Source organism: Chenopodium album, chromosome 1 (genome assembly GCF_948465745.1).
Source record: "Chenopodium album chromosome 1, dcCheAlbu1.1, whole genome shotgun sequence".
Lineage (NCBI taxonomy): Eukaryota > Viridiplantae > Streptophyta > Magnoliopsida > Caryophyllales > Amaranthaceae > Chenopodium > Chenopodium album.
Genome location: NC_137834.1, coordinates 50,829,537 through 50,901,625, shown reverse-complemented (window position 1 = coordinate 50,901,625; position 72,089 = coordinate 50,829,537). Strand labels below are relative to the sequence as shown.

The window sequence follows — 72,089 nt, the reverse complement described above, 5'->3', positions numbered from 1 at the left end:
CGACGTCTACACCAAACTTTTAAAACTGTTTGTATTCTGAAGACAGCTGGAGAGGGCGTGCAGCATTCTGGAGCGGGCGCTCCTGGCCGTGGAGCGGGCGCTCCTCAGGTGGAGCGGGCACTCCTTCGCTGGGAATCCGTTTTCTTTTGACGAATTTCCCTATGTGTTTCGGGGAGTATAAATACTTCCCCTTTAGTTCTTTTGTAACTTAGACAGAAATAGCCTAGTTTTTAGAAACTCCTCTTAGTTTGAAACATTAATTTAGCTTAGATTTCATCAAATTAATCATTGTAATAGTTTGTTTCAAGATTCATCCACAATAATTGGCACTTTGTATTCAACATTTCCAAGCTTCAATTAGTAACTTCCTTCTACTTTTCTCCATTCAATTTCTGATTTTATTTGTTCTTGCATGATATTTAAATCTTCTTAGTTCTTGATAATTTGTTATTGGATGATAGTTATTTCAATTGTTAATCACTTTTCCCCAATTATTGAAGAAGTTAGAACCCTAATACTTGTGTGCATGTTGATAAACATGAGTTGTGAGTAGTCTACTTGCTAGGGGTTGGGTGAAGCTCAACCTTTTGGGTTAATTATGCAAATGTGGGAGAAGCATTGATGTTTGTATTGCAATTAAATTGATTATATGAGATTTCTTGTTAGTTCTTCATGATAGGATTAGCTACCCTAGACTTAGGAGCTTGATAGCATGATACGCTTAGTTTGACATGGGAATGTAAATTGAGTATGTCATTACTTATTGCAATTTGATTATGTATCGTCTATTGCTAGACTAATGAGGAATCTAAGTTTAATAGTGTGAGTTGTTTTCTAATTGCATGAGGTCGATTTTACATATTGTCCTTGCTATACCTTGTCTATTTTACTCCCCGTTTGCCTAATTGCCTTGGTTGAGTGGATCCCATTCCCTAGTGTCTTTAATCCATCAATTTAGAATCATAGTTTGTTTGTCTACTTGACGAACCCCAATTGACCATAGACTTCGAATTAACTTAAGTGTTAAGGGTTATCTATTGGAGTTTTGCAAGCGTTGACTTTCTGTTGACTTTCTCTCTAGGCGATTTCCATGGCAATTTCAGCTTGCTAGGTCGGGTTTTCATCTAGCATCTTCATCATCATGGCTCGAAAGAAGAAATCCTCAACTCCACTCCCGCAAAACACTAATCATGCTCCCATTGATAAGACTCTGGATAATCTAAGAAAATCTGGAATCTCATCATCAGAACCGATTGCTGAAGAAGATGAACTGGTAACTCCCCCTCTACATCTGGTGCATCCATCTGGTGGAATGATATCCAGAGGTGAAGTAAGGATACTGGAAAGGTCTTATAGAAGTTCGATTGCTCAATCTCAATTTAGATCCAATGGAACAGTTACTAGGGTTTCTGCGGTTACTGTTCCATTGGTTTCTAAGCAAAATCAGAACCCGATAGCTCCTTCTGCTGCTATTCCTGAAGCTTCTGGGGTTCCTGATAGCTCGAATCAAGTTCCTGAGGCTGCTACTGAAGAATGGAAGGATTTATTCAAAGGGAAGCTCAATGAAAAAGGGACCTCTCTGTCTTTCATTGCTCCTGAGATTAGAGATGGCAAATCGATTGCTAAGCTAAGCTCTGCTGATATTTGCGAGGGTAATAAGAAATGGGGTAATGCTATTATTTTCTATGTTGTTGGTTATTCCCCTACTATTTCTGCTGTTTCTAAGTTTGTTGTTGATAATTGGAGTAATATAGCTAAACCAGATATTTTTTGGCATGATGAGGGGTATTTTATAATCAATTTGAAATCTGTTGATGATAAGAATGTCATATTATGTTCTGGTCCGCATATGTTTTTTGGTAAGCCAGCTATTGTTAAAGCTTGGTCGGATAAGTTTGATTTTCATGCTGAGATTTTAAGAACTATTCCCTTATGGATTAAGCTGCCTAATTTGCCATTGAACTGCTGGGGAGCTGAAACCTTAAGTAGAATTGGTAGTTTGCTTGGTGTTCCAGTGTGTGCTGATGAATGTACATCTAAGCAGTTAAGGGTTTCCTTTGCTAGACTCCTTGTGGAAGTTGATGTTACTAAACCCCTGCCTAACTCTGTTTGGGTTGAGAGCCCTGCTGGTGAACTGATTGAGATCAAGGTTCTATTTGAATGGACACCACCATTTTGCAAGAAGTGTAACAAGGTGGGGCATGACTGTGCTGTTCCTCAAAAGCTTGTGCAAAAGAAGAGGCACACTGGTGATCAGAAGACTGCACAAGCTCAGGTTAAGAAGGTGTGGGTCCCTAAGACAGTCACTGCTGAAAATACAGCCTCTGAACCTGTTAAGGTTACTCCAGAGCCTCATGTTCAGATTCAGAAGCCAGAAGAGTGGCAAGTTCATGGGAAAAAAATCAAAGCAAAAAGCTAACAGGCAGATTACTTTTCCTGTCTCAAGCTCAAACACTTACCTTCCTTTGATTAATGATAGTGCTGATGTTGCTGATATTGTTGATGAAATTGATGGTCCTAACGGGGGTGATGGTAATCCCTCTTTAGGGAAATGATAGTCCTTTCATGGAACATAAGGGGTCTTAATGACCCTGGGAAGGTAGTTTCTGTCAAGAAGCTACTCTCTAATCAAAAGATTGATGTTATGTGTCTTTTGGAAACCAAAGTTAAAATTAAAAATAGTGTGAGTATTCAGAGGAAGTTAGGCATCTCTTGGTCTTGGCATTGTAACTATACTCACTCTCCTAAAGGCAGAATTTGGGTGGGGTGGAAAGCTGAGTGTCTTACTTTGGATGTTCTTCATTCTACTGAGCAGTTTATTCATTGTTTACTCAGCACTAAAAATCTGCAGACTCAAATTGTGGTTACCTTTGTTTATGGTTTGCATACTATTCAAGACATATTGCAATTATGGGCTGATCTTAAAGGGCTACCTAGTACTCTCTTGCCTTGGTTATGTACTGGAGACTTTAACTCTATTTTGTCTGCTGAAGATAGACTGAATGGAGCTGTTGTTTCTGACTATGAGACTAGAGACTTTCAGCATTGTATTGATCACCTGGCTCTTGTTGAGATTAAGAGCAAGGGTTCTTTTTTCTCTTGGTGCAACAAAACCCATATGGGTCCTAGAACCTTCTCCAGGATTGATAGAGGTTTTGTTAATCAAGAGTGGATTAACTGTTATGGTCATGTTGAAGCAATGTACTTACCCCCCTCTCTCTCTGATCATAACCCTATTGTCTATGAGATTTTTCATGTGATGTCTGGGAAAGGGAGACCTTTTAGGTTTCTTAATTTTTTGGCTGAGCATGACAATTTTGTGTCTATTGTTGAAACTGCTTGGCAAAACTCCAGTTCTGGAAATCCTATGATTGACATCTGGCATAAGCTCAAGCAAGTTAAGGCTGCTCTCAAATCTCTGAATACTCAGAAATTTGGGGACATTGATGCTAAACTTGATTCTGCTCAGAACCATCTTATTGATATTCAGCAGCAAATCTCTAGTGATACCACTAATGCTGATTTGTATAATTTGGAGATGGAAGCTATTGAAAATGTCAAGCTCTGGCTTGGCATCCAGGAAAGTGTCTATAGGCAAAAAGCTAGGATTGATTGGATGCAGCTTGGTGATGGGAATAATCACTATTTCTTCTCAGTCATGAAGCAAAGGCAATGCAGGAATAAAATTGACACTATATATACAGAACATGATGTTCTCCTTAAGACCCCTGCTGATATAGAGGATGAGATCACTGGTTTCTATAAGAAACTTCTTGGTTCTAGAGCTTTTGCTCTTCCTGGGGTGGACCTGAATACAATGAGGAAAGGAAAGCAATTAACTAGAACTGCTCAAGACTCCCTTATTGCCCCTGTGACTATTGAGGAGATTGACTTGGCTCTTAAGGGAATTGATAATACTAAAGCCCCTGGTATTGATGGTTTCAATTCCTTGTTCTTTAAGAAAACTTGGAATATTGTGAAATTTGAGGTTTATGCTGGTGTGCTGCATTTCTTTAACACTGGCAATATGGCTAAGCAATGGAATTGTACTACTGTTACCTTAGTCCCCAAGGTACAGAATCCTTCCTATGCTAAAGATTACAGGCCAATTGCCTGCTGTACAATCTTGTATAAGTTGATCTCTAAAATTTTGACTGCTAGGTTGGCTTCTGTGCTTCATGAGATTATTGATAGTGCTCAGGCTGGGTTTATTCCTGGCAAGCATATAGGTGATAACATATTGCTTGCAACTGAATTAATAAAGGGTTATAGCCACAAGTATATCACTCCAAGGTGTATGCTCAAGGTTGATCTTTAAAAAGCTTATGATTCAGTTGAATGGAGTTTTCTTGAAACTGCTATGGCTGAACTTGGCTTTCCTGCTCAGTTTATTAACTGGATTAGGGGATGTCTTTCTACTGTTATTTTCTCTATTTTGATCAATGGGATTCCTTCCAAACCTTTTCCTGCTAGAAAGGGACTTAGGCAAGGTGACCCTATGTCCCCTTTTCTCTTTGCAATTGGGATGGAATATTTATCCAGATGTCTTTTTGAACTGAAGCAGAATCCTGACTTCAATTATCACCCTAGATGTGAGAAAATGAATTTGACTCATCTCATGTTTGCTGATGATTTACTTATGTTCTCTAGGGCTGACTGTGGTTCTGTTACTCTTCTTTTCCAAGCTTTCACCAAGTTCTCTGAAGCTTCAGGGCTCTCTGCAAATTTGGATAAGAGTGAGGTTTACTTTGGTGGTGTACCTGAGAATGAGCAGGCTATTCTTAGATCTTTGGTTTGTGTTGCTCCTGGGATTATCCCTTTTAGATACCTTGGGGTTCCTCTTTCCTCAAAGAAACTTACTATTGCTCAGTGCAAACCTTTGGTGGATAAGGTGACTGCTAGAATTAATGGATGGGCTGCCAGGTTTCTTTCTTATGCTGGTAGATTACAGTTGGTTAAAAGTGTCCTTTTTGGTATTCAAACCTATTGGGCTCAAATTTTTGTCCTTCCTAAGAAGATTTTAAAAGAAATTGAATCAAGATTTAAAGTTTTTCTTTGGACTGGGAAAGCTAATCCCTCAAAGAAATCTCTAGTTTCTTGGTCCCAGGTTTGTCTTCCTAAGGTCAGTGGTGGGTGGAATGTTATCTCTCTTCCCGAGTGGAATCTTTCTGCTATCACCAAATTACTTTGGGATCTGGCTCACAAAGCTAACAGTTTATGGGTCAAATGGGTCCACGCCTATTATTTCAAAAACAAACCTTGGTGGGGTATGGATGCTCCTAAGAAATGCTCTTGGGTTCTCAAAAGAATTTTGAAATGCAGGGCTATTATTGACACTATTGGCAACTGGGAGTCTATAATGTATTGTTGTAAGGTGAAGATCAAAAAAATATATCAGTACCTTAACTTACAAGTTCCCAAGGTTGAATGGAGAAGGGTGGATTGTAATAATGCTGCCTCTCCAAAGAGTTTATTTGTTACTTGGCTTAGTGTCAAAAACAGGCTTGTGACTAAAGACAGATTGCTTAGCTGGAACATCAATTGTGACCCTGTCTGTTTTCTCTGTAATCAGAGTTTTGAAAATGTACAGCACCTGTTTTTTTATTGTTCTTTTAGCAAAAATGTTTGGGTGCAAGTTCTCAAAGTCTTGGGCTATAAGAGAACTATTAACCAGTTTGATGCTGAATTAGCTTGGGTCTCTAAGGTTTGCAGGAAATCTAAACCTAAGAACAAGCTTTTAGGGATGTGCTTTGCTGAAGCTGTTTACCAGATTTGGTTGCAGAGGAATGCTGTGATCTTTACAGGAAGCTGCAAGTCTGCTGGAAATGTGATTAGAGACATTCTATTTGTTGTTGCTTGTAGATGCTCTAAGGCTGATAGACATTTGTTAATCCTGTAATTTTTGTTTTTATTGGCTTTTGCTGGTTTGTTTTTTCTGCCTGTTATTTGCAGATCCTTTGTTCTGCTGTTTTGTAGTGTTTCTTTGTCTGGTCCTGATTCCCAGAACCCTTCCTAAAAGGTGGCTGGGACTCTGAGTCCAGTAGGTGCCTCTAAACCTCTCTAGAACCCTTCCTAGAAGGTGGCTAGGCTGGTTTTTAGGCTGTTGGTGGTGGTTTGGCCTGGTTTAGGTCTTTTAGTGTTTGTTGTTGTTGCAACTTTGGTTTGTAAGTTGTAACTTTCCCTTTTTGGTAATAAAATTCTCTATTTACCAAAAAAAACTTAAGTGTTAAGATCTTTAGCAACCATATCCCGTTCCTTGTGGACCGAACTCTTACTTATCATTATGCTTGGTTTGTAAGGTGTTTGCTAATAAATGTGTTTGATTAAGTGTGGAATGTGCGACCGTTCTAACGCCCATCAATCATACAATGCCTCCTAGAAAGAGCATCAACGACAACATTACTCTTCCCTTCCTTGTACTTAGAAGAGAAAGTGAATGATTGGAGGAATTCAACCCATTTGGCATGCCTTGCATTGAGTTTATGAGAGCCATTGATGTACTTGAGAGATTCATGATCGGAGTGTAGTACAAATGGTCTAGGCCTCAAGTAATGTGACCAATGATCAAGAGCCCTCACAATAGCATAGAAATCCTTGTCATAGGTACTATACCTCATTCTTGCTCCACCAAGCTTCTCACTAAAATAGGCAACCGGCCTCCCTCCTTGCACAAGAACCGCTCCAACTCCAACCCCACTAGCATCACATTCAACTTCAAAGGGTTGATCAAAATTCGGAAGAGCTAAGATTGGAGCCTCACAAAACTTCTTCTTGAGGGTCTCAAAATCCCTTTGAGCCGATGGTGTCCACTCAAAAGTACCCTTCTTCATGCATTCGATCACCGGGGCCAAAATAGTGCTAAAATTCTTCACAAACCTTCGATAGAATGAAGCTAGACCATGGAAACTCCAAACTTGAGTGAGAGTAGTAGGAGTAGGCCAAGATTGAATGGCCTCCACTTTATTAGGGTCCATTGAGATCCCTACATTCGAAATCACATAACCAAGAAAAACAATACTATCCACCATAAAAGTACACTTTTCCAACTAAGCAAAAAGCCGCCTACTTCTCAATATTTCAAATACTTGCCTCAAGTGTTTAACATGATCAAGTTCACATTTGCTATAAACAAGTATTTCATCAAAATAAACAACAAATTTACCAATGAAGGGGTGAAGTACCTCATTTATGACCTCATGAAAGTGCTAGGAGCATTAGAGAGCCCAAATGGCATAACTAGCCACTCATACAAGCCTTGCTGATATGTCCAATTTATATAGTATTTTACCCCCATCCCTTGATCATAATTAATAGTGTTTTTGGCTCTTTAGATATTACTAATTGGCGTTTTCTAGTGTTTTCGTAGATTTGGTTGACTTTTGCAGGGATTTGCACTTTTGGAGCATTTTCCCGAGATATTATGGAGCGATTACGAGCATTGGAGAAGCACGACAAGACTCTATAGCCCAGGGCCGGTTAGAGTCATCGAACCGGTGATTAAGGGCTCGGTATATGTGATACCGGGGCATTTGGACCGAGTATTCAAGACCCGAAGAGGAAACCCAAATTGGCCCGAAGAATTGGAGCCCAATCGTAGTCCAAATAGTGGCCCAAGAGTGTCGCCCGGCCAAAGAGGCTGGCGCCCGGAGGCACGCCCGGCCGGGCGAGGGAAGCAAGGCTAGCGGCCGGGCGCAAAGAAGTACATCTGAGGAAAAAAAGGTGCGCCCGATCGGGCGTGTGTTATTATTAAGAGACGATTAGCGTCGTTTAAGTTTGTTTTAGTTTAGGATTCTTGCTTAGTATAAATACTTTTCCGTTAAGCGAGTTTAGAATCTTCTTTTACTTTTTCTTAATTCTTTCTTAGATTTTCTCTCTCTACTTAGCTTTTAGATTAGTTTCTCCCTCATATACTTTGTTCTTAACTTTATTCTTAATTCCAGATTTCTTTGGTAACGATTTCTCTTCTCTTAATCTTAGTTATTTATTTTATTCCTTTGATCATGTCTTATTTTATTGCTTTGATTAGTTTAGTTTTTATTATGTGTGAGTAGTTATATTTCTAGGGTTTGTGGGGATCCATAAATAATATGAAGGGGTAATTTATTGTTGTTGATTATCAATGCTAGACTAATTTCCTATTGATTGATTTAATGCTCTGTGACTAGATTTGCGTAGATCTTTTATGCATGAGTTTAACAATATTGGTTCGAGATTCGAAAGATGAGAATTAATGTTTAGGTCTAGTTTCAATAGGCAGGTTAATTTATAAATGGTTAAGTCGAGATTCGAGAGATGAGATTTAATACCGGTAGATTAATTGTGTGATTGTAATACGTAGTGAAAGCCCTTTATGATCTGATTAATGTATGCATTGATGATTGATTACTATGATTTACCCTGGAATATTATTTATTGGTGAGCCTATGCCCTAGGCCTTTTATTAATTGTTTTCTCCTTATTCTTAATCTTCGTAGTTTAGTTTCCTTCAATCATTATATTTTGGTTACTTCATAATCTGGATTATATTAATTAATTAGGAATAGAAAGACTCGTTTCTCTGTGGATTCGACCCTACTTCCCTATCTACATTAGTTAGAGGATTTAAGAATTACTTTTGATTAGGTGATACGACTTTAGCCTGTCAAAATTTGGCGTCGTTGCCGGGGAAACGGTTTTATTTTTATTTCTGATTATTTCTGTAGTCTAGGTTATTTCTTTTTGTCTCAGAGAACGTTAGTTCTTTGAGGCAAGTCTCATATTTGCTTTTAGTTTTGTTTGTTTATGCCCAGGTGTTCTAGATCAGAATACATCCCATTCGATCCTGAGATCGAACGATCCTTCCATAGACAGAAGAACCTTTACAAGCAAATTCTGGCGGATTCTGGTGATGATAACAATCACCGAGATCCTCCAACTGATTCTAGCGATTCAGAGCTATCTTCAGATCCAGAATCAGAGATGACGGCTCCAAAGAAGCTTAGTGATTACTCACAACCAAAGCTTACAGATTTTCCACACCTTACTCCCACTCCGGCTCTTGATGGGGTATAGTTTGAGATTAAACCCCAATTTATAACATGATAGAAAGGAAGCAATTTAGTGGAGCTAAGGGTGAAGACCCAAATCTTCATATTGCAGACTATTGTCAGTACTGTAATACCATCAGGCAAGCTGGGGTCACACAAGACCAAATTAGGGAGATTCTCTTTCCTTTTTCTTTAACTGGAAAATCCAAATTATGGTTTAATGGATTAAATAGAACTGCACTTGGTATAACTGACTGGGAAACTCTTGTTTTGAATTTTTATAACAAATATTATCCTGTAGAGAGAACAGCCGTACTACGAAGTGCAATTAAGAACTTTGCCCAAGAAGCTGATGAAACTTTATATGAGGCTTGGGAGAGGTTCAAGGACCTACAAAGAGAATGCCCCCACCATAATTTGGCACAATGGCAGTTAATCCAAGCCTTTTACAACGACATTGGAAATTCATCTAGAATAATCTTAGACTCTGCAGGTAGTGGGAGGTTTATGAATCTTAATGTTGATGATGCAGGTCAAGTTATTGAAGATATGGCGATACATAATTCCCAATATGGGAATCCTAGAGGCTTTGCTAATAAGGGGAAGCATAGTGTTGACTCTGTATCCTTTTTGCAAGCTCAATTAACCTCTATCTGCCAGAAATTAGATAATCTTAGCACTGCTAATATAGCTAATGTTTCTGCAATTAATAATAATGCTAATGAGGCTTTCTGTGAAAATTGTGGAATATTAGGTCATTGGGAGCAAGATTGCAGGAGTTCCGTGGAGCAAGTTAATGACTTTCAAGCTTATAGGCAGAATAACCCATACTCCAACACATACAATCCTGGGTACCGGAATCATCCGTACCTTTCCTACCGGAGCACCAATGTCCAAAATCCACCACAAGAACTGGTGCCACAACGACAACAGTAGAAATATTACCATCCCAATGCTGGCTAGAAGAACCAACCACAACAATCCTCCTCATCTTCCGACCCTGCTTTGGTAGAAATTTAAGCAATGCTGGTGTAGGGAATAATTTCAAGCTTTAAAATCCCACTAGCTTGAACCCCACTGTGATCATACACTAAAGTACGGTGGCGTCCAAAAGGGAAGAAGATAGAGCAAAAGAGTCGCCAACAAGTTTTTAAGGAACTTGTAAACCGTTCATAGGATGAAGGTTACACCCCTTAACGATCCAAGAGATCGTCAACTCCATAAGGTCATGAACCAAATAAGGGTTCGGGGATGAAGGTACAAATCCAACCTAAAAGAGATTGAACCTGCCCTAATAATAGGCCTCTACTTTATTCTGCTCGTATTCATGTGCGCTTTCTGATTAACATGCAATCAATAGGATTAACCCTAAACCTGTTTATCTATGTTGGTTGAATTTAATGCACAAATAAACTATTATTGGCGATCACTTGAATTATAATCATATAACCCTAACAAGATTATTAATTATCTTATTAAGCATGATTACAAGTACAAAATTCCCTTTAAACATGCATAAAAGATGTGATCAAGCAATAACAATAAAAATAAAAATAATGTACCAAGCAACATAATAATAATCAACATCATGAATAATAATTATAAATAAAATAATCATCATCAAAATAATAACAATAATATTCACAATCATCATAAATTATAACAATTATAATCATAATCATGTTCGTGTTAATATTAAAGCATAATAAAAATAGCAAGATCCTAGGCATGATACTAACAAGATTAATAACAAACCCTAGCATGTTACTAAGCGATAAAAATCAAATCTTTAGCCCTAACATGATTCTAACAATCATAAATATTAGGAAGAACATAGGAAGCATCATAGAAATCATATTTAATATTAAAATTACCCTAGACATGATACTAGGAATATCATAATAACAATTTAAACATGATATCTACATCATAAAATCAATCAAATCAATTAAATTACTTACTTTGATGCCTCATACCTCTTTCTAATGACAAAATACACACGTTAGTAACTTCAAGGAAAATAATAATCAACAATTAAATTAAATAATTGAAATAGAGATTTGGGACCGAACCCTCAGAAATTAAACCTTTCACGTCTAAGACGAAGGCAACTTCGAATATGGCTAGGTGTTTCTAGATCTTGTGAATGCGGAATTTTGTATGAAAAAGTAAGAAAGAATGCTAGAGAATACTAAAGAATTAATGTTAGTGAATGAAAAACGATGAATGATGATTGTAGATGAAAACTTAAGAATGAGGAGAATTGGTGAATGAAAACGGAGTTTTTAATACGATATTTATAGAGAAAATCAGCCAAAAAAGATAATTTAACAAAACAGAGTCTGACGCTCAGAAAACAAGGTTGGCGCCAACCCTGGCTAGCTGGCGCCAGGCACCAGTGGCTAGCGCCTGGCGCCAAGGCCTGGGGTTGGACGCCAAACTGGATTTCAACGCGTTTTCGAAAATCCGATAGATTTACCGTAGTGGAAGATAAAATAATATAATTCCTTCGAAAATCCTATTTGATTTTGATTAAAACTCTGAAAAGTCAACAAAGCCAACTTATCAATGCTAATTGAATTAGGAATGAAAAGAACCTTCTAGAAGATTCTAGAAGACCAAAACCATTCCTAATTGCATTAGGAATGATAAATCATATTAGGCCCTCCCCTAGATCATTGGGCCGCACATAAAACTCAAACCGGGCCCAGTTCAGTAAATTGGCCATGATTTCCTCAATATTCATCGGAATTGGGCTTATAATATATCGTTGGAAAGGTCTTTGCAAGCCCCATCCAACTACACTACTATTGGACCCATATCATGGATCAACCAAACCGGATTGGCTGTTTTCTTAAAATAAAGTTTTCAAAAACAAAGAGAAGAGAAAAGAAATAAAACTTTCCGCAACACTAGACCTTTCCACACTTTCGTTTCATTCGATTATGATTCGACGTGAAAGGTACTCATCACTGGGTTTGGTTTTGGGGAGACACAAATGGGTGTCTACAGCTGGTTAATATGCAGAAGCACATGGAGAGTAGGGATGCCCAAATTGATTAAATCCTAGCACATAACAAAATTGTAGATAATCAAATTGCGCAACTTCCCGTTACTCTACAATCCCGTCAACAGGGAACTCTGCCAGCACAGCCGACCAGGCCTACGGATCAAGCCTATGCAATTACTCTAAGGAGTGGTTCAAACTATGAAGGGCCCCCTATGCCCAGAGACGATGAACCTGTTTTAATAAATAATGCTAATCTTGATTCCGTTAAACTTGACAATGTAGCTAATATCCCTGCAAGGCTAAAGCATAGTACTAATATATCTAATTCTAAATTGCAGGGTACGACTCCAGAGAAGGTGGCCACTCCAGATAAGAGCAATAATGCTCCAAAGGCAGTTATCAAACTTCCATTCCCCAATCGTCACTTGAAAACAAATTTGGATAAGCATTTTGGTAAGTTTCTGGAGATGGTAAAAGATTTGAAGGTAACAGTTCCCTTCACTGAATTAATCACACAAATTCCTGCATATGCAAAATTTATGAAGGAAATATTGACAAGAAAAAGGTCTATTAGTGAGGTAGAGATAGTAGCTTTCACTACAGAGTGTAGTGTCGTACTCCAAATAAATCTCCACCTAAACTAAAAGATCCAGGTAGTTTTTCTATTCCATGTCATATTGGTAATCTAATTATTGATAAAGCTTTATGTGATTTGGGTGCTAGTGTAAGTGTTATGCCATTATCTGTGAGCTCTAAATTAAATATGGGTAAATTAAAAACTACCAATATTACTCTACAAATGGCCGACCGTTTGGTTAAATATCCTTTAGGTATTTTAGAGGATGCTCCTGTTAGACTAGGTAAATTTTATATACCTGTTGATTTTGTTGTTCTTGATATGGATGAGGATATGCAAACCCCAATTATTTTGGGTAGACCATTCCTCAACACTACAGGAGCAATTATAGATGTGAGAAGTGGCAAATTAACACTATCAGTAGGGGACGATAAAATTATTTTTAATCTTAATAATACCCCTATAAGCCCCATGACAGAGGAGAAGAGCTTTAGTGTTAATTTGGTTCATAATTATTCTAACAAGCTCCAAGCTCTTGTAAAAAATCCCTTGGAGGCGGTATCTTGTGTTGCATCCCTTTCAGATGAGATAGACAAATAGCAGAAGGAAGTTGATGCGATAGAAAGAACCCTCTAAACTGTCGGTCTTGGTTTTGATGACGAAAAGGTGGAATCAATCAAGCAAGTTGTGGAAATTGAGCCTACGGTGAGTGTTCCACCGGATCGAGTTGCAAGTGCTAAATGCAATGACAATTTGAAGCAACCCTCAATCAAAGAGGGATCTTTAGTGCGTAGCATTGAAGAGCCCCCAATCCAAGTCAAGGAGGATCCACTAGATAAAGTGAATTGGCGTCCCATAGGGTATGTCAGGAAGCCGCGTCGTAGCCTAAACAACGCTCGACCGGGTGAGAAACCACCCGACCAAGCGTTAGGCCAAGGGTCCTAGTTCCTGTACTTGGTAAGAAGGTCGTGCGGGACCTAGATAAACCAGCGCTTTGCGGGAGGTAACCCGTATTTTAATGCTTTTTAGACTAGTTTTTCTTTCTATTTCTTATTAGAGGAGAGATGAGGGAATTTAATGAGTTTTATGAGTTTGTACAGGTTTGAAGGAAAAGAGTTAGCCAAAAAAAATTAAAGAAAAGAAGAAAGTAAAAAATTTGTCAAATTAGCCTCAGGCCCGACCGGGCGAAGCTCGCCCGATCGGGCGCGAGAGCGGGGTTAAAAAATCGGGTGTTTTCGCTCGACCGGGTGATTGCCGCCCGACCGGGCCCGAAACTCGTCGTATACGGACATCTTCGATCGCCCGATCGGGTGAATATCGCCCGATCGGGTGCGAGAAAAGATGAAAATTTAAGCACCCGATCGGGCACGAGAGTAGAAGAAAATCGGGCATATAGATCGCCCGATCGGGCGAGTGCCGCCCGACCGGGCGCGAGAGCATAGTAGAAAAAAATCTAGATTGCCCGATCGGGCGAACACCCGCCCGACTGGGCGCGACAGCCATCCGGGCTTAATTCTTCTTCTTCTTCTTCTTTGTTCTTTCTTTTCTCATTCTTATTCTCTTTCCTCCATAACTTTCTCTCTCTAAAACCTTAAAACCTCTACCTTCTCTCTAAGATTTTCTTATTCATTTCTCACCCAAATCCAAATATTTTTACATATTCTTAATCCTCTCTTCATCCTCTACAATCTTATATATAAATTTTCGAATTCCATTCAAATTATTTTTCATACCCATTTCACATTATGGCTTCAAAGAGGGCTCGATCGATTTTCGGAAGGAGTTCTAGCTCGAGGGAGGTGTACGATCCGGATTTACAACTCCCCTACTGGCCAACGATCCGTATTGCTAGCCAAGAGCAAAAGGAGCGGCTATAACACCTAGTCGGGCGCGAGGTAATTCCTTCACGGTGGTTACACCGCCCTACTTTAGAAACTTATGGTTTGTACGATTTTGTTAAACGATTTTTGAATGACATAGGAATGAGAAAATTCGTTGATATGCATTATCCTACATACCGTGAATTAACTTGTGAATTCGTCTTCTTTGAAAGTTGTAAATAGTAGAAATGGGCCGAATTTATATTTTAGATTGAACAATAGAAATATTAGTTTAACATATGTGGAATTTTGTAAATTGTTTGAATTGAATTCTGAATTACCATTCCAATGGCATGCTGATTACAAATGGGTGACATTTATCATGCTCTTACTGATTTGCCTACCCCCGACCCCTAACATGCTAGTACAAAACCTATCCATCACCCTATTCCAAAAATCTGGCAAAGATTTTGGGTTTGTGTTTTCTAGGTAGGAATGAGCCCCATAACGCCTAAACCAACGAACTAGTTGTTATAGGACACTATGTGTATGGGTTTGGGAAACTGAACATAGGTAGTTACATCATCCACCATCTGAGCAGACATGCCACAGCCAGTACCCAGTCTCGCACCCCCATTCGTATAGGAGGCCTTATCACTAGAATAGCAGTGAAAAAGGCCGGTTTTGTTAAGAGTGGACCCCACCAATTGACCAAATGTGGACCGGATACCTATATGAATGCTAGGTATTTTGAGGAGTTGGGGTGGGTACGACTGGACAGTGAGCAAACACCCCACTGGTGTATTAGGACTGGGGCCGAGCAGCCTTTGCCCATCTTTTCCCTACCTAGTCGTGACTTGACCGCCTTTCCCCCCCGGGCAAGCATCCTACACGTACGACCTTTTAGTTGCCAACGCTAGGGGGCAAGCACCACCAGTACCACCACCAGTTCCACCACCCCAGCCTGAGCCCGAGGTAGCATTTTCTGCACCTCGCATGTCTCACTCCGTCCCCCGTGTTGGCTCTGACCCATTTTGGGACCTTCAGAGTATAGGTCAGGCTTTAGTACGTATCGAGCATTCCCACACTGACCTTCGGAGGATGGTAGGCTCCATTGACCATAGGTTAGGGTACCTTGAGAGGAACCAGGGTAGAGCTCTCTACCCTATGTACGATGATTATGCTCGTCGGGGCAACATTCCCGATGATGTTATTTACCCTGACTGGTTTCATCCTCCACCCCAGGGATACGATAGGGATCCCACTGCCCCATGGCATTTATACTGACTATTCTGCCTTCCATGGGTACGGCCAGGAAATTCCTTTCGGGGGACCGGCGGGGGGGGGGGGTTTCATGCTGATTATTTTGGTGGTAGCTCTTCTAGTGCAGGTGGTGCAAGTGGCAGTGGAGGTGGAGGTTTCGGCTCCATGGATGAGGATGATGAGGACTAGCTATGTTGGGCTAGTTCCCGAGCCAATGAGGACATTGTCTAATTCTGGCTTGGGGGAGATTTTGGATTTGGTATCTTTCTTTTTCTCTTTTCTTTTATTTTTGGTGTGTTTTCTTAGTTTAGATTTATTGCTTTCTAGGTTAGTTTTATTGCTTTCTTATATATGAAAAATACAAAAAAATTGAAAAATAAAAAAAATTCAAAAAACACGTTCCAATTAATTATAAATCATGCTTCCCTGTGCCCCATACTTGAGAAAATATTATTTTGATTCTTGGTATAAGATGATAAGCATTGTGGATTAGTTTATCATGATTTGATGTTTGATTGTCTTGAAACCTTAACATGAGTCAATTTGTCCAACTATTTGTGAATATAGTGCTTGACTAGTTGATTTGGTTAGGAATGTGTGATAGTTCCTGGTATGTCAATGAATTTGAGTATTGATTTGCAACTATAAGTAATGTTTATATGACTCATTATTATGCACATTGAGGAGGACGAAGGCATTTATTCTTTTAGGTAGCCTCCAGATGATTGTAGATACATTTGTTCCCTTCTTGCTACTCATGTTGTTGCCTTGACTTTTTGTTGTTTATTAGCCACATTACAAGCCTATTTTTCCCCATTGGTTACTAGTTCCAAGCTTGGCTTGGGGGAGCTAATAGTGAGTGAGAGGCGAGGGAGATTGTAGTGTGCTTATTATTTGCACAATTTGGGTGGGTTTTGTGTAGTTATTTTGTATTTGATCATGTTTATTTTTGATGATTTTGAAAGCTATATCTTCTTGAAAAAAAATAAAGTATGATGTTATTTAAAAAAAAAAAAGAAGATAAGTTCAAGAATAAAGAAAAAAAGAAAAGAAAAATGAGTGAACTTCAATAGAAAAAAAAATCAAAAGAAAAAAAAGTGTTCAATGTTCAAATGTTCTAGTTGGAGGTTGATCAAAAGGGAAGAAAAATTGAGCTTCAATGAAAAATTCAAGTTTGGAAATAAAGTTTGTTAATTCACTCCAGTTCTTCATTATTATATCCTATGAGTGAAATTGTAAGAGTTGGGATTATTTATATTGTTTGGAGTTGTATTTGGTGGATTATTGTTGGGGTTGAGCTGTCTAGGAGGTGTTGATCATTATTTATTTTGATCATGGGTTTTACCAGGATTTGCTCCCTTAAGCGTAGCTTTTCTCTCACTTGTTCCCAAATGATTCCTACCCTTTACCCTAGCCTTACATTACAAGCTTTAAAGACCTTCCGACCTTTGTGCATAGAGTTTTATGAATGTGAAAGTGTTGTTTATCAATGCAAGTTATGATTTGACATATTTTGAGTCGAATAGTAGGTTGAGCGTAAATCTTTTTATACACACGAGAGTGTGAGTTGGGAGGGCATTGTTCACATAAAGGGGTTGGTTGGAGAGCGATCGAGTACATCTTTTACTCGCCACATAAATGAGAGTTGAGTGTGTGAGCACTAGTCTTGAATTCTATATGCTCTTGTGGTTTGCTCTATTTGACAATTGTTAGGGAAGAAGGGCAATTGGATGGATTTGATTGGTTGATTTTGAAGCATGTTTATTTGATTTACCCTGAATTGTTTGTGCTTGATTTTTACTTTTTGGGGTGAAGCATATTTATTTATTCATTGATGAGATCTTTGCTTAGGGACAAGCAAAGGTTTGGCTTGGGGGATTTTGATATGTCCAATTTATATAGTATTTTACCCCCGTCCCTTGATCATAATTAGTAGTGTTTTTGGCTCTTTAGAGCCACTTTTATTACTAATTGGTGTTTTCTAGTGTTTTCGTAGATTTGGTTGACTTTTGCAGGGATTTTCACTTTTGGAGCATTTTCCCGAGATATTATGGAGCGATTACGAGCATTGGAGAAGCACGACCAGTATCTATAGCCCAGGGCCGGTTAGAGTCATCGAACCGGTGATTAAGGGCTCGGTATATGTGATATCGGGGCATTTGGACCGAGTATTCAAGACCCGAAGAGGAAACCCAAATTGGCCCGAAGAATTGGAGCCCAATCGTAGTCCAAATAGTGGCCCAAGAGTGTCGCCCGGCCAAAGAGGCTGGCACCCGGAGGCGCGCCCGGCCAGGCGAGGGAAGCAAGGCTGGAGGCCGGGCGCGAAGAAGTACATCTGAGGAAAAAAAGGTGCGCCCGATCGGGCGGTGCCGCGCCCGATCGGGCGGTGCCTCGCCCGATCGGGCGCGTGTTATTATTAAGAGACGATTAGCGTCGTTTAAGTTTGTTTTAGTTTAGGATTCTTGCTTAGTATAAATACTTTTCCGTTAAGCGAGTTTAGGATCTTCTTTTACTTTTTCTTAATTCTTTCTTAGATTTTCTCTCTCTACTTAGCTTTTAGATTAGTTTCTCCCTCATATACTTTGTTCTTAACTTTATTCTTAATTCCAGATTTCTTTGGTAACGATTTCTCTTCTCTTAATCTTAGTTATTTATTTTATTCCTTTGATCATGTCTTGTTTTATTGCTTTGATTAGTTTAGTTTTTATTATGTGTGAGTAGTTCTATTTCTAGGGTTTGTGGGGATCCATAAATAATATGAAGGGGTAATTTATTGTTGTTGATTATTAATGCTAGACTAATTTCCTATTGATTGATTTAATGCTCTGTGACTAGATTTGCATAGATCTTTTATGCATCAGTTTAACAATATTGGTTCGAGATTCGAAAGATGAGAATTAATGTTTAGGTCTAGTTTCAATAGGCAGGTTAATTTATAAATGGTTAAGTCGAGATTCGAGAGATGAGATTTAATACCGATAGATTAATTGTGTGATTGTAATACGTAGCGAAAGCCCTTTATGATCTGATTAATGTATGCATTGATGATTGATTACTATGATTTACCCTGGAATATTATTTATTGGTGAACCTATGCCCTAGGCCTTTTATTAATTGTTTTCTCCTTATTCTTAATCTTCGTAGTTTAGTTTCCTTCAATTATTATATTTTAGTTACTTCATAATCTAGATTATATTAATTAATTAGGAATAGAAAGACTCGTTTCTCTGTGGATTCGACCCTACTTCCCTATCTACATTAGTTAGAGGATTTAGAAATTACTTTTGATTAGGTGATACGACTTTAGCCTGTCACTTGCTTTGTCTTGAAAGCGGTCTTCCACTCATCTCCTTCACGCATACGAATTTGATGGTACCCCATCCTCAAGTCAATCTTCGAAAACACCTTGGAACCATATAGCTCATCAAGCATATCATCTAGTTGGGGAATAGGGAAGAGATACTTGATGGTGATGTTATTGATGGCCCTACTATCCACACACATCCTCCATGTACCATCCTTTTTCGAAACCAAAAGAGCTGGAACCGAACAAGGGCTAAGGGATTCCCTCACAAATCCTCTTTCAATCAATTCACCAACTTGTCTTTGAAGCTCTCTTGCCTTATCGGGGGTACACCTATAAGCTGGTCTATTAAAGAGTTGTGATCCGAGACTAAGATCGATTTGATGCTCAATTCCCCTAATAGGTGGCAAACCGGGGCGGGGAGATCATCAGGAAAAACATCATGGTACTCAACCAATACTTCCTTGACAAGGGGGTGGATTGGGTTCTCTCGCTCACTCTCTTGTGTTTCCCTAAGAAGACAAATAAAGACAAGGTGTCCTTGATTTATCTCCTTTCCCATCTCTTTTTCCCCAATGAGAAGGTTCTCTTTGATTGTTTTCCCGTACCCAAGGGTTCTTTGTATTTGATGGTGAGGGACAAGGGGTTGATTACAATCTTCTTCTTATCCATCATGAATGAATAAGTGTTCTTTCTTCCATCATGCATTACATCTCTATCAAATTGCCAAGGTCTACCAAGCAATACATGACAAGCATCCATAGGCAATACATCACAAAGCACCTCATCCTTACATAGCTTGCCAATTGAGAAAGAAAGAAGAGTTTGTTTCGTTACCTTCACCTCATTGTGATTGTCAAGCCATTGAAGCTTGTAGGGAGTAGGATGATCGGTAGTTTCAAGATTGAGCTTGCTCACCAATGTTGTTGAAGCCACATTAGTGCAAGAGCCACTATCAATGATAAGGTTGCAAACTCGATCCTTGATGGTGCAACGAGTTTGAAAGATGTTTTCCCTTTTCTCTTCCACCAAAGGGGTAGAAATGGAGTGAAGTGCCCTCCTCACAACAAGGATTTGACCCTCATCAGCTTCAACTAGAATCTCATCATTTTCATCATATATAGGGTCTCCAAAATCCCTCTTCTCATCTTCGTAATCATCATCATCCATTTCACGAATCATCATAGCTCTACTATTTGGACACTCATTAGCAAAATGTCCATAACCCCTACACTTGTAGCAAGTCTTCCGATTGCTCATCTTGTTTTGATCATCTTTGTTAGAAGAGTACATGGGATCCTTGCCTTTGTCATCCTTGGCAATGGGCTTGCTTGTCTCACCCTTTGGAGCAAAAGAACTCTTGAAGGTAGGCTTAGTATACCCACTAGCACTACTCACCTTGTCATACTTCTCAAACTCCAAAGCCTTTTGCACCACTTGATCAAAACTTCCATGGGCATTCACATCAACCTTTTGCCCAAGCTTTCTCTCAAGACCACCAATATACCTAGCAATCTTATGCTCCGGTGCTTCTTCAATTCCACTCATGATAGAAAGTTTCTCAAACTCCCTAGTATACTTCTCTACCGACATAGTTCCTTGCTTAAGAGAGTTCAATTTAAGATATAAGCATCTTGCAAATAATCTTTAGGCACAAAGGCCTTGTTCATATGTTTCTTCAATTTCTCCCAAGAAGTGATTTTTGATTTTCCATCTTTCTTCCCACGACTCTTTAAGTTCTCATACCACAAAGAAGCATGTTTTTTGAGTTTAAGGATGGCCAATTTGAAACGTTTTTCATCATTATAACCCTTATATTCAAACACATTCTCCATACTCATAACCCAATCAAGAAATTCATTAGGATCAAGATTACCTTCAAAGTCCGGAAATTCCAACTTTATGTCTTGGTCACGGTTGTCCTCATGGTGTCGTTGGGGGTGTTCCCTTCTCCGGCGAGGAGAGTGATCGAGAGTCATCTTCTTCACTAGGGCTCCTCCTCCTTATAGGACTTCTTCTATTCTCCAAGACCTCAAGAAGTCTATCAAACTTCCTTTCTAGAGCATACAATCTAAAGTTTTTATTGTAACCTTCATCATCTTCATAATAGTATCTATCACCCATGTTTCAAGATAGAAAGCTTGTATCTTTGAGAGAAAATTTCAAATTTTGCGGGAAAAGATGAGATCTTTTGAGAGGGGGAAAGAGAAATTCAAAAAGGTAGGATCTTTCTAGGCTAATAACCTAGGCTCTTAATACCAATGATATGAAATAACTAACAAAACCCAAGAAAAAGGGAGGAGAAATCAAGTAACAACAAGTTTAAACCAACAAAATAAGGCAAACCTATCTCAAAATCACCAAGATAATGAAAATAGGGGTCTTAATCAAAGCCAACACCAAGTAAAGCTAGGATTAAGGTGTAACCACAAAGATTACAAGGTAGCAATCACAAAGAAAGCAAGATAATCACAAAGATTATGGTAGAGAGAGAAAGTCTCTTTGATTACAAAATCAAGCAAAGTTCAACATTAATTAAGATGCAAAACGTCTTAAAACAACTTAAATAGTTCGCACAAACTGACAAGAAAACGGGAAAAGGTTTGGCCGAACTAAGGGTAAGTTCGGTCGAACTTGTGGGTAGGTTCAGCCGAACTAAGGGTAGGTTCAGTCGAACTGTCTTGCTCCTGGTTCGGTCGAACCTTTGGAGTTTGACCATTGCTGCAAAACTGACAAAATCGGGTTGGAAACTAACAAAATGGTTCGGTCAGACTTCCTAGGTTCGGCCGAACCTCTTCAATTCTTCTTGTCTTCAGGTGTGATGATGGTTAGTCCCGAAAGATGACCTCCAAGGAGCTTGGCCCCACTTTGTGTCACGACACGTGGCAAGTCTTCCACTTCTTCCACTAAGTTCCATGCACCCGCGTCAAGTTCAGGGATTGGTCAAAACTCTCTAAGTAAAACATTTTATATTGTGAAGCATGGTGGGCTATTAAATATAAACACTAATTTGTTTGAGATATAAGTAGTAAAGTAGTGATAATTAGTACCAATAAAAGTCATTTAAGTGATTATTAGATCGAATTATAGTAAAAATCAGTGTATTATTAAAAACTGTTATTTTAAATTAAGGTTTGCTATTAATTTATCTAGTACTGTTATTGATTTATCAAGTACTGTTATTTACCAAAACCAAAATAAAAAAAAAACAAATAAAGCTAACGTCACTTGGTATTGGGCGGGGTAACCTATACCGGGTAGCGGTCCATCATTCCCCTTTGTCCATTCAAGTAGCCCCTATTTTTTTTTATTTTAAAAAACGAAAAAAATACTTCCACTTATTTAAGAGAGTAAGGGCCTATTCTCATTGACTGAACTGAGCTGAACTGAACTTATTAGAGCTGAACTAAACTAAACTGAACTGAATTTATTAGAGCTAAACTGAACTGAAATAAAATGAATATTTCATAAGAGAAGGAAATTAGGAGCTGAACTGAATTGAACTGAACTTATTAGAACTGATTTGAACTAAACTTATTAGAGCTGGACTGAACTGAACTGAACCAGAAATAATCGTATAAGAACAGATCTTAACTCTTTTTCTCATTTAAGTAACTTATATACGTTAGGTAACTCCATTTGCTCATCGCCGTAACCCCATATTACTTAGTTAATTGACTTATGTGATTATGTGAATTGGCCATTGTAAAATTCTACAGGGTTTTACAGTTGGAACTTGAAAACAACAAAAGGGTTGCAAACTAGAACAACTAGGCTGAGCAAAAGTATTTGATAATCCGAAAATCCGATCCGCATCCGATTCGAAAATTTAGGATAACCGATCCGAAAATTTTAGATATCGGATATCGAAATTTTGGATTTTGGATATCCGAATATCCGAAATTTTTGAAAATAAGTACTTACTTTATTAAAAGATTCAAGTCATTCAAAAACTTTCAGGCCCAAACCCTAAAACCCAAACCCTTATTCATGCCCTAAAAACACAAAATTCCCCCAACACACACCGCCACTCTTTGGTCTATTTCCTCTCCCCCAACTGTCACTCTCTCTCTCCTTCCTCTCTCCTATTCTCTTTCTCCTCTCACTCTCTTAGATCTCAAACTTTTAAAGATCAAATTCCACTATCTTAGATCCCCCCACACTGAGATACGTATAACTATTTTCATTTCCTACTCCGGTAACGGCGACTCCTAAGCGGCGGCGACTTATAAGCGACGACTCTCTCTCACGGTTGCTCCACCAACTGCAACTCGGCAACTCTCTCTCAACAACTCAGCCTTTTCTATTTTTTTTTTTTCTGATTTACTTAGGATTTAAGCGATATATTTTGTATGTAAGTGTTAAAATTTTGAAGGTTTTTAGATGTAAGTATTTCGCATTGTATGTGTTAATTTTGATTGTTATATATTCTGAAATTTCAGGGTTGTTATGTTATGATATTTGTGGGTTTATTAGATTTAAAATATATGAATAATTGTTTTTTTTTATAATTATTAGTTTGATTTAAAAAAATATTATTAAAAGATTGGGTATTGGATATCCGAGTTATCCGATCCGAATTTTTCGGATATTTGATTTTCGGGTATCCGAACCATTTCAGATCGAATATGGATATTAAAATTCAAGATTTTCGGATCGGATATCCGATCCATGCTCAGAGCTGAATTGAACTGAATTTATTAAAGCTGGACTGAACTAAACTGAAAATAATCGTATGAGAACAGATCTAACTCCTTTTTCTCATTTAAGTAACTTATATACGTTAGGTAACTCCATTTGCTCATCGCCGTAACCCCATATTACTTAGTTAATTGTCTTATGTGATTTTGTGAAGTGGCCACACCATGTGGCTAACCACATATAAAATTTTGTGAAATGTAACAATTACTAAAACACGATTATATGTAACACTTATTAAAATACGAAAAGAGGTAAACTAGGGTTAATGGGGGTTGCGCCGAGCTTAGGTAGCCCACGAGCCTTCACATTGACAATTTGACACTTCTCGCATAAGCCGCAACAACCACCATTGTAAAATTCTACATGGTTTTGCAATTGGAACTTGAAAACAACAAAAGGGTTGCAAACTAGAACAACAGGGTTTAAGATTTACAAATCACTTGAGTTAACTGCATTCAAAAATTCATGAAGCTTTATCAATCAATCAATGGTATAACTCTACTCTCTTCTCCATTTCAATTCCTTTCAAAACCCAATAAGATCTCGTTCTATTTATCCTGATTTCATTCATTTTTGCAGGGCATGGCAGAATTTTTCTGCGGTCATTGGGGCGGCGTTACTATGCTGCTCAACCTGAGGAATACGCTAGAAGAAATTACGCCAATAACGTTTCTGAGTACAATACTGTTGTGGGTTCTGTCACTGCTCAGCGCAGGTAATTTAATTGAAATCCTTTTTTTTTGTAGGATTTTTTTTTGTTAATTTGTAGGATTATTATGTAGTAATTAGAATGAGGGTTTTGGGTTATTTTTAGGCATTTCTTGTTAAGGGATGTTTATGATGATATGATGATTGATGGAGTTCAGCCTTCAAGAGATACATTTCATTCTTTGATTGCCGGAACGATGAAAGGTGCTCGGTTGCAGGATGCTTTCTTCTTTAGAGATGAAATGAAAGCAATGGGTTTGCTACCTGATGTATGTGTTATCAATTTTCCTCTGTTTGATGTTAAGTTTGGTACTGTTACTTTTATGCTACTATTGTTATGTTTGTTCTTTTAATTATTTCTGTGTGTTGCATGAATGGTTTGAGTTTAATAGTTTATACTGAAGCGTTGCCCCCTCATGTAATATCCATTTTATTGGGTCGGTGGATAAAAACTGAGGGTTGTGGGGCTGTTGATAAAAGTTGTAAAAATGACATTGGTAATAGTATATAGATTTCTCAATGTTGTGGGAACAACTTGGTGAGGGTAGGGGGGATTGGGTGGTAATAAGACTAAGTGCGTGATGGACTTTAAACATGATGCATAATGCTGGCTTGCTGGGTTAAGCTTTAACATGTTGCCCTTCCCTTAGTAATTTTTGATTTTCTTGTGCCTTCTTTTTGTCAAGGCTAGTTATTGAACATGAGATGATTTAGAAGAGGAAACTTTGGATGGAAAGAATTGTGTTCAGTGATAACATGTGTATACTACATTTTAATGTTTAAGAAGTACTTTGATCAAATTGTATATATGCTACCACCTCATACACCTAAGGAAAAGTGAAAATTCTTTACCCTCTATAACCTAGAGCATTTTACATATGTTCATACTTATGAAGTTTAGTATACAGTTTTGTCCAATGCAGATGTAGACGTTGCTAACTAGTTGTCATTTTGATCTGAATTGTAAGATTTTTAGTTTTAATGACTAGTCAATCTTAACGGTTCAGTGTCATTTGTATACAATAGAGATTGCTAATGAAGAAAGATTGTCTAATTGTTAGCTCATGTAGTCATGTATCATGTTTGTTCCGGATTGTAAATCAGGTGGATTTTATGGTCTTCTTTTACTGTCTGTAGTTGATGTTTTAGATTCCACCTGTAAAGCAGGTCTGAATTTTGAATAGAAGGGGAAAGATTCAGGTGTTAAAATTTCTTGATTTTATCAGAGTGGAATGAGGGAGATATTTAGACAAGTCCATTATCCTGATAATGAGAATTACCATGACCCATCCTTCCTTACCTCTATTCACCCTTAGATCTGCCATTAGTGGGACTTTTTGGGCAAGTTAGAAAAAACCCAAATCCAACATTTGCCCTGCATTTTTTTTCTAGAGAGAGAGAGAGAGAGAGAGAGAGCCTAGGTGCGTGCCTTTTTTGGTTTATGCGAGGCGATTTTAGTGAGGTGCACCTAGGCTCACTGATGCACACAACAATATTTCCTTTTTATACAATATTTCCTTTTTATTTTTTATTTTTTGAAACCTTATTATTTTATTTAGTGCTTTGTCTTTTTTAATAAATGCCCCTCATTTTCATGAGGTGTGCCTAAGGCGCAGGTAAATTCACCTTGAGCCTATCTATATATTGATTCCTATTGCTATTAATTTTACCACCTACAATATTAATTGCTGGCAACTTTTATTTGCACCTAATTTCCTCTGATGCGTTGTAATTTCTTTGTAGGTGACCCTCTACAATTTCTTGATTTCCGTTTGTGGAAAATGCAAGAGATCAGAACATGCAATTCAAGTATGTTGTCCTCATGGATGCGGTCTTTGCTATTAATCTATGGGTTGTGCTACACGATTACTTATACCTGTGAATATCATTTAACATCTCATGTTCAATGACACGTGTTTTCTCTGATTGAAGATATTGGAGGAGATGAAGAGAAATGAAGTGAAACCAACTGGACAAACCTTCATCTGTCTGCTTAATGCATGTGCCTCAACAGGCAAACTAGATCGAGTGTATGTGTATCTGTTTTTAAATAAGCAACCCCTTTTCTATTATCTTGATTTTTTTATTGTACAGTTCCCCACAACCAGTGGAAGGTATATATATCAATTTGTTTTCAAATTGTATATTTAAAATGCTGGATGTATTGTTACTACATATTACAAACTCAATGATTTAGATTATATTCTGAAGTTATATTTTAATGTACTGTTGGCTGATATGACAAGATCTGGAAGGCAAATTCTATAAGTTACTGAGTATCATATTGCTAATAAAATCTATCTTTTTAGTACCTTGCCTACTTCATTTCTAGGTGCTATTGTCTGCCAATGTTGTGATGTGTATGATTAACCATCTGGTTTATATCTAGGTATGCTATTGTCCGTGATATGACTGCAGCTGGGCTTGGATTGAACAAGTTTTGTTATGCTGGTCTTATTTCTGCCCATAAGAACAGGGTACCTGTGGCTGATGATATGGCTGCAAAAGTATGTACCTGCAAGCCTATAAGCTTTATTAAAATTATTATATAGTTAATTAGTTTTGTCCTTAATCACCATTCTCCATCCATTTGAAAGATTATTGAGCTGGTTGAGCAGTCTAAGGGATGGTCCTCACCAGAACAGATGGGACCTACAGCTGAGAACGTAATGATGGGTGTTTTTCCTGAAGACTTGTATAACCTCCCCACTGCAGAATATTTCAATAGACGTGGTGGGTTTGTGGATAAGAGGCTAACTGTTTATCATGCGGCATCTCATGCTTTAGCGGATCTTCGCAATGTAGAGGTAAATCTTTTTCAAGTTTCATTATTATCATTAGTTGTTCCAAATATGATATACTTATGTTTCTCTAATATTACAACACTTTACTTATAATTGCAACAATTACTATTGTGGTTAACTTTATTACTTTTCAATTTACCTTATAGTGCTTGGCTCCTTTTCTCTCTCCTCTTCTCTTCTTTAAAATATACTTCATACTTTTTGTGTTCTCTCACGTCTTGCCTTAATTATGTGCCACAACCAAATGGAGGTAGTTTTTTTTTTTTTTAAAACTTTTGGAATCTATCCCTCACTAAATAATACTTTCTCCGTTTCTAATCAGTTGACATATTTTGACTTTGACACTATCTAAATAAGTTTCTTTGACTTGTTTTTTGTGATTTATAGCTGAATGAAAAACATAGCAATGTGTAGTCTTATTGGATTCACATTTTATAATTTTGGCGTGTTGATAATTGAAGATATTGATGTTTGAAATCATTTATTGGCAAATGTGCTTAAAGAAATGCCTCAATTAGTATAAAATAGGAAAAGTATAAGTTATCCATAATATTAGAGTCTGTGTTCACCCTTACTAGACTAGAGTACTAGATATACTCAACTCTTACTTAAAGGAGATATGATTCTAGACATTCACCAAATTGTGAAAAGTAGAATAAAGATTCTTGCCTTAATCCTGTGGAACCCCTACTGCTTCGTAAAATTTCCGGTCACTAGTATAAAGAAAAAAGACTGAATATCCCTTCATCCACCATCTTCGTTAAATAGGAAATCCCTTTTAATCTAAGACCGTTGATGAAACTCTTCCTCCCTCTGTCCTTAATTTCTTGACCCATATACTAAAAAATGATGTCTCTAAAAGCTTTCTTTATACCTTAACAGGTATATTCCCACTTCCAACCTCTCTCCTTATTAGCACCTGTGCTCACCAATGTGTGCAAATTTGCACTTGCTTCTTAAAATTGAAGTGGACTATTTGGAGCAATCTTGTAGGAACGGAGGGAGTATTATGTTATAATACTTGGCAACATGAAAAACAACACCATACGTAACAGCCTAATCGCTTTGCAAAGCTCCTTCCCAAATAAAAAACCATGCAACAATTTCTGAACTTTGGGGATACAAGTAGCCCAATCTCGCCGGTGAACCCCCCCCCCCCCCCCCCCCCCCCCCCCAAAACCAAACTTGTTAGTCGAGAGACAAAAAAGCGCGTGAGGGGGTGGGAGTGCAGATTGTAAAACGAGATGGAAACTAGAAAAAAAAATGAGAGGAAAGGAGATTAGAGGGAAGAGAGGGAACTCAAAGGAAAGGTGGCGACAATGGACAAAAGGCGAAAGCCCTACACGAGGGACGAAAAACGGACAACCCTAGAAGCCAGGGATCTAGAGAGATATAGTCTCTCCCTAGAAGTTTCATTTTTTCTTGGTCCAAATTTCATTTAATTTATGTTCAAAGAAAAATACACTTTAATAATCCCAACTTTGCCCAATTTACTTTAAACAATCCCAACTTTTGATTATTCTGCAACAATCCAAACTTTCACCTGCATTTTCTTTCTTCAATCCCAAACCGATCAATGAAAGTCAATGACCTCTTATTCTAGGTAACTTGACACGTGTCAAGTTGTAATTGGTTCAAAAAAAAAGATAAAGAAAAATTCAATTTAAAAAAAAAAAAACCAGCCAAGCCACCACCGGCCCACAACCGTTGGCAATGGTCACTCACCTCAAACCACCATCTCTGTAGCCCCAACCCCCAAAACCTCCCCAAAAATTGCCTTACCACCGCGAAACTGTCCTACTCTGAACTAGCCATAGTTTAAACACTTGCTTTTAACCCGCCACCCATGAACTCGAAACCACCATAACCATAGCCAACGACCTTGAAACCGCCACCCATAACCGCCGAAACCACCATAACCAAAGCTGAGGACCTTGAAACTGCCACCCATAACAATTGAAACCAATGTTACAACAACCCTGACCCTTAAAGTCACTTCTCCAACCTCCAACACCACCAAAAATACAGCCCCCTTATTTTCTCTCTCCTCTAATTGTTGTAAAACGCAAATAAACAGGGTGAGGGGAGGGTTTTCGTTGGGGATCGAAGAGGGCGGTTTGGGAGTAGAGGTTGCCGGTTGAGGAAGTGTGGCCACCAGGTGGGTGGTGGTTTTTGGTTTTTGGTTTTTTTTTTGTTTTGTTTTTAATTATAATTAATTTATTTTTATTTTGGTGAAGCAATTAGTATGCAACATGTGTCAAATAAATGGTTTTTAAAAAAAATTAACCCTTTCTTCAGGTAATGGTAATCCGGCTTGAAATAAAGAAAACGCAGGTGAAAGTTGGGATTGTTGCAGAATAATCAAAAGTTGGAATTATTTAAAGTAAATTGGGCAAAGTTGGGATTATTAAAGGGCATTTTCCCTATGTTTAATTGTCTTATTTATGCTTAATTATTTTAGTTGTTGCAATTATGACTTTAGCAAATAGTAATTAATAAATAAAAAATAATTATAATTTATTAATAAAAAAAAAATCAGTCAAATTTATTTATTTATTTATGTGATCGAGTTTAGGTCAAGTCAAGAAGAATTTGAGGTTAATGGAAAATCCATGTTATATAATTATTTGAAATCACCGTCCAATAACTTTAAATGCAGATTTTAAAATTCAACCTAGGTACACTTAAAAATGCTAGTGTGTCAAGTTTGAAGTCAGAACTAAAAAATACAATTGAATTTGACTCGATTTGCGTGAACACGAACTGAAATTTCTCAATCCGATCCGGTCCAACACATCCCAACCAATGTGGCCAGCTCACTCATGAGTGCTTTTGAATTTTGCTATTTTTAACCCAAAATTCTACCAACAATATTCAACTCCACCATTAATTTAATTCAATCAAAAGTCGAATTAATTCAACTCTCAATGCTCCTTTACTCCAGTAATTGTGGCTCCTAATTAATTTCCAACCTCTTCGTCTTCAATGGTAAGCTTTACAAATTGAATCAAAAATTGAAAGAGGAACTAGGGTTTCGGACAACGCCAATTCGTGATTTGGAAAGCCATTTTTCAGGTAAGATTCCAACGCATTTGGATGTTAATTTCGTTTTCTCTTCTTCAATTAAATTCGAAAATCGACTCGAGTGCTAAGTTTTCTCTAGAACAAGTGTAATGTAGTGAAAATCGATTCGAAATTGAATTTTAGGGTTTAATTTGAATTGAACTTATTATGAATTATTAGTTTGCTGTTAGTGCAATTTGATCCCTTTGCTTTTCTTAGACTCGAAATTGAATTTTAGGGTTTAGTTTGAATTGAACTCATTGTGAATTATTAGTTTGCTTTAAGTGCGTCAATTGATATATTTTCTAATGTCAATTTGACTCCTTTGTGTTTCTCATACTTCAATGTCACTTGTAAATCGTAGATGGCATTTGTATGCATTTGGCTCTAATAAATTTGTGGTTATAATTTGCTGGTGAGTTATTATTGGTCGAATTTTATCATGTTAATGAAGTAGCATTTTTGACGGCCAAAAAAATATAGGAAAATAAAAAATACTTTGATTGCAGGTCTACAATGTAAACAAATTATAGAACCCCTCTTATGAATCACTTGCATGATGATCAAAAGATACATTCAATTATGTTTCAAATGCCAAGGAAGAAAGTTTGATATAAATCACCATTTGTCCTGTAACCATGTGAATGTCTTGTAATTTTCTTAATGAAATCAGGACTCACTTTTGATTAGCAATAGATAATACTTTATACCATTCATAGTTTTTATTAAAAAAGAAAAAGAAGTGTAGTTTCTATAGTAACAATTGTTAGACACTTTATACATGAATTTTTGAATACTAAATTGTGCTAAAATGCTTTTTTTTTTTTTTGGTAGGAAATGGAACTCTAAAAGGCAAAAGTAATTTCAAAACTTGACATATTGCTTCAACTTAAAAGGTCCTTAGACATCGATGTTTCTTTTAATGCAAAAATTAGCGAAATAATAGGGTGAAATGGTGCGGGAAGCACTTTACTTAGGATGTTAGAGCTTGTCCCAAATGAATCAACCGATTTTCCCATCCCGTTACTAAACACATTTTTGCGCTACTATATTCTAGTTAACCCCTACTTAGATTCCTTGTAACGGGATTAGTTTAAACTGCAGGAGCTTATCTACCTCTCCCGGTTAATATACTATATACTGGTATTTTCCCAACTAGTGGTTGTTTGCACCAACTGGCGCAAGGGCATTGATCAAAGTTGCCAGCATGTTGCTCTTGTGCAATGTCATTAAGACCTTTGAAATGATGAAAGAAGAATCCCTACATTTAACACTTGGTTAAAAAGTTAAGAAAAAAAAGAAACAAGGGTAAAAAAAGGAGATAAAGAAAAAAATGACTTACCATTATAAGCCAAACAAAACCATCAATTGTATTATCTTCTTTTGTCCACTGCTTCAAACCTTGATACAAAAAGGCCAACATGGCCGCTCCCCAAATTTGTTGACGTTGTCCAAATCTTCGATAAATTGAACATATGAAGTCGAGCAATGTTGCCCCAATCCTTGCGGAGCAATGAGACAAGATACAATCAATAGGCAAATAGTCTTGATTCTCGTCTCATCTTGTTTGTTAGAATCGGTGCAAATGGTCTCAAGGTGTTTAAACTGTTTTTTGTTTCGTTTCCAAAAAGAGAAAAAACACGCTAAAAGGTTGTTAGGTCTTTACTCTTATCGGGGACAAGAGCTTTGCCCATTAAGTTGGTAAAAAACAGAACGTTCTTAAGTGTGACGTTTATGTTTTGACCGCAAACATGAAAACAGAAGGAATCTAAGTAGGGGTTAACCAGAATATTGTAGCGCAAAAATGTGTTTAGTAATGGGATGAAAATTGGTTGATTAATTTGGGACAAGCTCTAACATCCTAAGTAAAGTGCTTCCTGCACCATTTGACCCTATTATTTCGCTAATTTTTGCTTTAAAAGAAACATCGGTGTCTAAGGACCTTTTAAGTTGAAGTAATGTGTCAAGTTTTGAAATTGCTTTTGCCTTTGAGAGTTCCATTTCCTAAAAATAAAAATAAAATTTTAGAACAATTTAGTATTAAAAAATTCATGTATAAAGTGTCTAACAATTGTTACTGTAGAAACTACACTTTATTTTCCTTTCTAATAAAAACTATGAATGGTATAAAGTATTATCTATTGCTAATCAAAAGTGAACCCTGCTTTCATTAAGAAAATTACAAGACATTTAGATGGTTATAGGACAAATTGTGAGTCATATCATACTTTCTTCCTTGGCATTTGAAACATAATTGAATATATCTTTTGATCATCATGCAAGTGATTCATAGGAGGGGTTCTATAATTTGTTTACATTTTAAACCTGCAATCAAATATTTTTTTGTTCCAATATTTTTTGGCTGTCAAAATTGCTAATTCATTAACATGATAAAATTCACCTAAGAGACCAATAATAAAAACTCTAGAATTATTAGAGCCAAATGCATACAAATGCCACCAACGATTTACAAGTGACATTGAAGTATGAAAACTGCAAAGGGATCAAATTTACATTAGAAAATATCTCAATTGAAGCACTCAAAGCAAACTAATAATCTATGTTACATGGACTAAGGTATGTGTGTCGGACACGGACGTGTCCGAGTGTTCGATTCGTCAATTTCCAAAATTTTAGGTCACGGGGACTCTGTCCTATATTTTTTTGACACGGGTGCAGGGACACGACACTTTCATATTTTGCAAAAAAAATATACATTACAAATTATTTAAATATTTCATTAATTTTCTTTGTCTAATACCTAGGAAGTTAAAATATAATATTATTTTAAAATAATTTAAAATGGACTAATTTAAATAATACAGTAGCATGACAGACAATATAGATTAAAAAATACTCGTAGTAAAAGTAAGTATGTAGTAATAAGTGTACTATAGTATTTGTCTAATACCTAGGAAATTAAAATATAATATTATTTTTAAATAATTTAAAATGGACTAATTTAAATAATACAGTAGCATGACCAACAATATAGATTAAAAAATACTTGTAGTAAAAGTAAGTACGTAGTAATAAGTGTACTATAGTATGTGTAGTACAACTTTTTTTATTTTAAAAAAACAAGAGTTGTAAAAGATATGTCCTGGTATAAAAGAGAGAGGATGAGTGGTCAAAATTTAAAGGACAAATAAAGTAACTAAATTCAAAAGCTACCACACAGCTGTCCCACTTTTCCACCCTTGTTAATTATCGGCTGTCCCACTTTTCCATCTTTTCCTCACTTATCAGAGTAATACCAAAATTTTCATTTTCTCTTGCTAATATTGATCAACTCATGCCGGAAACAATGGAGTCTGCGATAAATTTATACCAACTCACGATTTCAAGTCGGCAACAATGGAGTTTCAGCCTCTCTCTTAAGTGTCCGAGTGCACACTGCCGAATCTGACACGAATTTCGTGTCCGTGTCCGCGTCGTGTTGTGTCAACACGGACACTTCGGGATTTTGGCCAAGTCCGGTGAACATATCTAATAATTCATAATGAGTTCAATTCAAATCAAACCCTAAAATTCAATTTCGAGTCTAAGAACTGCAAAGGGATCAAATTGTACTAACAACAAACTAATAATTCATAATGAGTTCAATTCAAACTAAACCCTAAAATTCAATTTCGAATCGATTTTCACCATATTACACTTGTTCTAGAAAAAACTTAGCACTCGAGTCAATTTTCGAATTTACTTCAACAAGAGAAAACGAAATTAACATCCAAATGTGTTAGAATCTTACTTGAGAAGTGGCTTTCCAAATCGCGAAATTGGCGTTGTTCGAAACCCTATTTCCTCTTTCAAATGCTGATTCAATTTGTAAAACTTACCATTGAAGATGAAGAGGTTGGAAATTAATTAGGAGCCACAATTATTGGATGAAAATGAGGAGTGGAGAAAATGACAAGGAGTAAAGGAGCATTGAGAGTTGAATTAATTCGACTTTTGATTGAATTGAATTAATGGTGGAGTTGAATATTGTTGGTAGAATTTGGGTTGAAAATAGCAAAATTCGAAAGCACTCATGAGTGAGCTGGCCACTGTGGTTGGGATGTGTTGGACTGGATCGGATTGAGAAATTTCAGTTCGTGTTCATGTAAATTGAGTTAAATTCAATAGTATTTTTTAGATTCTGACTTAAACTTGACACACTAGCATTTTTAAGTGTAACTAGGTTGAATTTTTAAATTTGTATTTAAAGTTATTGGACAGTGATTTCAAATAATTATATAACATGGATTTTCCATTAACCTTAAATCCTTCTTGAATTGACCTAAATTCGATCACATAAATAAATAAAATTTGACTAATGTTTTTTTTATTAATAAATTATATTTTTTTTAATATTTAATTACTACTTCCTCCGTTCTTTTTTACTTGACCCGCTTTGACTTTTACACTATTCACCACTCCTCCTTTGACCGTGTTTTGTGAATAATATTTAAAGAAAAACATATTCATATAAGATATTTTTAAATTCGTCTCAACAAGTACTATCATAATATATAACTTTTATACTTTTTACTTATCGAGAATTAAAGTTATTGATCGTTAAAGTTTTGCATTGGCAAGCGTGATAAAGTGAGCAGGTCAAGTAAAAAAGAACAGAGGAAGTATTTGCTAAAGTCATAATTGCAACAACTAAAATAAATAAGCATAAATAAGACAATTAAACATAAATTAAATGAAAATTGGACCAAGAAAAAACAGAACTTCTAGAGAGAGGAACTCTCATCTCTCTCCAGGTCCTGGCTTCTAGGGTTGTCCGTTTTTCGTCCCTCGTGTAGGGCTTCCGCCTTTTGTCCATTGTCGCCGCCTTTCCTTTGAGTTCCCTCTCTTCCCTCCTTCCCTCTAATCTCCTTTCCTCTCACTTTATTTTTCTAGTTTCCATCTCGTTTTACAATCTGCACTCCTATACCCTCACGCGCTTTTTTGTCTCTCAGCTAACAAGTTTTGGTTTTCCGGGGGGCTCCCCGATGGGATTGGGCTACTCGTATCCCCAAAGTTCAAAAATTGTTGCATGGGTTTTTCTATGGGAAGGAGCTTTGCAAAGGGATTAACTCGGATGAGGCTGTTACGTATGGTGCTGCTTTTCATGCTGCCATTCCAAGATAGTTGCATCTCTTCACTTTTTCAGAAGTTTCAAACTAGTTTTAATATTACTTTATTTGGTTAATAGGTGCTCTCTATCTCTCCCATATCGGTCTCATTTTTATTCTATCATCATCATACGGACTCCTTAAAACTTGTGCCTCCACCCAATTATTAAATTTAAAAAACTTGAAGATGATGTCCCTTTTATCCCCCCTTCTAACATGATTGACCTCAATTGCCATGGATATAAGTTTGGCATCTGAGGTTTATCTCCCCTTTGCATAAGAATGTATTAGAGATTAGTATATTACTTTATAGGAATCCTGGGACCATAATTAGATCATTTCAATATTTTTACAGGATTTAACTGCTTGAAGAAATTAATGTTGCTACTATAAGCTTTTTTTTAGTAAAATAATATTTCTTCTTATGCTCAATTATTTCTGAACTTTGTCTTCTTGTACCTCTTTGCAACATGTATATAACTTCCTTATCATTGCGTTTTCATTTACTTTCATATATATATTGACACCAATCTTTTGTGCTAAGAAAAATTTTTGGATGGGAGGGAAATGAAAAGAGCAGATAGTTGTTCATTCTGAAGCAGAATATAGTAATGAGGCTGAGTCTTTGCATCAACTCTTTGTACTAGATGTATAAGTGGACAACTTTAGAAAATATGAGACTAATTTCTAATTATAAATTTGTTGAGAGGAGAGATACAGTCATTACCTTTATTTTAACGGTATTACAATGTTTTTTGGCAGGCAATGGAAACTCTTCTAAGGATGCTTGAACGAGATAACAACCGTCCTGATGCTTTTACAACCATGCAGGTTATGAGGTAAGAATTGTGCTATAGCTTATGTAATGAATAGGTACATTTACAACTGGTGTTCATCAGATGTCCAAGTTTTAACTCGAGAGAATTGTCTATTGACCTAAATTGTTAGCCTTTTTCATTTTCTTTTGTTGTATGATTTCTTTTTTTCCCAACGGTGATGGCTAGTAGGTTTTTTTAACTCACTAGTACCTTATTTCTCATGTAGTGATACACAATAGAATAATTGTGTAGTGATTCATCAAGCTATTTTCTTACTTATGTTCTACACGAATCGTGTTGACCTTAAGATGATAATGAATATCTTAGGATGATGACTAATTGTCTATAAATTCATCTTTTAGTGATTTATCAAGTCTTTATTTTATTTTTTTCCGTATACCACTAAAAGCGTTACTTTAAGATGATAATGAGCATCATGAGAACACATCCAAGCTCAGCTATGTTTTACAATGATAATTAATATAAAATCCATGTAATTGCATGATTTTGAAGGCCTTTACGACCCTAACAACTGATCTTGCTATGCAGCTTATTCATGATGAACATTGTCTTTATATCTTTAGATGTTCAACCTCCATTTTGCTGAGTTCAATTCAGTTACTTGAGCTACATCAGCCAGGAAAAAAGTAGAAATGGGGATCATGCATGTGACTACTTTTGCTATAAAGAGGGGAAAGATGGAGTAAGGAATTTATTTAATATAAATGGGCCCTACAAAGTAATGTTGTAGTTGATAACAAATTAATAAAAGGTCGTCATAAAAGGAATAAAGTGGAAGTGAGTAGAACTTACAAAACAGATGAAAACGGAAATTGAGTAGAACTTATTAGGAAAACGGAAGGATTATACATATACGAAGAAATTATTTATACTTGTGACTTGTGAGAATTATAATTAAATTATAACTTCTGGTTGAATGTTCTGATTACTACATTGCCTGTGCAAATCTGCCTTTTCTGAGTGAGGTTAACCAGTGCTCAGAATCCGAGGAATTTTGTATTGAAGATATATGCATTTCGAGTTCAACTATATTTACCTGGTTATCTTGTGGTAAGAAATATTCTGACCAACAAGTATCAAGTCGACATTTAAATTACAACTGCTATTGACCAGAATGTGGCAAGTCTTTTGTTTAGCTATGGTTGAAATTTGTGCTCTAAAAAATCGTTCTGCAATATTCTACTGTCACTGTTGAGCCACCTACTCAGAGTCATTGGCCTCATTATTGTTCTTATTGTTGATTCTTCATCATGCTGGTTAACTTTGTTGTAATGAAGGGAGAACACATTAATGGTAATATTGAGGAGAAAAACTCATGTTCATTTAATAAAGACACATTTACTCTCTTTTTTTTTTTATTATTTAATTATTATTATTATTTTTTAAGTACTCAATGATTGTCATTGGTTAGTGTTTATGTATATTAGGGAAGCTTATCCTGTTGAAAGCTTATATAGGCTTCCGTATTCATTGGCTGACCCTTAGTAGGTGACTCGGGCAATAGTTCATTCATCCCACACCAGGGATTAGACTACTTTATAGTCATGCCAGATGCTTTCCTGCAATGCTTTTCTGTAGTCATTATGTTATCTGTTATTTTATTCAGTTCTTGTTGCCCAATTATATTTGTGATGCCTATTTACTTTCTTTGATTGGAATCAACTGAACAGATGCTACTTGCATGCGGGGGATCTTGATCGTGGTTACCAAGTATTTGAGGAGTTCATGAATTCTGGGAGGCCACCATTTGTTGAATTATATGTGGTATGTGCTCCAACAAATGATCATTTGGCGTCTTATATTATTTAACTGCCCAAGATATGTTAACAAATCATTACTGATGTAGTCTTCAATAATGTGGGGATTTTTTTTATTTTTTTTATTTTTTATTGATGAGAGTAATTAGGTTTTGGGTTGCTTGATGGTACATAAAATCTTAGTTTCTCGAGGTAGGCTGTTGAATATGTACATGTTTATTTTTTTTAGTTTTGTTATGGTTAATACGAATTGTTACCTAGTGATGAGTGTATCAGTTACAGTACCAGGACTGGAATGTACATGACGGTTAGTGTATGCCTTTCTTTTGGGATATGAGTGTGTATGTGTGTGTTTTGGGGGGGCGGGGGAGTGGTTGGTGGGCTAAGAGAGAGTACGTTTATTGTTGTGCTCATGGATAGTATTAGAATGTAATACAATTATATTTATATACTGCTACTCTTGATTGTTCTGTGTGATTTCAGACTCTTGTAGAGGGAGCCATGGTGGGCTATACTCCTAAGGGTATGCAAATAGCCCAGGATGCCCTTGTATGTCACCTAATTCTGAAACCCTGTCTGAATTGATCTACCTTTCTTATAAGTCTTATGGTTATAATGCTTTATTTTTTTTTGCTACAGGTGAATATGACCTCTAAAAACGTTTTCTTGAATCCTAGAATGGCAAGTGATCTCCTCCTCATTGCTGCTGGTGAAAAGGTACTTTATTGTGTACGATACCTACAATAACTTTGTGTGTGTGTGTGCTCTGTAGGGTTCCAACACTTCTGTATATATATTAATCGGTTATTGAATGTTGCAGACTGGCGGATATACCACTGCTAATTATTTGTGGGATCTGATGCAAGCTAGGAACGTTGTTCCTTCTCAGCCCGCTGTGGAAGCGTACTTTGATGGTTTAAGAGTAAGTCAATTGCCCTTGCATACAGTCATACCTAAAGATGTACATCGTGCCGTGCCGTGCCGTCGCGGGCCGTGCCTATATATATTATTAAAAATAATGTGCTAGCGGGCCGTGCCGACGATCGTGCCCGTGCCGTGCCCATTTTCAACATTTGTGTTCTCGGCACGGCCCACAAGTGGGCCTCCGTGTCGTGCCGTGTCGGTGGCCATGCCGGAGTCGTTTCAGGCCCATGTCGGGCCTGTGCCGCCCGCGTGTAGAAGCCTAAAGAGATCAATAGGGTCCAAAATAACGAGAGATGGAAAAAGCTGGTGTGATTTTGCCTATTCCTAATCCTAGATGGAATGGAACGACACGGGGATCCATATGGAAACATAGTATCTATTTAGATACGCTCGAATGACCCCATTCCATTTTCAAATCCCGCTGCAGCTACACGAGCCCTTCCCGCATGCCACAAATGACCTACGAATAGGAAAAATCCTAAAACAAAATGAGAAGCAGCTAACAACCTTCTAGGAGAGACATAATTGACTGCATTGATCTCGGTAGCCACCCCACCCAGTGCCCATCTTTAGTCATATACCCTTGCTTGTGCGTTCTTAATGCTATTGTTCATTTTCCTTTTGTAGTGATATTCTTTTCCAAACTTTTCATTGCATATCTTTGCCAACAATATCTTTATTACGCACAATAAATTTTTTAATTTTTTTTTTAATTTTTTGACAACATAGCCAAAAACAAACAAACCTAAACCAAATAAAATTAAAACACGAAATACAATAACTGACGACGACGAGCACAACCCGCCAACCTTACAAACTTGACAAACCAGGAGACTCTGAATAGAAACTCACAATTCCTAAATGAGCCAGAAAATCGAAATGTCCATATTCTCCGAACGAGGAAGAATAGCCAACAGAGCAGCACAATCCGTATATATCCGAATTTTCAAAAAACCCTTACGCAGTGCATACTTCAAACCCCATAAACAAGCTTGCAACTCCGTCTGCAACGCCGAGGCGGTAAAGAAAGCACGACACCCGCCCCCAAGAACCTCCGGACAATCGACCTCCCAAATTATCCAACCTGCACATGTATAACCAAACATACCGTACATGTCTATTTGATGAACAATCCCAAGCACATGTATAACCAAACGTACCGTAGGATCGATAAGGATAAGACCTTCCCTGATTGACTTGCCACGGAAGGAACCACATTAGAAGATAAAATCAAAGCCTTCCAGCATCGGGCACACTTACTTCGGGTCTTCCAATCAGTTGCTAAATGGACAATGGAGTCCGGTGACCAAACAGATGAAACCGAAGCTGATTGCGAGTAACCCAAATAGCCCACAACATAGCAAAGAACGACGAGATGCCATCCCAAAAGTTATCCAGTTTTCAAACTGCGGAAGATGCATAAAATCCCATTTAATATCCAAGACACCCGAACTCCAAAGACCACAGATAGCGGAGCAATCTCGGAACAAATCAGAAGAGTGACAAAAGGCACATGTAGGATCAATAGGAAGCTTCCAACCAAAAGAATGGATGCTAAAGGCAAAGCATTGTGCACCAATTTCCAACCAAAAAGTTTCCAACGTGACAAAATTAGCATGGCCCAAAACTTTCAATTTTGCCACGTTGGAAACTTTTTGGTTGGAAATTGGTGCACAATGCTATGCCTTTAGCATCCATTCTTTTGGTTGGAAGCTTCCTATCGATCCTACATGTGCCTTTTGTCATTCTTCTGAAGAATCTCGTTCCCATTTGTTCCGAGATTGCTCCGCTATCTGTGGTCTTTGGAGTTCGGGTGTCTTGGATATTAAATGGGATTTTATGCATCTTCCGCAGTTTGAAAACTGGATAACTTTTGGGATGGCATCTCGTCGTTCTTTGCTATGTTGTGGGCTATTTGGGTTACTCGCAATCAGCTTCGGTTTCATCTGTTTGGTCACCGGACTCCATTGTCCATTTAGCAACTGATTGGAAGACCCGAAGTAAGTGTGCCACAAATATTAGCATAAGCAGACTTTGAGAAAACACTATCCCTAGTAACTTCCAATAGACAAAGTCATCCATCAAACGCACTGTCTAGCGAGAGAATTCTAGCCGCTGTATCAGATTCAAACAGGCTATGAATAGTCGAAGCATCCCACATGTGAACGCGGATCAATTAAAGAGGAAACAACTCCGAATGAAGATCCTTGAACACTACAGGGGCCCTGGACCAACAATCTTCCACAATACGAACCTTTGACCCCGAACCAACCTTCCATGCCAAGCCCCGTGATAAAGAAGACATATCGGCACACTGCAACCCTAAGACGGGCGGAGAACTGGAGTCGATCGAGGAGTTCGGAGGGCCAAATACTTAGAACAAAGGAGACGAGAAACAAGCAAGTGCGGAGATTGAATTATACGCCAACTCTGTTTAGCTAATAATGCAGAATTAAATGGAGCAATGTTTTGCATGCCTAAACCCCCTAAGCCCTTGGGGAGGTGAAGCAGCGAAGAGGAGCGCAGAGCCATACCCCGATTGGAGCTCGAAGATTTCCAGCAGAATCTAATCTTGGAGCAAATGGAATCTGGAACCTTGAAAACCGATAAGATGTGGTTGAATGAGGCTATAAGGACAGAGTTAATAATAACAAGTTTCGCTGAAGGGGACAGCTGAAGAGCAGTAAACACTTCTAGACGAGCATCCACCTTATCCAGGAGGAAACCAAAACCAGAACACTTGCTACGACTCAAATCTACGGGCACTCCTAAATAAGTACCCAATCTAGAATCATTCCTCATATTCAAACAATCCGAAAGAAACTCCCGATAATCCTCTTAACAAAAGACTTCTGCAAATTAATCATTTGACGTGAAATACTACAAAAGTTCGAAAGTACCTTCAGTAAGAACAAGAAGAAGGGGAGACTTGGAAAAACACAAGTGAATCATCAGCAAAAAAAAAAACAAAAAAAACAAATGAGAGATAGCCGGCGCTCCCTTCCGATTGAGCATTACAAAGCATAGCAGAAAGAACCTCCATACAGAGTACAAACTAGTAAGGAGACAAGGGATCTCCTTGACGCAAACCTCGTTGTGGTCGAAAAGTTTCGGTAGGAGCACCATTAACCAATACCTGATAAGAAACAGTTGTCACACACTGTAAAATAAGATGGATCCAGGTAGGAGGGAAACCAAACACTTGAAGGACCTGGGCCAAAAAGTCCCACCTAACCCTGTTTTCGGCTTTGTTCATATCAAGTTTCAGGCTGCTAAGAAACGCTTCCTAGCCTTTGAAGCATTCATGAAAGAGAGTAATTCATGTACCATTAAGCAATTATCAGACATGGCACCAAAGGATTCCTGGAGTGAGATCAGATCTTCGATGAGAAAGACACTTAGCAATACATTTGTAAATGACATTACAAAGGCCAATCGGACGAAATTGAGACAAGAGTTCTAGATTATCCACCTTAGGAATTAGAACTAAGAAAGTACGGTTCCAGAAGATGCCCATGAGCAAAGAAAAATTGGACTACACTTATCACATGATCTCCTATCACGGGCCAATATGATTTGAAAAAAGCCGAAGTGAAACCATCCGGACTCATTGATACTAAACATAGCTTTCTTAACCTCGTGCTAAAAACGGGGCCAACAGAAGGAAGATGCAGCAACTCCCAACAAAAATCAGGAACCTCAGTTGGCCCTGATTGCTTACTATAGAGAGAAATATAGAAGTCTTGAGCATAAGAACGAATCCAAGATCCAGGTACCCTCATGATTTTTAAGCCCAACAATTGAAGCCTGGACTAGAGAAAAAAGTAACTTGGAGTGTTCATCTCCAAAAGTATCCCACTTCACCTTAGCTTGTTGTTTCCAAAACTGATAGGCCGCCACTGTGAGAAATAAGCAACGAGCCCCACGAGAGTCGAGTGACAAAGAAGCATTAGAGATATCCATAACCAGAGCCTTCCAGTCAATACCCCAAGCTTTCGTATGAGTAACACACCATGAAAGTAGACGATGTCGAAGAGAACGAAGCTTCCTGGATAAGGAAAACATGAGGGAGCCGGGAATATGTTCAGCAAAAATGGTACGCACCATTAAAGCTAATTATGGCGAATGTAAACACCAGTTTCTCGATCCTGTACGGCCGCTTGTATCTAGATGAAACAGGATTATCATATCTAGATGAAACAGGATTATCATTTAAAATAATGGCTCAATGATCTGAAAATAAAATTGGTTGATGGACAACAGAATTAGGTGGCCTTTCCCAAAGCCATTGGGAAGTAGCATAGCCCTATCCAGCCGTTCTAAAGTAGGATCACCAACCTCCCATCCATTAGTCCAATTTAGAGGTCCCGAGAACGGAATGTCTATCAAACCATTATCTAATTTCCAATTCATGAAATCCAGACGACCTGAAATATCTAGAGTACCCCTACTTTGTTTGATAAAAATTCAATCCGATTAAAGTCACCCAGCAACATAATATTTGGATATTGAGCAACAATATTAATAATTTTCGACCAAACAGGTAACCGATCAGAAACATGAGGTGCTCCATACAGGAAAAGGACATATTTTGTTACCAAATTATCCACAATTCGACACAATATAACATGCGGAGAAACCACAATAGGTTCAACCAGAATTGGGGAAAACCAAATCACACAAAGCCCACCACTAAGACCTACCGAATCTACACCCACTAAACTTGAATTTGACAGGGAATATACTTTATGCAAAACAGAATTTATCGACACCATGGTTTCAGCTAAAAACACAATATCAACACCATAAGAGCGGACTAAGGACGCAATGTAAGGAACTTTAGGGGAGTCCGCCTGACCCAAACCCCTACAGTTCCAAGGCATAATCTTGGTGGCCTTAAACGGGCGGCCACCGAATCGGTTTTCTCATAATAGAGCATCAAATTATCAGAACTCTAATCCGAGCTCATCTTAGAACAAGTCGAACAAGAAACACCCTTTCGTTTCTTACTTGGCACCCAACAAGGAAGGTAACCAGAATCTTGGGGGCAGCAGAATCTAACCCACTTATGCACCTTCTCTAGGCCCGTTCCCCGCAATGCAAACGACCTATGCAATACCCTAGCCTGCAAACCCTTATCAGTTAATTGATCCTCAATCACATGAGTGTCACTAACCGGAAAATCCTGCAAAGGAGGAGTGTATGGTGGAGTACAGTCAATGGGAACCACATCATCACTGTCACATACCAGTTCCGACACCAAGTCTGGACCATCAGATAACTGGTGAAGAGAGTGAAGAGAGACAACTGGCCTCAGCCAAAAAACTCACTAAAGACCCTGCAGGGGGCAGGAATGAAGGAACACTCATAATGGATTTTTGTAATGATTGATTGTGCTGGGTTCATTAGTTAGACCTTGAAGATTAACCCTTGTTGTTCTGAATCTTTCTGTTCTTTTTATTTCCATGGTGAATCGGGGGGTTTTGTAGTTGGAATTGGGATGGGTGGTAAGGAGATAGACGGTGAATTTGTGGGTTCGATGGTGTGTTCATTTGGTTTGTTTGGATTCGAGGGAGAATTGGTCGAATTGATCGAGAGCTCGATAGGCTGCTCGTCAACATTTCTTGGTCGTGCAAATCCTGATTTTCCATGATTGGGATTAGAGGGGATAGAAGCAGGTTTGGTTGAAAGAGATATGGTGGATGGATTAATAGGAAGGTTATGATGTTTAGAAGGGGAAATAATAGGATTACTTGAATCGGTAATCGGTGTTGATGAAGAGGCACCATTGGTAGTTCCTTGGTGAGCAGCACCGGGAACATCAACACCATTAGTGTTGGTAGATTCCAACATCAGTGTTTTTTCTTGGTAAAATCTCCGTGTGTATCTTTTCTTCTCTATAGCAGGGTCCAGAGTAAAATTTCCTGTTTTCTTATTTTTTATTGCTGGCTCTTCACATTCTTCTTCCAAAAGCACTTCCCACTGAGTTTTTTTAATTTGAATTTGGCGGCTATTGGCTTCCCTAGATTGCTTCCCTTTATTCTTTTCAGTTATATTTTTCTGCTCTTTTTCTTGTTTTCCTTCCTTCTTATTTTTCTCATCTTTTTAAAAGTATTTTCTCCTCGAAGCCGCCAACACCCAAGGCCCGTAGCCTTCTTTTTGTTCTAGCTGCGCCCCTATACCCTTCTCTTTTTCCTTCTGCAAAACACTAGTTGTAGGAATGGTGTCCTGGTGTTTCGAGCTTTTCTCTATTTGGTTTTCTGCAGGTTGACTCTGATCCAACACCGGCGTGCTTTGGATGTTATTTTCCCCTTTTTTCATATGACATTGCTCTTTTGTATGCCCAATTCTGCCGCATTCAAAACAGAGAGTATGAATTTTTTCGAACTCAATTTTTTGCCATGCTTTACCAGCCCAGACTCTAGTGATTAATGGTTGCTCAAGATTAATTTCGACACATACTCTGGCATACCTACATTTGCTAATCTTATCAGTTGAGTAATCAACTCTTATTGGATTTCCAACGACCTCTACAATGCTATATAGCGCTTCCTTATCGTAGTACTCTACTGGTAACTCCGGGAATCTAATCCAAACTGATATGTTCTTGAAATTCTCCGATGATGGTCTAAAATTAGGCTTCCATTTAGCCATCATTAAGTAGTGATCGAAAATAAACCATGGTTCTCCAAACAGGGCTTTTTCAAGATCGTCTTGAAGGGAGAAACGAAACAAATATACTCCGTTTTCCATTTCAATCACTTCCAGACCCCCACTTGGATTCCACATGCTATGGACTCTTTGATTCATAAATTCAGCTCTAATTTTTAGCCCAAGACATTTCCCAATTAAGGTCAAGCTCCATGGTTTTCTAAGCTCCTGCAACTTATTTTTCTGAAATTTCACAGAATGAATGTGTGTAGTAGGATCCTCATCCTCATTATCCCATTCCTGTGAGGCTATCATAATCTTCCTTGCCTCCTTGAACCACTGAGAAGAGTTTGTAACTGCTTCTCTAAACGACCCTGCTATCTTCTTTGCAGTACTGCTACTTTTTTTATCACCAGCAGCAGCTTCTGTTGGGCTATCAACTACTGCTGTGACCCTTTGCTCCTGCACTATTTCAGATTGTAAAATCCCCTGCTGACTTCCTTTGCTGATTTCCATATCTGCGGTTGTCTGATTTAGATGAACTGATTCCATATCCAAATCAAGCCTAGTGACTGATCTATTAATTAAGTCTACCTCCTGTGTAGACTCCATTTCTATGTCTGTAGAAGCTTCCATATTCCTTAGCTAACACAATGGACTGAGAAAAACAGAATTGATCAAAAGAAAGAACTTAAAATGCTAATCCAATGCCGAATGGCATTTGAAGGAAACACAACTTACCCCCTGCTAGAAGGAAGCTCCCAGAGCTCCAATCACTATTGTGATGGAGGAGTTCTCTGATGGCTTAGGCTTCTAGAGAGAGAAAAGCTTTTCGAATAATGTGCTTGTACTGCTTTTTATACTTCATTTGCATTAAAACCCGTGGAATATGAGAAACTGGCATTTACTAGTATCTTTAAAGTGACAATTTAGACTTATGGATTGGTTATCAGATCAGATTTTTCTGTTGAGTCAATTTGCTCATAAATGTGTCGGAAATTTATTGAAAATGAAGAATGATTGCACAAAACTTGATTTAGTTAAAATGATTCGAATCATTCGATGTTTTATGAGTTTAGTGGGCTTGCTTTGATTTATCTCCTGATGTGTTGGTTTTTTGTTTGAGTTGTTTGACATTTTAATTATCTGAGATTATAAGGTTATTTGTTTGTGTAGTGCGGTTTAGAAGAAAATTTGAATTATATAGAGTTTTTATTATTGTTATTGTTATTGTTATTATTATTATTGTTGTTGTTCTTGTTATTATTGTTGTGTAATTGTTTTGTTATGTAATTGTTTTGTTGGTAATTAGTTTATGAGATGAAGTTTATCTAATCTAAACGTGTCATCTTGGCAATCAGCTTGCTGTTTACGTGTCCACGTAGCCAATATCTTTACTTTTTTAATCTTTTCATTTTATTTCTATCAGGAACGAGAGGTACCTAAAGATGAGCCACGGCTGCTTAAAGTCATCGAGATCCTAGATAATTATCAAGCAAGATTTAATTCGCGCTCTTGAATGCCATCAAAGCTGTGAGATTAATTTAGAAGGATTAATCTTTTGACAATCACATTGTTGCTGCTCTGTTAGTTTGGATTACTGACTAACTATGTTGTTTGAGTGTTGAAAGGCTTACTGGTTATAGTGGTTTTGCATAATAGGTACAGCTTTGGCTGTAATCAAAATTGTTGCAAATCCTCTCATTTTCTTAAACTGTTTCTAATTAAGATTGAATTTTTGGATATTTTTTTTTGTAACAAATGAACTCTAGGATTAAAGTGACAAATTATATCTGTAAAAGTTATATAGCTAGCTAAGTTCTACAATTATATGAACTTTGGGTTTCAGACTTTCAACTAAATATTCTTTTACTATACATGGCATGTTCATTTGATTATGAAGTAAAATGACTTTGTATGTTTGTTTGTACGCGTGCAAAAATGTCCACTTGGCACACATTTTATATATATATGTATAAAAGTGAATTGCTATTCGTTGCTCCCAATTTACATAGTAACGCTCCCATGTTAAGTTGAATGAACAAATATGCTCTTTATGCATTTTGTACTATAAAAAGGACTTTGTTCCCTCATGGACACATTTTATTAAAAGGTACCCCCAAAGCAGTGCGACGTGAATATCTAGAGTCCACCAAATCGGTCCCCACGACCTTCAAACCAAATTGGTCCCCACGACCACCTTAAATCGTTTTTTTTTAAAAAAAAAATTAATCAAGTTTTTCCGACGGGTCTTGGATCATGGACGACGACTGGAACATTCGTACGTTGGAGAATGCGTTGGAACATTCTGTGAAATTTTTATTTTTTATTTTTTATTTTCTGGATAAGGGAGAATCCGCCTGAAATTTCAGGATGTTCCTAGGCGCATCTGGAAATTTATGTCGGATCTACCTAAGAACATCAGGAAAATTCAGGTGGAAGTAGGGATCCGCCCAGAATTTCCAGATGTTCCTAGGCGGATTCGGAAATTTAAGGCGGATACACCTAGGGACATCCGGAATTTTCAAGCGGATGTCCTTTTTCCAGATTTTTTTTTTTGTAATATTAATTAAATTATTGTATTATTTTCGATTATTGTTGTGATTAAGTTTTTGATAATTAATGTAATTATTATTGTTTTGTAGTAGTAATATGATTATTTTTTGTAACATTATTATTATTATTATTATTATTATTATTATTATTATTTAGTAGTAATATGTTAGTGTTTTAATGATAATAATAATAATAATAATAATAATAATAATAATAATAATAATAATAATAATAATAATAATAATAATAATAATAATAATAATAATAATAATAATAATAACTTGGGCTATGTGCGGCTTTGAGAGAAGTGTTTCTAGGGACGTCGTATTTACTCTGTCGATGGCACATTAACAGAGATGTGGAGACTAAGGTGACGAAGATGTTCAAAAACAAGAAGGTTGGTGCCAGTTTTAAAAATGGCAAATGGAACAAAATCATGAATGCAACAACCGAGGCGGAGTATTATCATGCTCTAGCTACCATGAAAGCAAGGTGGGCAAGTTATCCGGCAGTAATTCAGTATGTTGAGGGAACATGACTTTGTCATAAAACCAAATTTGTGACATATTGGACGAACCAAGTTCTTCACTTTGGTAACACCACCAATTGTAGAGTTGAGAGCCAACATTCAGCAGTGAAGACGTGGTTTGAATCATCCACAGGTTAGTTGTTTTACTGTATTAGTTGTTGTCGTTATTACGTAATTGTAATTATATAAAAAATTATAATGTATTTACTAATCTGAATCAATGGCAAGTTCTTTGGATACCGTATGTGCCCGAGTCCATTGTCATATCGGTAATCGAATTATTGAAATTCGTAATAAGTTGGAGGCATCAAGGTCTAAAATTGGTGAGATGTACAGATAATTTCCACTCACGTATAAATGGCAAAGTGTCTTAACATTGCTTGAAAGTACTTTATAAGGAGACGAAAAGGATGTGGGATTTGAGTTACCAGGTTTATGAACGTTGTGGATGTGCTATGCGTGTGACCCATGGTGTACCATGTGCTTTCCAGATACATGATTTGCTAGTTGCACATACAGGCTTGTATAGCAGCCAAATTCATTCTTTCTGGAAGACTTTGGTTATTGGTGATGGTGTTAACATTCCGAAATTGGTTAATGATTCGACTGAGGAGGCTGCACATTTTCGTTCCCTAGTTGATGAAGTCATGGAAAGTGATCCTGCTGTACGTCAAAATGTATCGCGAATCATTGAAGAGCAGCTACATCCGGATCATACACACCTTAAAGAACCACATGTGAACCTCAAATTTCGTGGTCGACGGAGGAACAATGAGACCAGGCGTGATCGAAGTTATTTCGAGCACGTGAACCGTCAATACAGTCAACGTGGTGGTGACCAAGAAACAGGTAATATTCAAAGTCTATTGATTTTAAAAATTATTTGTATTTCTTACTTGTAGCTTTATTAATAATTTATCTTTTAATTATGTGCAACAGACAATGCAGGTATTTGAACCTGCTTCCGGGCTCGATGTTGCCGTACATTACGTCTTGGAAGGATGTCATTAGTGATGGGAACTGTGGCTTTCGTTGTGTCGCCGACTTCTTCTATGGTGATCAGGTGCTATGGTTTGCCGCTCTGGGAAACAATAGCGAACGAGATCGCCGGTCATCCTGATTTGTACGAACGGATTTACGCGCTTGGACGAATATGGATGAACGTAAAGTGTATTCGATGGGATGGTGGGGCTGTTGGGGAGCGGCATTGGATGGTAATAATTCAAGATTTATTTGCTATTGCTACGTGGTTCAACGCAAGGGTGATTTTGTCTCGTGGTTGGCCTAGTACCAACTTGCTACTACACATGCATCACAGTGTTACCGCTGAGGGTACACAACGAAATCAGGACACCGAGTCGAGAGTTCGTGATTGCTATAGTTGGTGGATCACATTTCATCTGTGTTGACCTTGTACCTGATTCAGCTCTCCCGCCGATCGCCGGTTGGTGGACTGAGCACCACGAGGCTAGTGTTAATGGATGGGATCAACAATATGAATTTAGAAGGAACATGTGGGATGCATTAGTTAGGTAGTTAATGTACTTTCACTAACTTTGAACATTTGTAAGAAAAGTAGAATTATAAATTTAACTTTTAATGTGCTTTTATTAAGTTAGTTAAAATCTAACATTACATGCAATAAAACATAAAAATTAAAAGTGTCCAATTCATACATTACATGACCAAATATATGATAAATACTAAAAGTGTCCAGTTCTTACATTACATGACTTAAAAGCAATCTAAAGCCCCAATTTTGACTTCCAATCAAATACAAGCCGCTTAGTCATTGTCCGAGTCTCACTCGACATGTGAGGATACTCAGCCAGTGCTCTGTGGTGAATCTCCATGAACCGACTCATCCACTGCAAATAAGATAACAACATATTATATAAACAACAATTAGTAGAAGTCATTCTTAATATTATAATAAGCATACAGACTTACATAATCAGTGTTAGTCCGCTCAGGTAGGTTGCTTGTAACTCCTGGACCTGGAGATAACCGAGGGTGAGAAACCTGTATAGCCACTGCATGTAACCAGGCGCAACCGAAGGAGCTCCTACCCTAAGCCTGGTGAGGGCACCTAAAACTACACTCTGAGATACCCCAGGGACAAACCTCTTCCACAACACATCTGTCATCTCAGTCGGGAAGTCTACCCGGTACATCTTCAAGTTGGTCAGCCTCTTGCTCTTCTCTTGTCTGATTATGTCACATGGAATGCCTTGCACGAAACCAAGCTGTCGAACCACTCTATAAGGCATGTAAGACTCTATGATGTTATGGTACTGGATGCAGCCAATGAATAAAGTGGAGGGCACTCCTAGTCGAGGATCAACTCCGTACGGTAGCCAGTTCACCTCACGATCAGTCAGCGCATCAATTCGTGTACGAAAAGATAATAGGCGCTCCAAGTTCTTTCTAGGACATCCCGCTCCAACATCCCAAGCAGACGCACGAGGGATATTAAGGTCCCTCGTCAAGGTACCCTGCTGTGGCCAAAAGCATGGAAAGTACTCGTAAATCCACGTTGCAGAAGCGTGAGACAACTAGCGATCGAATCAGCACCTTTCCGTGATGCCGTGCCCATTTGCCGATACAAGTAAGCTAGTGCAGCTGTTCCCCAAGCGTACTCGTTAACACAATTAATTAACACAATCCCCAAATTAAGCAAAATCAATCAATCATACAAGTTTCACCTTATCCCTAGCCAAACAACTACTTAAACATCATCATCTAGTCACTAACAACTAAAGAAATCATGAAACAACAATATATGAAGAACAACTACACTAATCAACAATCAAACATCAAAATCAAACCAAACAAATATGAAATCAAACAAAGCAATAAAATGAGATAGAATTAAGAATGCTCATTGATAATAATGAAGATATTCAATACAATTGTCGCATTAAATCTTCAATCTCTCAATCACCATTGAAATTCCTCACTTTCTCTCTCTAATATCTACTTCTAAACTAACCCTAAAACTAGAGAGAGAAGATCTCAACAAAGCTAAAATTATGATCAAAATCTAAAATGAAACTTGCTCTAAAAAACTCCCTCCCCCAAAAATCGGGTTACAAAGATATATAGGAGGCGCGAAAAAAATCCAAGCAAGACAGATGCCCAGAGAGGAGCGGCCGTGCAGGAAAGGAGGTGTGCCCACGCACGCACATGGCGCACCCGCGCTGATATGGGTTTCTTCGATTCTTCTCGCGGCTTCTTGCGTTCGCTAAGGTCTTCGAATGAACGCGCAACATGATGATGATGAACACTAAGAGTGGCAGTCCCAAAAAGCACTTGATTGTGGGTTCAACACCCCATCTTCATGAGAGCACAACTTGAGAGCGCAAGAGATAGAACTTGGAGAATCCACTTCCTTGTATCTTGAGCTTTCCAATTGCCATGAGCTTGCTCCAAAAGCATCTTCCACCTTAGTAAATCACCAATATAAAGACCTGGACCTTGTAAAATACCTAAAACCACGAAAATGGAGCACTTAAAGGAGAAAAGAGTAGAAAAACCAACAAAATGCACAAAAGCTACAAATTAAGAGAGGAAAGGTAAAACCAAGACCAAATGCATAAAACTAAGCATTTATTGAGCAGGAAAGCTATGAAAAGAAGGTAAAAACAACCTAAATGCTCATTAAATGGGTGCCATTTATGAAACCCATCATGGGGTGAGGAGGTAACCCCCCTAGAGCTACATTCTTCGCTTATGGCCTTAGCTTTGAGAAGCTTAGAGGTAGTAGGCCGTGTGGATTTACTTTGCTTAGCTGCTCATTTTTTTGTCTAAGTTTCTAAATCTGTTATTGTATTGTGCAGACAAAGTAATGTCAAAGGTTCCATCTCATAGGAAGCCGGTTGCACACTTTGCAGCCTTCTATCGTTCGTTCGTTTTGGGCAAACGGACGAATGAGGAGTAGCTGCCAGGCAAAACTCCTAAGGTGAAATATATTTCTCTCTTCTTGAATTGAAAATTTTTGAGGACACAATTAACATGTGAATTATTTGTAGGATGGCTCATCCAAGCCTTCTCCCTCCAAACAGCCGGACCCTAAGCTGCAAAAGCAGTCGGGCGGCGATGTCAGCACTTCAGGCAAGAACTGGAAGCACATTGCCACCAAACCAAAGCAAAGCCTCCATGGGGGAGGAGGAAGTTACTATCATTCGGCCAAGCTCCCATTTTTTTGATCGAATAACACTTGCCACAAAGGGAACTGGTTCTTCAGAATTTTAACTTAACTTATATTGCTTGATTTGACAGAGGTTCCGAAGAGGCCGACTGTCTTTCTGATGGCCAAACGAATACTCAGGACGATTGATCCTGATGACAATGCGTCTGTTAAGGGGGTCGGAACCCTTGACTTGGACACCATTCTGGCACTTCTTTGCGAGGTAAGACTTGTAACTTTTCATTTGAGTAATTGCTAGGCCACTTGATATTGAATTTTTTCTTCTATTTAGGCCGAATACAGGCTATGCTGCGCGTGAGTGGGCTTGGGAAGCCACTCAGCGACAAGTCCAAAGAGGTAAAGGCAACTAATGCTCGGGCTGCCTCTTCCTTAGACAAAGCTCAATTTAAGATTGCCCAAAATGAGATTCTGACTCTTGATATGATGTATTCCCACACGTCGGCCAATCTGCAAGTCCAACAAAGTTTGGATACGACGAGGGGGCGGATCACCGAGCTCCAAAATGAGGTTCAGAGTTTCAAAGAAAAGCTGGAGCCGCTGAAGGATGCGTAAGACAAAGATGGCCGCTTGGAGGGTTAGGTTTAGAAACTCAAGGGCCGGCTGTAAAATCAAGAAACTCAACTCAAGCCAAGTACAAGTCCTTGGTCGAGGAGGAGAAAATAGCCCTAGTCAAACAAATGATGGTGGATTATGAGTTCATCATGCGAATGGCCTGGGGATCATTGAAGCCGTCCTTTGATTATCAAACTTGGAAGACCAAGTTTGCTGAGGCGAACATTGACTTTAAAAACCGGCTCCTGAGGGAAGCAGAGGAGGCGGCTGCCAAGGGCAATGAGGAGTCTGAGTCCTTGGATGAGTCGTCCTCAGGGAATGACGAGGATCACGAGGAGGGGGAGAAAAATGAGGAGCAGTCGCTGAGCGATGAGGCGGCTGCCAATGCTGAAGACCTCTCCTGATCTTTTTAAGCTTAATGGTAGTTTTTGCGGCCGATTGGCCAAGTGCTTTCTTTTCCGGCTTGCGTGCCAAGTAATTATGTCTTTTACAGACCAAGGGGTCGGCTAAATCAACAATTTCTGGCTCAGCCAGCTGACTTTTGCAGTCGTCACTTTTGACGGCTGTTTATTTATGTTAATAAAGCATTCAGTCATTTTGACCATTTTGTTTATATTGGTGTTATTCTTTAAAATTTTTAAAGCTTTCAATTTTATATGCATAGATTTTTTGGCTAAGTATTATGTTTAACCTGTATACTATGCGAATGTCATTGCTCCTGGCCGGATATCGGTTGGTTTTTTTTTAAAAAATGGATTGATTGACTTAGAAATTATTGATACTTTTAGGTGTATGCGTGGTTTCTAAGTCAATCAATCACTATGGTGATTGCCCTAAGCCAAACGACAGACGACCATGTAGAGCAAACAATTAATGGCTTAAGAGCATCCGGCCTAAGGCCTCTTGAGATCTATTAAAGCCGCTAAGTTTTTGGACTTAGCTTATATTTCACAAGAATAATCTGTAATCCTGGATTGCCTCAAAGCAATAACAGGCGGTAGAATTTGTATATCATAGCCTCTAAAATGAAACTGTATCCGCTTTGAAAAACTCAATGCTTTTTAAATTTAAAGTTAGATTAAATCAAACGACTGCAAGCATTGCCTTAACGCAGACAGTAGGGCCGCTTGTTTTTGTTCACAGAGCAATGTGCCACCAAAATGGGAGATTATCTCTTCAACAAATTTGCCTAAATGAACGTCGCTGGTTATCTGACTCATGTTGGAGCAGAAAGTCGTACTCATGTTGGAGCAGATGACTGTTTAAATAGACTATATTCGGCCTTATGCCTCTTGTTTAAAGAATAGATAGCTTCTATGTCTTTGGGACTTAACTTTTTAACGGTGAGTAGTATTAGGACGAATGCTCTTGTGCAGTCGACGCTTTTTGGTAAGATTTGAGAAGTCTGTTATTGGGGTAGACGGTCCCGTTGTGAGACATTTCAACGAAATGGTTGGTGAATAAGGCCACCTGCATATTTTGCAGGCAGTACCTTATAGAATTCGAACGAGGTCCGCCTGCATATTGTGCAGGCGATGTTCTACTATTTCGAGATTTTTAAGCTTGGTCTGTCGGCACATTGTGAAGGCGGTGCTCTATGAAATCTTGAGCTTGGCCTATCTGCACATTGTGCATGCAACGCTCTTATAAAATCTTGAGCTTGGTCCATCTGCACATTGCGCAGGTGACGCTCTGTAAATTTTAAAAGACAATTTTGGAAATGAAGGCAGATTTTCATTAACAAGTCAAAAATTACAAAATTTTAGAAGTAGTACTTTTTCAAGTTATCTACATTCCTATTTCTGGGTAGCTGCCTACCGTCTAGTGTCTCTAGACGATAGGTGTCGCCTCTTACTTCTTCATGGATTCGGTAGGGACCTTCCCAATTTGGGGCTAGTTTCCTTTGCTCATTCGCCCTAGCGACTGCCTCCATTATCCGTAGCACATAGTCCCCAACCTTCAGGGGGAACTTGTGTACTCTCTTGTTATAGGCTCAAGTCATTCTCCAACGGTAGATCTCATGGCGTAAGGGGGCATTGCCCTTGCGCTTAAGAAGTGAGTCCAATGCCAATCGCATGGCCTCCCATTTTGCCTTTTCATAATACAAAATGATTTGAAGAGTCGGCTCATAGTGTTCGATGGGCAAGACGACCTCTCCACCGTACACCATGAGAAATGGGTTTTCTCCAGTCGCCCCTTTTGCTGTTGTTTTGATGGCCCAAGGGCGTTTGGTAACTCATCCGCCCATAGGTTGCCAGCTCTTTCAATCTTCTTTTCTATGCCGTCTAAGATTAACTTGTTGAAGGCTTCAACCTGGCCGTTTGCTTGAGGTCGGCCTACTGATGCAAAATAGCTTGAGATCCCCTGATCTCCCAACAAAGTCTTGAGTTGAGGCATCTCAAACTGAGGACCATTGTCAAAAACCATAGACATAGGCACCCCGAACCGGGTGATGATATTCCTCAAGATTAAGGAGATCACGTCCTTTGTCTTGATGTTTTTGACCGCCTCCGCCTCTACCAATTTAGTAAAGTAATCCACAGCCACTAAGATGTAGCGCTTGCCGCCTGGTGCAGCCTTATAAGGCCCAAAATGTCCATGCCCTATTTAGCAAATGGTACTGGGATGTGGATTTCCATCAAGTCAGTAGCCGGACGATAGATAAGCTTGCTAAATTTTTTACACTTATCGCATTTTTTAACCAACTCCATGACGTATGACTCAAGGGTGGGCAGGAAGTAGTGTCGCTTGGCTCAGACGCCCAAGGATCTGCCTCCTAGGTGAGAGGCGCAGAATCCCGCATGCAATTCTTTGAGAACTTTTATCCCCTTTTAGGGGGTAACATACTTCAATAGAGGCTTCAAAAACCCTGCTTTAAAGAGCTCTCCTTGTCTTATCTCGAAGTTTACAACCCGTTTCTTCAGTACGGCCGCATCCTGGGGTGAATCAGGGAGCGTGTTGTTTGTCAGATATGCCCGAATACCATCCATCTAGGTAGAGCTTCTGTCAAGTACTCCAATGTGCTCTTCATCAGATATACTCCATTTTTCCATAACTTCCCAGAAGATTGACAGAGGCGTATCACAGGAGGCGGAGGATGCCAATTTTGACAGAGCATCCGCCTAGTTGTTTTCAGACTTGGGCACTTGACTTAGATGAAATTCTTCAAGTGCCCCAGCTTCAACCTTGACCGCCTGCAAATATTTGATCATGGCCAGATGGGTGGCTTCATAATCACCATGGTATTGGCTTACGACCAACTAGGAGTCAGAGCAGGCGTCAATCTTTGTTGCCTCTGCCGCCTTGCACATGCGGATACTGGCTAGCAGGGCTTCATATCCGGCCTCATTATTTGAGGCCTGGAACTTGAAACGTAGTGCATGCTCGTACTTGTCCCCTTCAAAGGACTGATATATATAACTTCTGCACCATAAGCGTTCATAGTGGAGCTCCCATTCACATACACTTTCCAAACCTGATTAGTATTATCCGGCTCAGCCGGCCTTGTCATTTTGACAATAAAGTCGGCGAATGCCTGCCCCTTTATTGCTTTCCTTGGTTCGAAAGTGATTTCTAGTCCCTGCAACTCAATAGCCCATTTGAGAATTCGGCTTGATGATTCTAGGGTCGTCATTGGCCGCTTGATCGGTTGGTCAGTGTGGACCACAACCGGATGTGCCAAGAAGTAATGCTTTAACTTCTTGACAGCTATGTAAAGATTAAGGCCAAATATTTCGACCATGGGGTATCGAAGCTCAGCGTTTCTGAGAACGTGGCTAATGAAGTAGACCAGGAGTTGGATGCCGTCTCTTTTAGCTAAGAGAACAACACCGAGGGCATGATATGAGACAACCAAGTACATATAGAGCGTTTCTTTGGGCATAGGGCTAACTAGCCTTGTCAAAGAGTGAAAATGTTCTTTCAATTTTTGAAAAGCCGCCTCAGCATTATCATCCCATTCAAATCTAGTCTTCTTCATGATCGCCTAGAAGAAGTAGAGGCACTTGTCACCTGACCGGTTAAGGAATCTCCCCAACGCCACCAGGTAACCTGTTAGCTTTTGTACTTCCTTAACAGTGCGGGACGACTGCATGTCGATAACCGCCATTATTTTTTCAGGGTTGGCCTCTATCCCCCTTTGGTCAATCAAGAATCCGAGAAACTTCCCAGACTCAACACAAAAGACACACTTCTTAGGGTTAAGCATGGCCTTGTGCCGCATGAGTGTGGCGAACGTTTCTCGGAGATCAGCAAGGTGATCACGCAGTTGCTTGGATTTAACTATCATGTCATCAATATACACCTCTATGTTCTTCCCAATATGATTAAAGAAGATCGTATTAATCATTCATTGGAAATTAGCAGGCGCATTCTTCAAGCCAAACAATATCACAGTGTAACAGAATAACCTTTGATCAGTGACGAATGCCGTCTTTACTTGATCTTTTTTCCATAGGGGACTCTAGTGGAAGCCTGAGTAGGCATCCATAAAACTCATCAAGGCATGTTCGGCTGTAGAGTCGACCAGGCTGTTAATCTTTGGAAGTGGATAATTATCCTTGATTACATGGGTCCCGTCTGGATGAGAGGGCCTCTTGACGGGGTCCCATGAACAGATTGAGAATTCCTCAGTGACGAGGGGTGGACTAGGTCTTTATCTAATCCTCCCTAAGTCAAACTAAATTTAAAAACACTTAACAAACCTATTTACGAGTATAGAGGCAAGTCTAGGGTCGAACTCAAAGGAACGGTAATGTTCAAATGCTTTCGATTTGGTTGCCTAAGCTAGGTCGAAGTCTAAGGATAGAAGGTAACATTAACAACTACTAAAACAAACAACCAAACAAATAAATTACTAGGGAATGGGATCAACAAGCAATCATGACAATTTGTAACAACTCGAAAATACATACAATTCAATGGTTGTGAAGACTAATGGCAAGCTCAATAGAAAGAGTCAACAAACTATCTCCTAGAGGTCAAACTAGCGCCAACTACGAGAGACTCTAAATAGGAGCATCACTAATCAAGCTCAATCGACAATTGAAATTCCTAAATCAATGGTCTATATCATTAGAAACTACAATGCAATCTAGCATAATTCTCAAGGCCTATCGAATTACACACATGCAAACTTCCATTAATCGATTTAATCTCAATAATTAATCAACACAATCTCCAAATTAAGCACAATCAATCAATCATAAAAGTTTCACCCTATTCCCAGCAAATAATTACTCTAACATCATCATCAAATCCACAAACAACTATAGAAATCAAGATTCAACAATATATGAAGAACAAGTACACTAATCAAGCATCAAACATCAAAATCAATCCAAATTAACAAGAATATTAAACATAACAATATAAGAGATAGAGTTTAGAAATACTCATTGATAATAGAGAATATCTCCAACACAATTATCACCATTAAATCTTTAATCTCTCAATCACCATTGAAATTCCTCACTTTCCCCTTCTAAAATCTACCCCCTAAACTATCCCTAAAACTAGAGAGAGAAGCTCTCCACTAAGCTAAAATTATGATCTAAAATTTTGAATTCTGTCGTTACAAAATCGTTTTACAAAGAGGTATAAATAGGAGGCGCAAAGCAAAAACCGAGAAAGTAAATACCCAGGGGAGCGCGTGGCGCGGGCAAGGAGCCGCGCTCGCGGCCGCAAGTGGTGCGCCCGCGCCCGTGCCTTGCGCGCTCGCGCTTCTCTGGGTTTCTTCGGCTCTTCTTGCCGTTTCGTGCATTCGCTAAGGTCTTCGAATTAACGAGCAATATGATGATGATGAACACTAAGGGTGGCAGTCCTAAAAAGCACTTGACAGTGGGTTCAACACCCCATCTTCATGAGAGCACGGCTTGAGAGTGCAAGAGCTAGAACTTGTAGAAACCACTTCCTTGCATCTTGAGCTTTCCAATTGCCATGAGCTTTCTCCAAAATCATCTTCCACCTTAGTAAATCATCAATATCAAGACCCGGACCTCGTACAATACCTACAACCACCAAAATAGAGAAAATAAAGGAGAAAAGAGTAGAAAAACCAACAAAATGCACAAAAGCTACAAAATAAGAGAGGAAAGGTAAAACCAAGATCAAATGCATAAAACTAGGCATTTATTGAGCATGAAAGCTATGAAAAGAGGAAGAAAACAACCTAAATGCTCATCAAATGGGTGCCATTTATGACACCTATCAAATACCACCAAGCTTACCTTTTGCTCATCCTCGAGCATAACAAATCCAAGGGAGAAATGATGACCTTATTCAAACAAACAAAAGAAAAAGAGAAGAGACAAGAATATACACTAACTCACTTTCGTAGGAATCATGGTCAATTTTAGCAACTAAAGACAAGCCATTTAAATACCTAGATCGCCCTAGAGGACGAGTGATGCCTTCGTAAGGGTTTCCTAAGAGATTAACCTGTAACTCTCGTAATAATACAGACAAGGCAAAGCATGAAAAAGAAACAAAAATAAAAGGAAAGAAAACAAATGTTCATGAGTGGACTTTTTGTAAATGTACAAGCATAAATGAATGAAAATCTTTCTAAACAAGTAAGGGAGTGCACGTTCTAAGATATCTAAGGTTGATTGAAACATAAGATATGCTAAGCATAGAGAGCTAATGAAACGCGATTCACTTTCATCTTAAAACATTTTAGCACATTCTCCCAATTAGCTTCAAATCTAATTTTTAGTGAGCGTCTCTATAGTTCCTCGAAGGAACCGAAAAAAACAAATAGATTTGAGGTTTCTCGACATCTCCGACTTTGCATCCCCTTTTCTTAGGCTTTAACTCATAATGCCCTCCCCCGATATGTGACTCAACTAACCTCTAGGTCGAAAGGTATTTCCCAATGGTTGTAAAATAAAGGAAAAAGGGTGAGGGTAGGCTAAAATTTAAAAATTTGGTGGTATCCCTAATAGTGAAGCAAAGAAGGCGCCTTTCTTAGAATCATAATCAAGTAATCACCAAACAAAAACAAACTAACACCCCCAAGCTTATTCAAAGCTATAACACAATCATATATACAAAAAGCGTAAGACGCTTCCCCCCAAGCTTGAACAAAGCATTGTCCTCAATGATTAAAATAGGGAGAAAGACACTTACATCAAAATGTTTTTGTATTTTTTCATTTTTCACTTTTTTTTTGCCAAAGCTTTTTGAATTAGCTTTGCTTTTTCTCATTTTATTCATTTTTTACTTTATTTATTGTCCTATCCTCTTTTAACTTTGGACGACGTTTTCACCTTTGCATTTGAATGTCCTTTCCTTTTATTTTGTAACTTTGGACGACTTTTTTCATTTATTCACTTGCCATTATTCACAATATATACACAACACAAGTTTGATTACATAAAGAACCAATATCCAAACTCATATACCACAAACTCCGAGAACATGATCATTTGCTTCACAAAAACCAAAAATGGAACAAAAAGAAACAAAAGGCTCAAAGTTCTAAAGATGTGGCTTGAAAAGAAGGGAAAAAGCTCAAATGGTTAGCAAGAAGGCAAATGTAAACCCAATGAATTAAAAATAAAAGATTATCCTAGAAAAGAAAAATACCACCCCGAAAAGATGCCTTTGTCATCCCTAGATGGTTCGGTCTCGTGTTTGAGAATTATGAGTCAAGATTCAAAATTAGGTCCGCAATAGTCAAGGATCCATGCCGCTCATGCAAGATATGTAGAAGGCTTGAAAACAATGAAACCTCACAAGGTTGTAGCAAAAACTCACTATTAGCTTCAAATTCACCAAAAGGGAGCAATTGCAAATTTTCAAAAACAAATAGAATCCGGCTTCAAGGTCCCAATAGTTCTAAACGACTACCTTAGCATACTCTATCCTAGAATCAACCAAACATACCTCAAACCGTGCACACTGTTACCATTTAAGAAGAAAAGCATTCAACTATACAAGTCCAAAAGTATTATGTCCAAAACAAGAACAAAACAAAGATACATTGCAAATTTGCCTTGATAGAAACAAAAATCTTTTTGGGATTTTCCAAAATAAAGAACATGAAAATGCATATACAAATGTGCATGGCATATATGAATCAAAATCCCAACAAACAAGATAGAATACCCTCCCCCAAGCTTGAATGAGACAACATGCTCAAACATAAATCAAATATTCTACGAGAGGGGAAAACAAAGAGATCAATCCAACAATACCAACACATGTCCAACAAGTGATCAACCAATGGAGAAAAAACAAGGAAAGATACTACCGGATTTTAGGTGGGTGTAAATACCTGCAAATGACCCAATTCAACCTTTCAAAGCCAATTTCCTCAAGAATTGAAACTTGCTTTCGATATGCTAGAAAAATAGGAGTCAATCTTCCTTGATTCTTGATTTAAACTAATGCACCAAAGTATATCAAGTCATGTACCTAGTAAAAGGCACACAAACATTTCCATGAGAGAAAATCTATTCTAAAAAGAAAAGAAAATGAAAGCAATAAAACACAGGTTACTTCCCGAGAAAGGCTTGCTTAAGGTCCAAGCTTGACCGCTCTAGTAAAATAGTATTGCAACGATCGCAAGAGCTTGTCAAATGCACTACTACACATTTCGTAAGAGAGAAGGTAGACAAATGACGGGAAGAGAACGTGAAACAAGGATAGTGCACGCAAGTGAGGAGAGAGATGCCAAGAAAAGGAAGAAGAAGAATCAAAAGAAAATTTAACAAAATATGAAGTAAAAGAAAAAGAAGAAGAAGAAGAAAAAGATGGCAAACTCTCCTCAAAATATTTTTGGGTGGCAACATCACCCTTTTCCTCAATTGAGGACAAATGAGCCACATACAAATCATCATAGACAAGAGGGTCCCCAATTGGCTCATTGACAAAGGAAGGGAGGAATATAGGAGTGTAGGGGATATGGTTGAAACTCCTTGAGAAAGGGACATGAGAGGAGGAAATAGGGGCTATGGTCTCAGTAATGAACTCTTCCTCACCACCATGCCTTAAATCACCTATAAGAGCATGGAAATAAATCATAGAATCCTCAAAAGAAGAACACTCACGATCACCATCTCCCTCAAACATCAAACTCCAAAGAGGAACCACATAAGCTCTTCCAATACAATAATGCTCAACAATTCCCTCAACTTCCTTAAAGCCCAAAGTCTCAAAACCATGCATGAATGGATGCAAATTCATTTCAAAATCATCTCTCTCCCATGAAACATTCTCAATGAACTTACTTAAAATGCTATGGGTATTCCTTTGACACTCAATAAACACATAGGACATAACCTCAAACAAGTCCAAATACTCATGGATAGAAGAGTCACATTCATACACTTGAGACTCATCACAATCAACAAAGGAAGGGAAGTCTAGATTAAAAATATCATCAAAATCATCATCACTCTCAACTCCTTTTCCTTCACTCCTATGCTCAAGAATAGGATCCTCATACACTTTTGGTTGCTCGTGAATATCATCATCATCATTCTCAACACACACATTGGATTTGGAGTTTTTATAAACAAGCACCAAGAGTGATATTTGGCGTTCTAGCTCTTCACTACTCCTTATTCTCTCCTCCATTAGAGCTTCCCAATTAGCAATAGAAGATTCAAAAGGTGTAGAAAGTTGAGGCTCAACAATAGAAGAAGAGGTACAACCAAGATTGGAAGAATTAACATTAGGATCATAAGCATATATATCACATTAGGGAGTGGGGGCACAATCAAACATATGAGATTTGTCAACTCGAGCATGCACCTCATTATTATGAATAAAAGAGGAAATAGAATTGAATGCATTTGTTCTAGGTTCACTAATGGGATCATGTGACAAATTATGGGAAATCATGCTAACATTAGAAGAATAAACACAGTGCACATCAAAATTAGAAACATGATTACCCCTATTATGAACATCCCAAGAAAACCAAACATAGAACTCCCAAGCATCATCAATTGAAAATGCTCTAAATCTACCATTATGCATGCATTCAACTTCATTCCTAGTTTGTTCATTCAAACCAAAATAACAAATCTCACAAGCCTCTCAAAGACTACAACAATGATAGTCAAGAAATCCCTAAGTCTACGGAAATATTCACAAAAAGGCTCATTGTTATTTTGAGGAAATGAGAAACATGCCATTTTTTTACAAGCAAACAAAAATAAAATTAAAGACAAGTATATACAAATACCTAGACTCAAGAAATAAAAAACACTCAAACATAGACACCGTTCCCCGGCAACGGCGCCATTTTGACGAGGGGTGGACTAGGTCATTATCTAATCCCCCCTAAGTCAAACTAAATTTATAAGCACTTAACAAACCTAAATACGAGTATAGAGGAAAGTCAAGGGTCGAACCCAAAGGAACGGTAATGTTCAAATTCTTTCGATTTGGGTGCCTAAGCTAAGTCGAAGTCTAAGGATAGAAGGTAACACTAACAACTACTAAAATAAACAACCAAACAAATAAAGTACTGGGAATGGGATCAACAAGCAATCATTACAATTGTAACAACTCGGAAATACATACAAGTCAATGGTTGTGAAAACCAATGGCAAGCTCAATAAAAAGAGTCAACAAGCTATCTCCTAGAGTTCAAACTAGTGCTAACTACGAGAGACTCTAACTAGGAGTATCACTAATCAAGCTCAATCGACAATTGTAATTCCTAAATCAATGGTCCGTATCATTAGAAACTACAATGCAATCTAGCATAATTCTTAATGCCTATCGAATTACACACATGCAAACTTCCATTAATCGATTTAATCTCAACAATTAATCAACACAATCTCCAAATTAAGCACAATAAATCAATCATACAAGTTTCACCTTATTCATAGCAAACAACTATTCAAGAATCATCATCAAATCAACAAACTACTATAGAAATCAAGATTCAACAATAAACAAAGAACAACTACACTAATCAAGCATCAAACATCAAAATCAATCCAAACTAACAAGAATATTAAACAAAGCAATAAATGAGATAGAGTTTAGACATGCTCATTGATAATAGAGAAGATCTCCAACACAATTGTCACCATTGAATCTTCAATCTCTCAATCACCATTGAAATTCCACACTTTCTCCCTCTAAAATCTACTCCTAAATTAACCCTAAAACTAGAGAGAGAAGCTCTCCACTAAGCTAAAATTATGATCTAAAATTTTGAATTCCATTCTTACAAAATCGGGTTACAAAGAAATATAAATAGGAGGCGCGAAGCAAAAACCGAGCAAGCAAATACCCAAGGGAGCGGGCACGTGCGGGCAAGGAGGCGCGCTCGCGCCGGAAGGTGGTGCGCCTGCGCCCGTGCCTTTCGCGCTCGCGCTTTTCTGGGTTTCTTCGGCTCTTCTCGCGGTTTCGTGCGATCGCTAAGGTCTTCGAATGAACGTGCAATATGATGATGATGAACACTAAGAGTGGCAGTCCTAAAAAGCACTTGACAGTGGGTTCAACACCCCATCTTCATGAGAGCACGACTTGAGAGTGCAAGAGCTAGAACTTGGAGAATCCACTTCCTTGCATCTTGGGCTTTCCAATTGCCATGAGCTTGCTCCAAAAGCATCTTCCACCTTAGTAAATCACCAATATCAAGACCCGAACCTCTTACAATACCTACAACCAAGAAAATAGAACAAATAAAGGAGAAAAGAGTAGAAAAACCAACAAAATGCACAAAAGCTACAAAATAAGAGTTGAAAGGTAAAACCAAGATCAAATGCATAAAATAGGAATTTATTGAGCATGAAAGCTATGAAAAGAGGAAAAAATAACCTAATTGCTCATCAAATCGGTGCCATTTATGACACCCATCACTCACGAGATATTTTTGAAGCTATCATGATAAGTCGACGTGGATGTCGACTCAGACAGCTGCTGGTTCTTCTTTTGCTCGATGTAATATTGAGCATCAGAGAATGTATTTTTGCTACCATCCGGCTGTATATGCCAGATGGCCTTTCTTGTTATCGTTTTTGGGCAACGGAGTCTTGAGAGGTCGATTTGGGGTCAAGCCTTCTCCTTTGGAGCAGGGTGAGGAGTTGGCTGACGGTCCCTGACCGACTTTTATTTTCCGGCCTAGGCTGGTTGTTTGGCCGACTGTTCCTTCCCAGGATCAGCAGCCTGCTTGCTGATTAAGTCTTTGATTTCACCTTTGAAGCTGCTTATGAATTTCATTAGCTCATCTCGGGTGACTGGGGCGATCTTGTCGCCTAGGATGGATCAGCCGACTGCCTTGAGGGCTTGCTTGTCTGTCCAGGGGACCTGCTTGTACCCGCCTGGTCAGCATTGCGCTCCTGCCTGTATTTATGACAGATGCGTTTAGAGATGCAGGACCCATCGTGGGCCACATAAGTTTTGATGTCTCCATCGTCACCAGAGTTATGATCCAACTGGACCTCTACATTTTCCAGAGGCCGGTTGCAACTCTGGAGGTGGTACAAGTAGATCTTGTGAAGCCATCTTTGAGGTACTTTCCCCACTGACGGTGCCAAATGTTTCGGGTATTTTTATGTCTCTTAGATGAGTTGCAACTCGAAGACTGGAACCGACAAGGGAGACTGTACCTACAAAACAAACGGAGCTCCAAATGGTTGGAGGTCCGCCTCGGAAGATTAAGTTAGTACGGATTCGGGGAAAAACGTGCGGAAAGTAAGTATCTTCTCGGATTTCGAGATCAGGTGTTATCTATTTTCGGGAGCAATAAATGTCTTAATGATTAAGACGTAAAGTTCAAAAGGGCCCAAATTATTGGGGGAATCTCCCTATTTATATGGTTTTAGAAAAGCGTGCCCTGTCATAGGGGTTTGATGACCTAGGAGTTAGGGCAGCGCCGTTTTGCGGTTCACCTTGGGATTTAGGCCTTGAAGGCCACCATTCATAGGAGGCATATCAGAGCAACATGTGTCATCATCTGGGGAGTCCATTTGGACACTTCTTGGAGCAACACGTGTTACCCTCTCATTGGTCCACTTAATGGGGTATAAATACCCAAATCACAAAGTGACCCTACTCAAGGGAAAAAGTGACCCTAATCAAGGATCAAAATTACCTTAACCAAGGAAAAAAGTGACCCTAATCAAGTGCAAAAGTGACCCTATGAAAGGAAAAAAGTGATCCTAATGAAGGAAATAAGTGACCCTAACTCAGTACAAAAGTGACTTTAATTAAAGTGAGGGCTATGCCCACTTGAATTTATAACAACGATTGTTAGTACATCAACAATGGTGATAAACGACATATACCAATACGCAAGTATTATGTAGGCTTTACGGGGCTTGAACCCACACCATGTACCCTGTTGTACATTGCTCTACCAATTAAGCTAATAGCCTTGAGTAAAACACTTTCATATTTCATAGATGCTCCACCTGTCACCACAATCCACCCACCAATGTTAAAATAAAACATAAATGCATTGCTTCCAAAACTTGACTTAATTGTTTTGAAAGAAAAGACAAAAGTGACCCTAATCAAGTGCAAAGGTGATCTTAACCAAGTAAAAAAGTGACCCTTTCTCGAAAGAAAAAGTGACCTCAAATGAGTATAAAAGTGACTTAAATTAAAAAGTTACCCTAACGAATAGGGCTATGATGCAGTAATTAGAAGATACTTATAATAACCAACAATGGTGACACACAAAATAAACCAATAAACAATTATTATGTAGGCTATTCGTGGCTTTAACCCACACCATATACATTGTTGTACATTGCTCTACCATTTGAGCTAATAACCTTAAATCAAACACTTTCCAATTCTAACATAACAATGGCAAGACAATCCACATATTAAAGGAGACTCAATATCTACTACCTTTAAAACTTGGAAGATGCAAAGAGTTAGCAAATGGGAACATTGATTTCTCAAAGGAATAGTGCCTTGACCATATTTTACTTGCATGTTGTTTCTATTTGCGAAATTGCCATTGCTTTTGTCTACTTCTTTAGTTTTTAATTCTGGTTTATACATTGAGAATCATTAGGTGTTTTTGCATGAGAAATTATCTTTTTATCCTTGTTTTAAGGCATGTGTTTTTTGGGTGGGTTAGATATATTTGTAGTAGATATTTTCACTGTGATCTCATATATATACATTCTCTATTTGTTTGAGTGGAGAAGGTATTCTGTTTCTCGAAGTTGTTCATCTAAGTTTTCATTCCTCTGAGCTCGAAGGTAATTTCCAATTACTTATCTATTTCTAATTTCCAGAAATCTATTCATTATATCTTTCGAGTTAGTTTTCTAGAGGTTGAAATTGATTTCGAATTTTGTATTTGGTTAAGTGTTTGTTGATTGTTTATTTTTATATTTTGAAGTTAGGGGGGTTGGGAATTTCTATGTTTATTGCATGCACTCTGTGATATTTAGCGAGTTCAATCGTGAAATTGATTTTGAATTTTCTATGATTTTTGCATGCATTCTGTAATAATTAGGGAGTTCAAGGATGAAATTTAATTTTGTATTTTGTTCACTGTTTTTTAATTGTTTGGTATGCATGTAAGTGTTTGCGGTAATTATTATGTGATTTTAGTGTGATGGTGTCTTGAATTTTCATTCTGAGGTTCGAAAATTGGTATGCATGGATATTTAAATTAGTTGAATGCATTGTTTAGCACATGAATATGTGTACTTGATTTAAAGTGCTAATAATTTATTTAAGATTTCATTATTATGGTTTGAGAGTTGGCATGCATGTATGTGTTTTAATTCGATTGGAATTTTCAAAGAGTTGGTATGCATTTGAGGGTTTTTGATGGTTTAGAATACTAATATTTATAATTGGGTATAATTTAGATGAATAAAATTGCAAATCAGTCATAAGTATATTAGGAGGATGCTATAATCGTGATTAGTGATTTATATTCTATACTTATATTGTAACATTGTGGTGATATAGATGATATGTTTACTTTTGCAACTAAAAAGAACAATTGAAAATATTAGCTCTAATTAATTTGTTTATCATGAATTAACATTAGATCTTTATGTGGTGGTGAAGAGATTCTGTTCACTGTTGTGGTTGTTCTCGAAATGTATGGGTTGAAGTTGACATGATTTTCTTTATGATTTGTTGATATTTAGCTTTTTGTTTATGATTTTATATGACATTTGGTATATTTTGAGGACTAAAATTTTATTTATTTTGTGATTGTAGAAAATCTAGAACACTCAGGTTTTTGTATGTAGTTTATGTGGAATGTTAAGGGTAAATTAAGGTGAACTTTGTCTATTGGTCCAAGTTAAGAAATGTAGGAAATGAAGGTGGTATAATATTTATTGGTCTATAGAAAGAAGTTTGAAATGGCTTGGGTGTGATAACTTTCATTGTATCTTATTTGGGTTGACCTTAGTCTAAATTGGTTGATCATACGTTTATTATAGGTTATGGATGCTCCACTCACACAAGTAGTGATTTCATTTCGTCCTCTGTTGAAGCAAATTACCAGATGTTTGAACTTCCCTAATCCAGAATACCAATATCTCAATCTTCGGAGAAGCATTGCTTGTGTGGCTATTAGGAGTGATAGTAGTGTTGTTCCTGTCGTTTACCTCGATGGAGATTCGGAGAGTGTAGATGAATCGTGTGAAATTGCAGCTAGAAAAGCCGTGTATGATCTCATGAAAAAACATGATATAATTGTCGATGATGTAACATCCTTACAGAAAAATATGTTTGAATGTTGTGGACGATTGTATAGTTATAAAAAAGAGGAATTGGAGGGAATTGAAAAAGAGGAATCTAAGGTTTATTTTCAAGGAGGTATTTCTACTGAATTTGTTATCAATCAGAGGAAAGTTGTTATTGATTTTATTGAAGTGTTGAGGTATGTTTTAAAGTGTGTTGATATAAAGTGTACTCCAATTGAAACTATTGAGCAATTTCCTAATCAGTATATTTCATGGTTTAACATCATCCATCATAAGAATAGTTCTGGATTTTGGTGTTTGTTTAGTGATTATTGTACAAGCCAAGATGCGGCTAAGCAAGATCTTGTTATGAATGTTGTTGACTATCTCATTGATGTGTGTAATCTTGAGATAGTGGATGCTAATTATAGGGAAACTACTTGTAGTTTTGATGTTGTGTTTTGTGTTTTGGAAAGGGAAAGTTTTTAAGTGCAAAGGAGCGAGTGTTAGGAGTTATAGAGCCGTTGGAACCTTCAACGGGACTTGTAGAATAGGACTACTTAGCTGGTGTAGGGAAGGAGTCTAAAGGAGCAGTGCCTATTCCACCTGATGTAACTTTCAATTACACTGATTTTAGGTTTCGAGTTTCAGAATCATCGGGAATTGCTGATTCTAGTAGTGATGTGTTTTCAGAGGTGGCAGGCTCAGGAGATTTACATGGTTGATTGAAGCGTATAAGGTTTTCAAAGGATTAGACTTTTTAGGTTTGGGATGGGGTAGTAGGAGTGGATTCTATATAATGCCTCTGCTTTTTTTTTTTTTTTGCTCTTTTGACTAAGTAAGTTTTTGCTATAATCAAAATGTATAAATGTTTTGTGAATGTATGTTGTTGTTGATAGATTTTAAAGTGTTTATGTATTGAACTCTTATTAGTACATATATGGGGGTTTGTATTCGGACATATGGTTATGTAATTGATGTAATGGATCAAATATATTCTATGATAATGAATTTTTTGTGTCGACTTTTGTTTTACAAGCTTCACTATTAGCTGCTTTTAGACTTTAACCAAATTTACATTAAAGGTTTATTGCTTGTTTTGTTATATGAGTTCAGGTGATTCGGATCACAAGTTGTGTGCACAAAATTTATTGAATAGTTGATATAACGAGAATTTCAAGGACAACGTATCGTTGATTTTGCATATAGTTTCGGAAAATGAGTGAGTTTAACTTGTTGTTTAAGATAATTTTAAAGAATAAATTGGTTTATAATCAGGACGTTTGGGTATTAATGCTTATCAATTTTATGTCTGTTATTGATCATCTGGATCGCTTAATACAAGCACCGTCGACATAAAAAAATTATAAAACTAAACGTCTAAGAGGTTTGGAAATTGGAAGTGATGAAGTAAAAGATGCAAATGTATATAAAAAAAAAAAGATTAGAGTTCAACAAACAAGTAATTTCAATTTTTTTTGTTAGTGCTATGTACTTTATTCATTTTTCTGTATTGAAGTGATTTGAACATTAATATTAACGATTTTCATGTTTATTATTGTAAGCACCTTTGTCAACGAAGAGCTATGAAAGTAAACGATGTCCAGATTTAAAAGGTGAATGTGGTAATGAGACACAAAGGTATGTAGATGCTGGTTATTTTAAAAATCATCTCAGAATACAAAAAATATGGTATATCATTGTTATTAGTTTGATTTTTCAAAATTTGTTTGAACGTGTGTGTAATTTCTATTTTAAAGTTTACAAGAACATTTAAATGAAAAGGCTGCAAGAGAAACAAGTAAAAAAGTTGAAGTGACAAGTAATTTCTTAGTCATCTTTTTTGGAATTGCGTATTTTTTAAAAATGAACATCAAAAAGAAAGTTCAATATGCTAATTTTAAGTATTCATATTTAATACAAAGGTTCCAGATGCAATAATTGGGAAGAAGATTCCTACTAAAGCTTATAAGCTTCCTGCACCAACTTACTGTCATAGATGTTTGGCTAAAAAATTTGCCTTTGAAGCACTTCACTTTTGTTGTGATGATGGGGAAGTCGAGTTGTTGTGAATGATTATCCTACGCAGCTTGTGTGGTTATTAACTTCTATGGATGAAGAAGCGAAACATTTAAGGAAGTATGTGCGACTATATAACAATTTGTTCGCTTTTACTTCAATAGGCGGCGATTACAACGCTAAGACAAAACAAGGAATATATGTTTTTAAGTTACATGGCCAGATTTATCATAAGATTTCCAGTTTAGTTCCTGGAGAAAGGGGCCAAGAGATTTAAGGAGGTTTGACTTTCGTTGACTTTCTCTCTTCTCTCTCTTCTCCATGGTTAGTCGATTTTTATCGGTTTCTTCATCAATCTTGATCTTTGATGGCTAAGAAGAAGAAGCAGAACAATTCTACACCTCAATTAGTACAACATAGGAGCTCTACTGATACAATTTTGCAGAATTTACGAAACTCAGGTACTACTTTTGTTCCAAGCCCGATTCAGGAGGTAGATGAGCTTATCACTCCGGCGCCGGCACTGGTCAATCCGTCTTGTGGTTCTATTCCCCGGAGTGATGCTGAAACTATTGCACTATTTGCTGAAGCCATTTCTAGACCAGCATCTTTGATTTCCAATAAAATAGTACCTAGAGTTTCTGGGTTTACTGTTCCATTGGATGCTGGAGCTGCTGCTCATCGATCCGAACCAGCTATTCCCAATTCTTACTCTGTACCTCCCTCGGAACAGAACTTTCACAAGGATGGTGAAGATCGAAGCTCATTCTCTGGGAAGTTGGCTGCTAAGGGAGCTCCCCTTTTCTTTGTTGCCCCGGTGGTTCAGAATGGGAAGCAGGTAGCTCAGCTTCAGGATTATGAACTTTTAGAAGGTAGAAATGGTCTAATGCTTTTGTTTTCTATGTTGTTGGTCATTATCCTACCATTGATGCTGTTCATCGTTTTCTAGCTCAACAATGGCATGATGTGAAGAAACCAGACATTTTTTGGCATGGCGATGGGTATTTTATCATTAATTGTTGCT

General features: G+C 37.9%; 2 protein-coding genes and 1 non-coding gene across 4 annotated transcripts; 2 read left to right on the top strand and 1 right to left on the bottom strand.

The window, feature by feature from the left end:
• The first annotated feature begins 4,360 nt into the window (after window positions 1-4,360).
• Window positions 4,361-6,016, top strand: LOC145632493 (uncharacterized). Its single transcript, XM_081684877.1, has 2 exons — window positions 4,361-5,895; window positions 5,953-6,016. The coding sequence occupies exons 1-2, from the start codon at window positions 4,361-4,363 to the stop codon at window positions 6,014-6,016; spliced, it is 1,599 nt and encodes a 532-aa protein (XP_081541003.1).
• A 3,322-nt stretch (window positions 6,017-9,338) lies between these two features.
• LOC145564657 (small nucleolar RNA R71) lies at window positions 9,339-9,445 on the bottom strand. The gene has a single exon (XR_014094878.1). It is a non-coding gene; the product is annotated as a small nucleolar RNA R71 (small nucleolar RNA).
• Window positions 9,446-23,997: 14,552 nt separating this feature from the next.
• On the top strand, window positions 23,998-47,485 carry LOC145555911 (pentatricopeptide repeat-containing protein At4g35850, mitochondrial-like). 2 transcript variants are annotated; one of them, XM_081617625.1, is made up of 13 exons: window positions 24,002-24,191; window positions 24,281-24,416; window positions 24,516-24,678; window positions 26,153-26,218; window positions 26,342-26,439; window positions 26,799-26,916; window positions 27,007-27,216; window positions 36,147-36,223; window positions 37,894-37,987; window positions 38,464-38,529; window positions 38,620-38,697; window positions 38,801-38,902; window positions 46,985-47,485. In XM_081617625.1, exons 1-13 carry the CDS (start codon window positions 24,167-24,169, stop codon window positions 47,072-47,074), a joined length of 1,323 nt encoding a protein of 440 aa, XP_081473751.1. In that variant the 5' UTR covers window positions 24,002-24,166; the 3' UTR covers window positions 47,075-47,485. The 2 variants fall into 2 exon arrangements, with proteins under 2 accessions (XP_081473759.1, XP_081473751.1); XM_081617633.1 differs by lacking the exon at window positions 38,464-38,529 and having other exon boundaries at window positions 23,998-24,191.
• The last annotated feature ends 24,604 nt before the right edge of the window (window positions 47,486-72,089 follow it).

Coding starts and splice junctions, on each gene's coding strand:
- LOC145632493 (XM_081684877.1), top strand. CDS start 4,361: ATGGCTGAACTTGGCTTTCCTGCTCAGTTTATTAACTGGATTAGGGGA. Junction 5,896..5,952: donor GATAGACATTTGTTAATCCT/GTAATTTTTGTT, acceptor TGTTATTTGCAG/ATCCTTTGTTCTGCTGTTTT.
- LOC145555911 (XM_081617625.1), top strand. CDS start 24,167: ATGAAGCTTTATCAATCAATCAATG. Junction 24,417..24,515: donor TCTGTCACTGCTCAGCGCAG/GTAATTTAATTG, acceptor GGTTATTTTTAG/GCATTTCTTGTTAAGGGATG. Junction 24,679..26,152: donor CAATGGGTTTGCTACCTGAT/GTATGTGTTATC, acceptor ATTTCTTTGTAG/GTGACCCTCTACAATTTCTT.